General features: G+C 45.4%; 1 long non-coding RNA gene across 1 annotated transcript; it reads right to left on the minus strand.

Moving 5' to 3' along the window:
* Nucleotides 1-9,575: 9,575 nt before the first annotated feature.
* Nucleotides 9,576-47,477, minus strand: LOC142827671 (uncharacterized). Its single transcript, XR_012902378.1, has 3 exons — nucleotides 47,305-47,477; nucleotides 32,821-32,961; nucleotides 9,576-10,000 (listed from the first exon to the last, which is right to left on the minus strand). It is a non-coding gene; the product is annotated as an uncharacterized LOC142827671 (long non-coding RNA).
* Nucleotides 47,478-72,089: the final 24,612 nt, after the last annotated feature.

The raw sequence follows: 72,089 nt of genomic DNA on the forward strand, positions 1-72,089 counted from the left end.
GTTCAATAAAGACAAGTGCAAAGTATTACACTTAGGAAGGCCACATCAAAAGCACAGTTACAAAATAGGGATAGTGGCTAGGCAGTTCTCTAGAAGCGATCTGAAGGTTGTAATAGATCATAAATTGAATATAAATCAATGTGATGTAATTGGCTAATATTCTGGATTTTCTTAAAAAGAGTGTTTTATGCAAGACAGGAGAGGTAATTATCTCACTCTACTCAGCTATGGTGAGGTACAGTTTGTGGCTACCACAACTGGAGAACGACGTGGACAAACTGGAGACAGTCCAGAGGAGAGCAACAAAAATAATTAAAAAAATGTTTAGAAAACCTGATTTATGAGGCGAGATTAAAAAAAACTTGGCATATTTAGTACTGAGAAAAGAAGACTGGGGGAGGACCTGGAAACAGTATTCAAATATGTTAAGGGCCATTATAAAAAGGAAGGTGATCAGTGAAGAACAACATGGAGAATAACTGAAGATAAATAAAAGTAACGGGCTTAATCTGCAACAAGGGAGATTTAGATAGAGATTAGGAAAAGCTTTCCAATCATAGGATAGTACTACAATAGGCTCCCAAGGGAATCTGTAGGATTCCAATAGAGGTTTTTAAGGTTTTCAATTCAATCATTGCAATGAATGGCTGTCAGTGATAATCTAGGTATACTTGGTTTGGCCTCAGTGCATAGGGCTGGACTACATGTCTCTAAGTCTCTTCTAGTCCTACATTTGAGAGTCTATTTTTTAAAAGCCTTCACCATAGAACTGCCCACAATTCAGAATTTTTGTGCTGCAGGAAATTCCCACCTTTCAAATCATTTTTCCTACACAACAGAATGAAATGTCAAAATTTAGAAAATTTCCCCCCAACAATGTTTCAGGTTCATTTAAACACTTCATGTTGATGAAATTTGAATTTTGATTGATTTTAATACAAATTTTGAAATTAAAAAAATCAGAAGTGTTCCATTGAAATAAAGTCCAGACATTTTGATCTTATTAAAATGCTTTATTTCAACTGGTTTCTTCAAAACTAATTTAAAAAATAATCAGCAATTTCTGATGGAAAAAAATGTTCCACTGAAAATTTTTTGGCCAGCTCTACTTGTGGAGACCTACAAAACAATCTGAAGAAAATAAAATGGTCTTCACTGAAGACCACTCTTGGAAATCAAGGGTGTCACAAGTAGCTATAGCCATTTTCTTCAGCCTGATGTTCCTTGGAACCTCCTTAACGTGGGTCAGCATGAAGGCAAATCGCCACCTTTTTCACATCTAACTATTCTGTGCAGCCTGTTTGTTTTTCTTTGCTGCCAAGGAGACAATGTGCTTTTCATTTCCTCTGAAGAAGAGCAGGATACTATGAATAAAATATCAGATAAAATTAAAGAAAATGATTGAGTGCATCCCGAAACAGGAGTGCATCACTGAAGAATGGAACTGTCCCAAATATGAAAAATAGCCTTACTTCTGAGGAGAGAGAGAGAAGTCTGTTGTGAGTTATCCTTCCCTCATACTCATGGGATGTTTTCTAAGGCTCTTGCAAACCAACTATGTGTCCTGTCATGGCATTTGAGAAGGAAGAAATAATTTGCTAATCCTGCTACTTTTCCACATAGACGAGCAAAACACAACTCCGGATGGAAACCCTAATACTTGCTTTTGGTGAGGGGTGTGAGATCCAAATCCCTTTCCTGGACACTGTCAGCAGTGTGTCATAAGCCCTATCCTGCTAAAAGGGCAAGGAAATTGCTCTGCAGGTCACATGGAGGAGATCTGTGCTTTTGGTGCAAATGGAGTAGAGCTTGCATCCCCTCCATTAGTAGGGTAGTAAATCGGCCTCTAGATTAGCAATCAATACACATGGCATATGTGTATACAGTCACACATGCAAGAGACAGACTGACCGTATTTCATACAAGCACAAATATATACAATTCAGAAAACCACAAATATTTAATATTATATTATTATATTCAATATTTGTGGGTTTTCCCGTCCCCTTCCCCACCACACACTTTGCCCTTTTAGTTTAGTTCATTAGTGTCTCAGCTGCAGCCAAATTTCCTCTCGTGGGGGTGTAACTGAATGGCTCATTAACAAGAAATGCCAGCAAAAACCAGACAAGCTTGTGACTTCAGCAGCTGGACTAAAAGGAAACATCCTGCAAGTCTCCAGCTAGGAGTCTTCTGGGGCTGATTGTCCCAGAGCATCAGCTAAGCCAGCCAGTAGGGACACCTAAGCTCACTAGGGGCTGGTAAATCACAGCTCCAGCTGAATACGTTCACATACACCATAGTATGTTTCAAACTCCTGGGCCCCACTAGTTGCTCAAAGCATTAAGACAGTGGTTCTCAATTTTCACATTGGTGATCCTGTTCACACGTCAAGCCTTAGACTATGACCCCCTCCCCTTTATAAATTAAACACAATTTCGTATTAAGCTCTATTCTAAATACTGGAAGCAAAGTTGGGACTAGGGGAAGGCTGATGACTCACCAAGAGGGGAGGAACAGTAAAGGGGGCAACTACTCTGGGGCTCAGCGATACAAAAGGGCCTAGAGCTCCCAGCCATTGCTGTTGCTATGGCAACCCTGGGTATGTCTACTCTAGCTTGTTAATTTGAGCTAGGTAGGTAAATGAGGCAACCGGAGTTGCAAATGAAGCCCGGGATTTAAATATCCCGGGCTTTATTTGCATGTTCTCATCCGGTCGCCATTTTGAAATTTCACTAGCCCGAACTCACTGACGTGCAGCTACGCTAAGTCCTTAGTTCGAATTAACATTTCACTGCCGCGTATAGCTGCGCGGCAGTGAGTTCAGGCTAGTGAAATTTCAAAATGGCAACTGGACGGGAACATGCAAATAAAGCCCGGGATATTTAAATCCCGGGCTTCATTTGTAACTCCGGTCACCTCATTTGCCTACCTAGGTCGAATTAATGAGCTAGTGTAGGCATACATCCTGGGACCTTTAAATCACTGCTGGAGCTCTGCATGTCACACTTTAGGCAGCACTGAGGGCTGCCTAGCCACAGCTCTGCCCCTTCTGTCTGAGGCCCCGCCCCTTCCATGGGTGCAGAAGCAGGGCCCCCTGCCTTCCCCAGGGGCCTGGCGTGGCTGTCAGCCCCACTGCTTGTACCCTCCTAAATAACAGCCTCATGACCCCCTGCGGGGTCACAACCCCCCGTTTGAGAACCCCTGCATTAAGAGCACGTGAAATACTGAATGACTATGCTTAGGGTTGCGTGCATGTTTTTAACTCTGGGGAAGTGTAGTTTAACAGTGCTGGTGTATTGAAAGTAATTACTGCCATATCTGGCAGTGTTTATGGGAACTGAACAATGGTTTTGCAGTTTGGCTTTAACCATTATTGTCAGGGTGGTGGCCCAAGAAGTGGCAGCTGGTAACAGAAGTGGAATAAAATCAAAATCTCTCTCCTTTACTCATTCATTTTGTTCATTTATGACTCCTTAGTTTGATATTCTTTACACCGGGGATTAAATCTCTTCAGAGAGGATAGCAAAAGTATTCGTTTGCCAGCCGCCTTCCTGCTCTTGTTTCAAATGACTGTTATGCAGACTGGTGATAAGCAAAACCAGAATGCCTTAACTCAAAATAGGCCGTTTATAATGGGACAAACACCCATCACCACCACCACATCTGAATTTTGGAGTATTTGAAATCTGGGTCAAAATTTGAAGTTGTCAGTTTGAGTTCTTCTCCTCTGACCAACTCTGTGTGCTTTGAAAAAATCAGCCGGCTTCTGAGACATCCAGAGTTTTGGCTATCAAAATCAAGGTTCAGTAAGGTGTTACAGAAACCAAACCACCTCTATAGCTGCTGGTCCATATCTGCTGCAACTGGGATCTGTGTGAGTCTTATCATGCTCAATTCAAAATGGGAGAACATTTTTTGTCAGAGAAAGTTCACTGACCCTGAAGATAGAAATTGTTCCAGGCTCATTTGAACTTGGTTCTCCCTTAGTCAGCAATGTTATATCAGAGCCAACATAATTACACTAGCAATTTGCACACATGTACATCCATGGTTTGAACCAAGCCCATACACTAGAGCAGGCATGTACACACACATACACAGTGTTCAAAATGTAGGAAGAAAACTACTAGCATTTCATGTAAAATATGAAAGAATCATTTCAGAAACCCCAAACTCTATTGAAGAACCATTTATATAGGGTATCATGAATTCTCTGGTTTGCTAGGACCAAAATGAGGGCTAGTTGCCAAAAATGAAAGGTATCATGACTTTATCACTAGGGGTATGTCTACACTACAGTGTTATTTCAAAATAAGCTATTTCGAAAGAGTTAATTCGAAATAGCTTATTTTAAAATAACGTGTCTACATACAAAATGCATTTCAAAATAGTGTTTTGCTGTTTTACTATTTCGAAATAGCATGTCCACACTGAGTGGACGCTGAATTGCATTTAAGATCGGCCAGAACCAGGTCTGGCAGGGCATCAGGTCAGAAGTTACTTTGTGTAGCTGCTGCTTGAGGCTATCTGAGGCCTGTGCTTAAAAGGACCACCCCCTGGACAGCCAGTTCTCAGGTTTCCCTGCTTGCTTGCCTACCTCAATGAGGGACAGCAAAGCATTTTGTCTTTGCGTGCTCTGGTTGCCCTCACTCGGGACACAACAGCACTCTACCCCTAGGCACTTTGGTGCTTCTCTTGGATGCGTTGCTGCGAACCAGGCTGCACTTTCTTCAGGCTCCCATCCGGGAGCTCCATCGGGGGGCTGTCAGTATCCAGGAGGCCCTGCAGGAGAACTACCACCCTGAGGAGCACTAAGAGCCTCCCTGGTCTGCCCCACTGGGGGCTTGTGCCTCATTCCTCCCTCACGTCCTTCCACTTACACCCCAAAGACCCCCTTCCTGATGTAAAATAAAATAAAAACAATCTCTCTTTATTTAACAAAATTGGGGGGGAATGAAACTCTGGTGAGACTGGGGAAAGGAGGTGGGAGAGGGGAGGCAGAAACCTGGGAAAAGGGAGCTGGAAGGGGGAAGCAAGGGAAAAAGAGGGAGGGGAAGCTCAGGGCTGGGGGTCTCACCGGACCAACTTGATTTTCATGCGAACCTGCTCCTGGGTTCACATGTGGCCATTGGTGGCCAGGCTGGCAACTATCCTGCCATAGACGGCCTCATTCCTCCATCTAGTGTGGAGATGGATGTTGAGGGCATCCCCCCCAAACCTGAATAAGGTCCATGATCTCCACCCTGGACTAGGAAGACACCTGCCTTCTCTGGGCTCTGGCAGGATCCTGGGAACTGGCAGACAGCTCCTGAGGAGCGGTGGAAGGCTGGCTGCCAGTGACTTGCTGGCTCATATTTTGGGGCCACTTGGTCAGAGGCAGTGACTGCTGGCTCTGGGCTCGCAGGCTTGGAGCTGGCACAGGCACTGTGGCCTGAGTCAACCCCTTTAAGGACTCCGGGGAGGGGGGAGGAAGAGGAGTGTTCTTGGTTGAGGCTGGAGTGGCCACCAGAGCATCCTGGGAAGGCTGGAGGCCCCCATTTTGAAATAAGTGTCTACACAGCACTTCTTTTGAAGTAGCAATTTCAAATTTGGTGTTATTCCTCGTAGAATGAGGTTTACCAAATTCGAAATAAGTGCTCCGCTATTTTGAATTTATTTTGAAATAGCGGTTTGGCTGTGTAGAAACTAGGAAAGTTATTTCGAAATAAGGGCTGTTATTTTGAAATAACTTTGCTGTGTAGACATACCCTAGGGTACATCCTACTGGATGTGGTTCACATTCTAAATGCAGCAGCCTCAAACAATTCATTAGAATCTAAAAAGAGCAGAGAAGCCCACAAAATCCTGTAAGTGTGGCTATGTCTACACTACAGGGTTTTTCCGGGATACAGGAGGTATCCCGGAAAAACTCTGCCGCATCCAGAGAACGCATCTGCTCTTCTGCTTTTTTTTTGCGAAAGAGCAGATGTGCTCTTTCGAAACCCCTGTCTTCCTCCTCCCATGAGGAAGAAAGGCTCTTCCAAAAGAGCAGGCTTTTCCGAAATTTGGCCCAGTGTAGACCAGCCAAATTTTGGAAAAGCCTCTTCTGAAAAAAACTATTGGATAGTTTTCCGATAGATCGTTGTAGTGCAGACATTGCCTGTCAGTCTGTGGCCACAAATAAAAGTGAGGGCTCACAGTGTTGCATGGAGACGGATTTCAAGTCTTGCTGTGGCTAGAGTTTAACATTTCTCGCAGCTCTACACAAAAGAACTAAAAAATGACTAAACTACAAAGTCCAGATCCATCTCCAAAATTTCCTCAACATCCTGGGGGAGTTCCTATCTGGAGTTCTCTTTGGTCCCACTATAGGCATAGCAAGTAATAGTGAAATTTGTACCTAGAGCTGAATTTTCCCAGGTTAGATTTAGGGGTCAGCATACTATGCAACTGGAGAGGCACCTGGAACATTTGAGACACAGATGTGATTGATCACATACTTAGTTTTGGTTTCAGCCAAGCTGTACAAAATCCCACTTATCCTGCAGAGCCTTGGTGTGCTAACATCCATAGGAAATGCTATTGGCTGCTACTAATGTTGTTTGCTCTGTCTTCAGGACATCTGCCTTTCTTTCAGGGCAGAGACATGGCTTTCTATGTTTAATCTGCAAATAATGCTAATGGAAGCATTCACACATACTGGGGAAAAGTTTCTAAAAGTCACCCAAACAATTGAACTAAACACAGAGCAAACTGCCACAGTCCCTCTAAATCCTTGTAGTTGCTGTCTTCACCCTTTTCCCCTACTCCTTTCTGATCTGAAATTCTTAACTAGAGAGTGACTGGTGAGAGGACAGTTGTCTTTGTGTGGTTTTGCTGGAGCTGGAAGATGGTTTATCAAAAGGGTTTTGAAAAATGAAACTGTCTTTTAGAGCTGAAGGAATGGCCAGCAAGGTTCCCCCCCACACACACACACACACACACCATACAGAAGAGCAGTGAGGTGCTATTTATGATGATCTATTTCAGACATTCTTTAGCATCTGACACTCCAGGTTCATGGTGTGACAATTGACAGATATGTTCTCTTTTGTAGGATAAGAATGACTGACCTTTTCCTCCTGGATTCCCAGTATCTCCTTTCTTGGCCTAGAGCCATGGGAAAGACGCCATGTGCAGAGAGAGCTCAAAGCCTGATGCATTTTTAAAAAATGAAGCTTTAAGGGGGGGAAAAAAATCACCCTGCATTTTTGTGTGCATACTAAGTATATGTGAGGCATTTTATCACATAGGGAATCTCTCTCATCCCTGTGCTGGCCCTGTACATCAAGACAAGTCTTGCTTTAAATAGATTTCCCCAAACATGTGTGGTCTCTAGGAACTTTTTCAAAAGAATTATCCACTAGGGTCAATTTCCAAGAAAAATCCATCACATTCACAGCATAGATTTCCACCTTCACAAGCCATTAGTTAAGCTGAAAGAACAAATTATAGCAACTGCTGTGGGTTTCCCTCAGCTCTTAAGTTCACTATCCTGTCACCCTATCAGAGGTCAGTGAGGCTACTAAGCGTGGAATTGCTGCTGGGAGACTGACAGAAAGGAACAAACAGCTACTTTGGTTGTGGAAAAGCCATTTTGAACCCCTCCAGCTCCATATTAAATGTGTTGGAGTCTCGATAACCTGGTGAGATGCTCTTCATTCAGAGGTTACTGCAAACTATAACTAACCTTGTAAGATAGGGTATGTCTACACTACTACCCTAGTTTGAACTAGGGTGGTTAATGTAGGCAACTGAAGTTGCAAATGAAGCCCGGGATTTAAAATAGAGGTGCAAATGAAGCCCGGGATTTTGGAACGAGGTGTACCGGTAGTTCGGAATAGGAAGCCTAATCCGAACTACCTGCTCTGTGCCGCGTGTAGCCGCGGGCACGGAGTCCGAACTAGCGGGGCTTTAAAAATGGCGGCGCCCAACAAGATGCAAATGAAGCCCGGGATATTTAAATCCCGGGCTTCATATGCAACTTCGGTTGCCTACATTAACCACCCTAGTTCAAACTAGGGTGGTAGTGTAGACATACCCGTATATAATAGTCTGTAGAGTTTGATCAGTTGGTTTAAACCCAACATCATACTTCATCCAAAACTGAACCTAAATCAAACACACTCAAACTCTGCCTGAGAGTAGAAGTAGAGAAGCTAAACCATCATGAAAAAGAAATGACCCCAAATCCAACTGGAGCTGGTTGAATAATTGATTTTTTTCAGTTCAGAGGTGGTTGTGAAAAAATAAAAAATAAATATGGTTTGGGTCAAACCAAATCTGAAATTCTTTGACTACAGATTCCAATAAAAAAAGTCCATTTCTGGTGTTTTGGGTCTCCACATCCCAGAAAAGAGAGAGAGTGCTCTAACTTCTAGTTATAAAAACAGGAGCACAAAAGAATGCAACTACCACCACGACGACTTCTTCCTTCTCTTCCCCACCCCTGCCCCGACACTTTGGGCATGTCTACACTAGGAAATACTTTCAAAATAAGTGAAATAGAAATAATAATGCCCGGAATAACAAAATCAAAATAGCATGTCCCCATTATGGGGAAGCATTGAAATTACACAGAATTATTTCAAAATAGTGCATCCACACTTACTGGAGCCTGCCTCAGATTTAGAGTAGGGGTGTTAATATGTAGTCAACTATACAAATAATCGAGAAGCGTAGGCTTACTGGTTAACCTTCTTGACCCCACGCATTTCCACCCCCTTTACTGCCTCTATATAAGGAGCCAGTGCTGGGGTGAGCTAGCTTAAAAGCCAATGTGTCCCCCAAGCACCATGTCCATGGTGCTACCTGCCTCCTTTCCTGCACTGCTGCCTCTATCACAAGGGACAATTCACCAACATCAACGTCATCTGGTCGGGAAAGTGTACGACGCCCGCATCTTCCGGAACACCTGCCTCTTTAAAAGATGCACAATGTCACTTTTTCCCCCTAATGCACCATCAGAGTACAGGAGGTGGACATACCCACCTGGGGGAAGCAGCCTACCTCTTGCTCCCCTGGCTTATGGAGCCCTACATGGGCAGCCTGGACCCCACCAAGGAGCACTTCAACACCAAGCTGAGCAGGTGCAGCGTGGTGGTGGAATGTGCATTCAGCTGCTTACAGGGGTGGTTCCAGAGTCTCCTCACCCACTTGGACCTCAACAAGTGCAACATTCCATTTGTGGTGGCAACCTGCTGTGTGCTCCACAACCTTTGTGAAAGCAAAGGGGAGACTTTTCTGCCAGGGTGGGAGGCAGAGGCTGAACTGCTGGCCAGGGCATATGGGCAGTCAGACACCAGTGCCATTCAACGAGCACATCAAGGGGCTGTGCACATAGGGGAGGCTTTGAAGGACAGTTTCAGCCAAGGACAGCTGTGAGACTCTCCCCTGAGCCTCTCGACAAGGGGCCCTGCATTCCCTAGTGTGCCTTTCCTCCCTCCACCCCTCCCTTCCCATCTTCCCCCCTCCCCTGCAGAGCAAATAAAAAAGTCTCTCTTTTTTTGACAAAACAAGTCTGTTTATTTGGGGGATATACAATAGGGCAGGAATTGGGGAAACAACCTGGAATGGTGGAAGGGACAACGGGCTCAGGGATGGGGCTGGAGTGTTACCTGCCTCGGTCAGCTTGGGAGGCTTTGGCTGCCCAAGAGGTCCCACCACCCCATGTTCAGCCCTGGCAGCCCCTGAGGGGGCTAGGAGGGGAAGCCACAGAGAGGGGTATGGGGAGGTGGCTGCTGGCCTGCTCCATGCATGAGGCCATGCGCTCCATCACTGAGGTGAGGGAGGAGCACATAGCCTTGTGTTGGTGTGCCAGCTGGTCCTAGATGACCTTCTGCTGCTCCTGGTCAGCCCGCTGGTCCTCCCAGTCAGCAGCCACTCCCAGCACTCTTCATTGAGCCCCTGGACAAGAGACTGGAGGCAGGCCTTCTGCTCCCTCATGAAGTCTTCCCAGGTATGTTTCCTCCTGAGGATCCTATGGAGTCGAGAAGATGTCATAGGAGGTGGTGGATGTGCCACACTAACAGTTAGCCCAGATGTGAAGGAAAGTTACAAAGACAGTCACCCATGGAGACACTATATGAAGCCTAGCCCTAATCTTTGAGATGACACCAAAGATGTTGGTTCAGATGATGACGATGAACTTCAAGCAAGGCCATGTATTGCCTTGAGAGCAGGAACTTTCCTGCATGGGTGTTCAAGAGAAGCATTGCCACACCTATGACCCAGGGACAAGCAGGAGTGGGAAGGTGCTGGCCAGGCCAGCAGCCTGTGGGCAGGAGGGGGGAATAGAGCAGCTCCTCTTCCTTCCATGTCCTGCACATCCTGGGTCTAGCACTGGTGGCATCTCACAGAGAGAGAACTTCTATGTCTGCCCACTTGAGGTGGGATAGGGGGATTGAGGAAGATGCTTGTGAATGGCAGAAGCTCCTTGCTGTAGAGAGTTTTACTGGGGTTCCCTTCTCGTCCTCCCCCACAGCAGGTTCCCATGCATGAGATCGGTCTCCTCTGCACTGCCGTACTTGACTGGGGGTGGATACTGCCCAAATGTGGGCATGTGCCTGTGCTGTGACCAGCATTGCCCTGTGGTTCCATGACCCCAGCCTCTTTAGAGGTGGCTTGTCATGGGAAGGTGTCCCACCACAGAAGCCAGAGTTAGGCCGGTCTCTCCAGGAACCTTGTGAGAAGGACTGAAGGGTTTCTGTGTAAGAGCATCATGGGGCTTAGTGCTCTAGACTGTCGCTCCATGGGCACCCTCATACACAAGCTGTTTTGCAACCTTCAGGCAGAGTATACCAAGCAAGGAGCACTCGACCCCTCTCAACCCATCACCTGCCCCCTCATCTATATAGGGAAAGTTATAGAACACACCTGAAGTGCTTTCCCTGGCTTTGTCCAATGCCTATGAGAAATCTGGGGTGGGGAGGGCTGGCTACAGGGTGAGGAGCGGGTCCTAGATGGCAAACATGGTTGTGTGGCTGGCCTCCTCCTCTTTCTCCTTGTCCACAACCCTACCCTCATGGAGGCAATGTGGGGGAGGTGACCTCCCACCCAGGATAGCATCGAGCTGCTCATAGTAGCAGCACGTGTGTGGTCCTGCCCTGGAGCATCTACACTTCTCCCTGGCGTTGTGGTAGGCCTGTGAGAGCTCTTTTATTTTCATCTGGATCTGGTCAAGGTTCTGGGTGTAGCCTTTGGCAGCCAGGCTAGTGGCCATCCAGCTGTACACGTCCGCATTGCACTTTCGGGTATGGAGAGCCTGGAGGTTTGTCTCTTCACCCCAGACCTCGATAAGATCCAGGATCTCTGCACCTGTCCAGGACAGTGCTCTCCTGAGTACGTGGCCAGGGGCAGCCAAGTGTGCTGCAGGAGTGCTGACAGCCATGGGGGACTCAGAGGGAGCTCTGGGGTCTCCATCGGCTCAGGCTGTCTGGCACTGGGCTGGCAAAGTTTCCCATGTGCCACAAGCTCTTCTTCAGCAGCCTGCTGTTTTAAGCTCCGCAGGAGAAGGGGACCAGCGGATCTGTGCAGATGTGCAGCCACAAGTGAAGCTGTGAGAGGCCTCTAGAGTCCAATTATTTTGAATTAGCAGCATCGGATCATCCAGATTTTGAAAGAAGCGTTATTCCCCAAGGAAAGCAGGAGTACAGATTTCAAAATAACCAGTCCATTATTTCAAAACAACAAACTGGGTAGTGCAGACACGCCACTTGGTATTTCAAAATAAGGGAAGGTTATTCCAAAATAACTCCCTAGTGTAGACCAGGGCTTTGTGACTAGCCAGATGTATTAGCATCAAATTCACAACCACACTTCTCAAATAAATTTTTTATCCAAAGATTTCACTTGGTTCTAAATACAAAAACCATAGAAGAAAGCCTGATCTTGCAAGTTTCAGTCCCATGTAGTACCTAAACTTTTTAGATGCTTATTCAAAGCTAATATTTTGAGCTAGACTAGCAACAGTAACAAGCTGGTGTTACAGTGACTGGTGATTAAATATTCCAAAAGAGCAACTTTCCCTTCCATACTGTCTTGGATCTGAAGGCTTGAGGAGTACTCCACAAAGTTACAGAACTAAGAGTTGAGATGGATTTAACATCCACACACCGAGTTTGGATATTTTTGCCACTGAGACACAAGTTTCCTGTTTTATGAAAACATGCTTTACTAATTATTACACATGCATGTGTAAGATACGTTGGGAGCCCCAGGGAGAGGAGCCGTCAGCAGGGCAGCCAGCTGGGGGGCCTTGGCCTTCCCTGGTCCAGAAAAATCCCGGTTCCAGGACAGCTCAGTTCCTAAGGGGGCTGGATGAGGAATGATCAATCTGTAGTATAAAAGCCAAGCCTTCTCCTACTCATGTCCCACCTCAGCCTCAATGGCAGCAAATTCAGGCTTCTATTAGAGCCAATACAGTGACTCAAAATCTAGCCAGTCCACTCAAAGTTTTGGTGAACAGAGGCTGGTTTTCCAGTACCAAGAAAGTATTTTTGGGTTCCAACAAACTGCGTGAAACCCCATGATTTTTGTTTTTTGACCTGAAATCAGGGAAAGCTCAGTCATTTAAGCTGAGCTGTTTTAAGATGTTGGGATCATGAGACAGAAAATGAAATCTATACCAAGACATGCTGTTTATAAAACTGCAGCAAACTCACTGATTTTCCTAGTGTTCTACTCTTTATTCAAACTTTTTCTTCACTTCCTGCCTTCAGACCCGAGCACTTACAAGGATTCTACAACATGTTCTAGGTTTCCTGAACAACCCCAGTTTTCTTCTGCTATTCTGAGAAATTCTTCTAGGACTTCTGAAATGTATTTATTAATTCTCAAAATGTTTTGGGGACTGAGTTTTGGGTTTTTTAATAACTGCATGAGGAAGCTGAATTTTCTCAATGTTTACCAGACACAAAAAAAGTGGTATAGTGATTTATTGCTAGCCTGTATCAGCAGCAAAACACACAGAGACTCCTTCCCTTTCAGCCATGTGCTCCCAGTTGAGAAAGAGGTGTTCAGTCCATGCTTACTGTTCTGCACCCAGGCCTTGGGTATGACTAACCCCTGAAGGGGTACAATATGGTTCGTATATCCCTATGTCCCGTTTAGGGGCCCTGGACAGGGAGACTGAGCAGCCCACTCCAAGAAAAATGCATGTGATGTAGAATCAGTAGCAAGTAGAAGTGGCGTGACCTGCTTTAAAAAAAATTAACCACCCTCAGTGTAGCCACAAGTGATTTCTTTAAGTTTGAAAATATGGTAACCTTAACCATGATCACTTTTCTCTCCACCCACTATTTTCTTCTCCTTTATTACCAAAATACATCCCCACTTTAGCCACTTACATGTCATCTGCATGGAACAGCAACAGCTGTTTTGTCCTATTTAAAAAAAAAAGCAAAAAAGGGACAAAGATTCTAACTGCAAGCAGAGAAACTGTATGGCCTCAAGCCTTTAAACAGAAAGAAATAAAAGTCCCTCTTGAAAGTGGCAGAAAGTCTCTGTTGGTAGAGGGCCCAGGTATAGAGGGCCTTGGGTAGAGGGCACAAGTAGAAAAAAGGTACATTCCTCTGACATCAAAGGCAATGGCACAGCCCCTAATTCAAATGGTTGAAAAAGTTTAACAGCTGAAAATTAAAGTAAGCTGTCAGTCTGCTAAAAGAGATTTTTTAATTCAAAATAAATCAGACTAACAATTTGCAGATGTTTGGAAAGAAAACATTTGGGTTACTCACTCTTAAAGTCTCAGCTCGCTCTACCTTTAGTGTTCCACTTGCATTTTAATGGCCACAGTGGCTTTTTGCCACTACCCACTGCCTTCTTAACAGGAGTGCAGCCTCATGAGTTGGCAGATCTTGCGTTCACCCTTACTTTGATGTCACATGATTTTTGTCATCCTGAGTTAGACACACGGAGGCGGGAAAAGAAACCCAATCTATTTTCCTCTGAAATAAAGAATTTACTAAAGTGCAACATCACTTTTATATATTTAGAAACCCACATTGTAGTTGGCAAGTAACTATTTAGATCCTTAGAAAAGGAGAATTAGAAGAGATAGATATTTAAGGTTTTAAGACAGCTATTCCTAAAACTCAAGCATCCAATCCAGAGTAGTTATCAACCAAAAACAGGCTGCAGAGTACTGAAAATGTAATGTTTGCACCAACAGCTGAATTCTCTTTTTACACAGATAAGCAACAGACAAAGTCACCTCATGATTACAGGAGCTCAGCCCCTTTCTCTTCTCACCTTCATTCCCCAGCAAGGAGGAAATCAACTCTTCTTCAGAATATCAAAAATATACTAAGGAATAAATGGCAGAGACAACTAAAGGGTGCAGATAAAAGAATATGAATCTGATCAACACCTTAGAAACCTCTGAACTTGGCTCTCTGCCTCAGATCTGCACTGCAATCTGTAAGAAGTGTGATTTTCCCCTCCATCTGTAGTACACTGCACTGCTCACCCCTGTCCTGCATCAGTAGAAAGATTCCCAGTTTTTCTGCCTTCCTTTGTGCTGTATTCCCAGAGCAGCTTTCAGCTAAAGAAAGAAAGGACTTTTCCTTCCCCTCTCCCACACCCTTTTTTTCCTGTTGTCCAGCTCAGACCTCTTCTGACTGAAGTTTTCCCTCACTTTTTTCCCTTCTGACTAGGGCTGGTTGAAGTTTTTTAAACAAAAACATTCTTCTAATCCAATTTTTTTTTAACTGGGACTTTTCACAAAACAAATTTGGCTTTCTGGTATATTCTGTTTTTATAGCAAAATTGGAAAAAATGAAAGATTGCTTTTTGGGTTTTCAATTTATCATTTTCCCCTCTCTTCCCTTGGCAAAATAAAAAAGGAAGGAGGATGGTAGTGGAAGAAGAAAAAAGGGTACAGTGAAATACTTTCATAAGAAAATTGAACACATGAAACATTTGTTCCTTTTCCTGTTGAATAAAGATTACTAATTTTTTTCATGAACGTTTTTTCCATTTTTCAACCCGCTCTATTTCTCTGACTTCAAAGGGGGAAGTAACTCCTAGTAACAGAATACCTGGGCATACAAGGAGCATTTACTCGGCTACCCCCTGCAATTAGGGAGCATTTAGTTTGTTACTTTATTTAAATAACTAACTTAGGTGGGAACATAAGAGCTGAGATCAGATTTAATGTAAAACTGTTTCCATATGCTTTCTTTGCCCAGCTAACAGATCTGTGCATTATCTGCACAGTGCTCATATTGGTCTGGTGATACAGAAAGATTTCCCCTGCTTGGACACCTGGGACAAAAATCAATAAAAAATAGCGTTACACCCAAGGTGTGTGCGTCACACACCACTGATAAGACTGCAGCAAGAAGCATGTACGGCTGCTGCAGAGCAGCAGATTAATGGGACAACAAAAATTGGGCCTCGGCAGCGGAAGCTCAGGACGGTGGCTGGTCTGTGAAATGAGTGTATAACACAGCCAGCTAAGGCCTGGCTTCAAAAATGGGCTTTGGAACTCTGATCATGCTGAAATGCACTCAGAGCTATCCTAGGCGCAGTTACAACATTCGCTGTAAATACTGCCGAGAAAGTCCTCCCAAATCAGTTCCTTATACATTTCTGCCACCTAGTGAATGAAAACAGAATGAAATATTTTGGAATAGGGAACGGGAAAAAATGCCTCCTAAAGCAGTATTTTTCAACCAGTGGTACGAGTACCCTTAGAGGTACTCGAGAGAAACCTGGTACATCAACACAACTGAAATTTGGAGAAAACTGAATTTCTGTTTTAAGTTTTACAGCACTTTATTATTTTTGTACTTTTTACACCCAAAAATTTCAACACCCGCCCAGCTACAATTAAGTTGTTTAAACAAATGTGTTGCAATGGTAGAAAAAAAAATGTTGTGTGTCTAAAAACTGTAGGTACTGGGGGTACTTATAATTTTTTTGGGGGAAAGGGGTAATTTATAAAAAAGGTTGAGAAACACTGTCCTAAAGCATGCTTGAAAATGCAGGCTTTTGAGTGGGGTTCGGAGACACACCAGGGCTGTATCTAGACTACATGCCTCTGTCGGTAGATCATGTAGATTAGACAGATCAGCAAAGGCAAATGAAGCCGCGATTTAAATGATCGCGGCTTCATTTACATTTACATGGCTGCCGCACTGAGCCGACAAACAGCTGATCAGCTGTTTGTCGGCTTGCCGCTAGTCTGGACGCTCCCCCTGTCGACATCAAAGCCCTTTGTCAGCAGCCCCGGTAAACCTCATTCCACGAGGAATAACGGGGCTGCCGACAAAGGGCTTTGATGTCGACAGGGGGAACGTCCAGACTAGCGGCGAGCCGACAAACAGCTGATCAGCTGTTTGTCGGCTCAGTGCGGCAGCCATGTAAATGTAAATGAAGCCGCGATCATTTAAATAGCGGCTTCATTTACCTTTGTTGAACAAACAAATCTACATGCCTCTGCCGACAGAGGCATGTAGTTTAGACGTACCCCAGGTGATGGTTCTTCTCCATCAATCCTGCAGAATCTTATCCTGGTGTGACAAACAGTGAACCTGATGAGTCTGATGCAGTTCCAGTGAAAGTCATCCCAAAACAGTGCATTGGATTGGGTCCCTAAAGGAGGCTCACTCTCCATTTAAATACTATCGGATGCTTATGAAGGCAAGAAAAAGGATGAAGACAGTAGAATTGATTGATTTTAATATGTATATGTAGGAGCGCGACTACACTGCACCGTTATTTCAAGATAATTAGCGTTATTTTGAAATAATGCAAGTGTCTACACACAGCCATTCCGTTATTTCAAAATAATTTTGAAATAATGGATAACTTATTCTGAAATCTGTAAACCTCATTCTTTGAAGAATAACTCCAATTCTGAAATAGCTATTTTAAAATAAGGCATGTGTAGACACTCCACTGCTGCTATTTCGAAATAGCCCCTAACCAGCACATTCTAAGTTATTCCTCCCCAATGCATCCTGGGGCTCTAAAATGAGATAGCATGTGTACATTAGAGAAGTCTGCCTCGGACAAATTTTGAAATAATTGCTTCCATGCAATTTAGACGTGCTATTTTGAAATAAGCTATTTCAGAGTAACTATTCCAGAATAACTTATTTCTAAATAAGCGTGCAGTGTAGATGTACCCCTAATACTGGATGAAAGGTACATGAATAACATCTTCATTCTTCAGTGCTCTCTATTTAGCCACAGAAAAAAAAACACATGTAGTACAGACAATACCAGTGCAAGCTACCCTATTCCATCCTGCCAGTGTACTTTAAACACCAGCCTGGAGGACTCTCTTCTAGGCACGAGAACTGTTCTTTTTCTGTGCCATTTCAGCCTTAACCAGGTATGCCGACCACTTCTTCATTTCTGTAGCATGGGCACTTGTCCCCTGTGAAATGAACCACTCCATGGGACAGCTAACCAACAATGCTAGATGGTAACACAGTTTTTACCAGACTGGGCTAAATTTGGCCTGGTTTCAGAGAATGTTCAAACTTGGGCAATTAACAAAGCACCTGAATACAAGTGGCCTGCTTTTCAGAGTGACAAAGCACTTGCCTCTTCCATAAATTCCACTGCAGACAATGTCTGCTCAACTCAGAAAATTAAGTCACTTTTGCTTAGGTGCATAGATATGGATTTAAGTGCTTAACTTTAGACACCCACAGTTGACAATGGTTGGCTAACAGGTTCTGCTGCCTGTAGGTGTTTGGATGCAATTAATTAATTATTTGATTTCACTGGGTATGTCCTACACATTAGTGCAGCTGGGAATCACAAAAATGCTCAGGTGAACATTTATGTTGTACTATAGTTTTAGCTTTTAGGATCGCTTTTTCCATGCAATATAGGGTTATTGTTATCACCACAAAGGGTGCTATGACTGAGAAAATTGGGATTCTTCAACCTGATATTTACATTCTTTATTCCACATGGTACATTTTTACTCCCAGCTTATTATGCTGATGTGAAATCTCATTATCCTAATTATTCACCATAGCTTCATTGTCTCATAACTAGCCCCTCATTACAAACTTGTTACAAATGTAACAGATAGAGGCACTCCCTTGTGTGGCTCCTGCCAGAAAAATCTATAGTCTAATTAGATGAGAAGAAGGAAGGATGGATGCAGATTGAGAAAGCACCAAGTCAGACATAAAACTTCCCCAAATGTTGGTGGGTTTTGCATTCATTGGTCTGGGAAAGGCCAGAGTCAGAGTTTGGTTCTTGACCCAGAGTCAAAACCCCCAACTGAGGGCTGAAATCCAGTGTTTTGCTTTGAGTCAGCCTCACATTAAAATGACAAATCAGACACTGTGTAAGGTGCGGTTTGTGTTTTCCAGTATTTTAAACGTAGCATCTATTTGAGTGCCAAGTTTCCTTGCCTACAAGTGAGCAGTGCCAATGTTTCAGTGTGCATGATCAATAAAATGCTGCCATCTAGTGGATGTTGGATATTAAACTACATAAGTGCCTATCTACAAATCTCAGGGTACAGTTAGACTGCAGGGGTTTTTCGGGATAACTTCACCGTATCCAGGGAACGTGTTTTCTCTTCCGCTTTTTTTGCAGAAGTGCAAACACATTCTTTCAGAAGCCCCTGTATTCCTCCTTCCACGAAGGAGAAGGGGGCTTTTGAAAGAGGGTTTTTTCTGAAAAGCATCTTCCATCAAAAGTATGGAAAAAAGATAACACAAAATGCAGAGCGCATTTTGCGTATCTTTTTCTGATAGTTCCTCACAGTCTAGTCGTACCCTCAGAGAGGTAGTTGAGTCAGTCTGTAACTTGAAAAACAACAATTTGTCTTGTAGCACCTCAGGAACTAACAAATATACGTATAAAGTATCATGAGCTTTTGTGGGCAAAACCCACTTTTGCCCATGAAAGCTCATGATATTATGTATATATAGATATATAGTATGTTAGAATCTAAGGGTATGTCTACTCTACCACCCTAGTTCGAACTAGGGTGGTTAATGTAGGCAACCGGAGTTGCAAATGAAGCCTGGGATTTGAATTTCCCAGGCTTCATTTGCATATTGCCGGTCGCCGCCATTTTTAAATGTCCGCTAGTTCGGACTCCGTGCCCGCGGCTACACGCGGCACGAACTAGGTAGTTCGGATTAGGCTTCCTATTCCGAACTACTGTTACTCCTTGTGGAACAAGGTGTACCGGTAGTTCGGAATAGGAAGCCTAATCCGAACTACCTAGTTCGTGCCGCGTGTAGCCGCAGGCACAGAGTCCGAACTAGCGGACATTTAAAAATGGCGGCACCTGGCAATATGCAAATGAAGCCCGGGAAATTCAAATCCCAGGCTTCATTTGAAACTCCGGTTGCCTACATTAACCGCCTTAGTTCTAACTAGGGTGGTAGTGTAGACATACCCTAAGGTGCTACATGACGACTCATTGCCTATATAAAAAGGTCATTTTATGACTGTGGGGATATAAGACATCCACAGCTGACCTGTATCAGCAACTCAAGCTCATGAGACTCGGGTTGCTGGGCTATAAAACATTAAGATTTAGGCTGGAGCCCAGAGTCTATGATCCTGTGATCTATCATCACTAATTGAATCTCCAACATTTAAATTGAGTTTAAAAATGGTTAAAATCTCTCCATAACATCAGAGAATCGCTGGGCAACTCTCTGTGGCAGGGTTGGCTTGGGCAGGTGAAGGTTGATGCCAGTGCAAAGTTTGATGGCAAGATCAAGCCCGAAGCCTGTGGCAGGAATTGGAGCAGGCTGGGGGCAAGGCCACCTGTAATGCCCTGAGCAGGGGAAGAGTCCCCAGCCTTTGCACAGAGGGGCCTTCTTTTCCCGTCTGATTAAATAACCATATTGGGAGGTCATCTGACTGAATCCTTGCTTATGGAATGGCTACAGCAGCACCCCCAAGAGACAAGTCATCACAGGTTCTGGCTGAGGGCTTACCTCATATTCCCAAGTGAGGTCACTCTCAAGTGGGCTGTCAAGGTTCAATGGAATTTGTGAGCAGGTTGGGAGCGTGGATATTACTAACTGGTTCCCATGAGCGCTGCTCTAAGTCGTACCATTCCCAGCTAGTACAGTATAGGTGCTTTTGCTGAAAGGCTCTTGGAAGGGAGGGTTTGCCTGATGAGGTGGTACATCTCTCCTTGCACTGTGGATGGAGAGGAGGAGGCTGTGTTCATCCAGGAAGAGAGCTGAGTGGGTGTCTTTTTCAGAAAGGTGAACAGGGTGCACTTACATCTTAGGGGGTAGCTGGAGACAAGAAGTGACTGGGTTAGTATGTTGAATGACTGGAAAAGAGCAAAGGTACTCATAGCTAAATTTGTGGGAGAGGTGGGAAGTGTCATATGGAGTGCCATACCTTGTCCTCACTGACATGCCAGAATTAGGAGACTGTGCTCTGCTGAGAAGCAGAAAGATACTCCTGACATTCCCCTCCTCTCACACACCAGAACCTAGGAGGTCCAGGCTAGAAGATTTTATGTGTTCCAGCCCCACAGTGGGGCAGCAGGGGAGAGGGGGCTGGACTACCAGAGTGGGCTCACCAATGTTGCAGGGGGAGCCCTGAGCCTCGGGGGCCAGATCCAGGCAAGCCAGGGGCCACATCCAGCCCCTGGGCCTTAGGTTCCCCACCCCTGTCTAGAATATCCTTCTAAGTGTCATTCAATGAGTCTTGGGATATTGGCAAGGGTGAAGGCCATAATGAAATATCCAAAGTGGCCATGTCAGATGTGGAATGCTGTCTTCATCTCATTGCTCTCCCAGATGTGGGCCAGGTTATATGTGCCATGCAAATTGACCTTGGTGAAAGTTTTAGCTGTGCCAACCTGTTCCAGATGTTTACTGATCAGCAGGAGAGGTTGCTTGCTTGACAATATGGTCCGAGGCCTGATATAGTTAACAGAGTCCTTGATTAACAGAATCAGTGTCTCAACAGGGGATTGGAGGGTTGGATGAAGTTCTTGGGCAGGGTCTCAACAAGATATACCCATAGGGCCTTGAGCTCACATCCAATAGAGGATAAATACATCTAAAGCTGTTTTTAAGCCTTGGCTACAGATCTATGGGGCAGCTGTAGGGCCAGTGGAGGGAGGACATAGATATACCTTTTAATCAAATTGATCTACAAGGATGCCATACTTCGCCAGAATTAGGACACTGTGCTCTGCACATTGTCAGCATCAAGAGCTACAAGAGGATTTTATCCCTGACGTCTGCTCTGTCCGAACAAAGCTGTTACAACCCAGAGTTGAACCATGTCTCTGGTTTTGCTCATGGGAGGATCGCTAGAGGAGCAATAGCCAGCAAGGGGAGTAAGGAGCTCAGCTTGAATTGTAGGGTTTTGTGCTTCTCTCAAATCTCAACCCAAAGAGATCTGGGCTTGTAAGAGACAAGCCCAGAATATAGCATACCGCTATCCATCATCTCTACCGGTTCCAGAGAGAGCTTCCTATGTAGGAGCAGGCAGTTTGGATGAAAGCCATGTCCATAAAGTTGCTAGATGCTCCCGAGTCAACCAATGAGAGTAAGGAACAATTTATTTTGGGTATGGCTGGGACCTGCAGCAAGTGTGGTAGACAGAGGTCCACTGGTGTAGGACACACACAGGCAGTGAAGAAAGTTCATCTGGGGAACCCAGTCCCTGTGTTATGTCCAGCAATGATCCCTTTACTGGGATTGGATGAGGTCACTTACCAGCACCATGACCAGGTTGAACTTGGTGGCGGGGAGCCTCCTGAGGTCAAGTGGCCCCATGCTTCACAATACAGACGGAGGCTATGCCAGTAGTGGTATGCTTTCTCTCAGTCTGTGAGGCATCTTCAGTTGGTGCCAGCTTGAACAGGCTGCCCAAGATAGACAGAATGCATGCTCAGGAGGTGGCAGTACTAGGCTTAGGTCCAGCTTACGTCCTTCTCCAGGCACTGCTCATGCAGCCTATTGTCAATTCAGCTACAGAGATATAAGCTGACAGCTCAGCAAGCAAAGATTGTCAACTCAGGCCAGCTCATCCTTTATGGCATCTTTCAGCCCTTAGTGAAAGTAGTAAATTTGCACTCCTTCAATCCAGGCAGCATCCGTGATCAGACACCAGAAGCGGGCTGTGCAGGCGAAGGCTGTGATTCTTGTCTGGGGAACTGAAGGGTGGCTTCGGTAGCATGGGTCCAGCTTAGGCCATCAAATGTGAGTGAGAATGAATGGATGAATTCTTTAAAAGTGGCTGTCAGTTGGGTTTCCCATTTCAGAAGGGGTGAAGTCCAGGCCAAGACTACTCCTGTTAATAAACTGATGATCAGCCTCACTTGTGCCTGCTCAGTTGGGTACCTGACTGGTTGCATCAGACCAGTTGCATGTTTCAGCTGAGTAATATCAGGTCCCATCAGCACTTGGATGGAAGATCTTCAAGTATCTACTAGACACTGCAGGCAAAAAGATTAGTGGTCCAGTAGGTGGCACTCTTCATCTGGGTCAGTAATGAACCCATTACACACTATAGTGGAAGGAGCACTTTACTTCTTAAGGTGCTTCTGTTGGATGGAATGGATACCTGAGATTGACCACTTGGAGTTGATCGCTTTTTTAACAAGAGTAGGGGTATAAATCCAGGTCTCTCAGTTCAGATTTTGGTTTTTAGTTGAATTGGCTATTCTTCACTTTCCATCTTAAGCTGTGAAACTTGGTTGCTCTGCACTGTTAAAGAGCCTCCATGTTCCTCCCCAAATGTGGCTGCTTTGAAGTAATGGATAAAGTGTTCTTTATGTATGCAGTTTGGAACAGGACTGTGCATTTCCTTGAGAATTTTAGGCTCTTTGCTATATAAATAGCAGTTTATTACCCTCATCATCCTCACAGCAACTCTCTGTAGAAGTAGAGAAAATATGGGCCACAGCACTTCATGGGTTAAAATGCACAGTGGGCTCAGACTAGCATTTGGTTACAGTCTAATGCTATAATATTTTGGGAGGAGGCAGGGAGGGAAATGGCCTCTTCAGAATTAAGGGAAAAAAATAATCCACTTACCTCATAGAATGCTGGACACACATCAAAGCTCTATGAAAGCTCAGAAATTGGCAGTTTGAAATCCACTAAGAATTGAAATGAATTTATACCTTCTCTAATAGGGCTGGAGCAATGATTCAAACAGCTTAATTCCTTAGCAGTTTCACAACCTTTGTTACTTTTCAGAAATCCCTCCTGTCATTATGTCTCAATCATTCATTTGAAAGCTTTTGCATAGTTAGGAGCAAATTCTGTTCTCAGAATCCCATTGAGCTCAGGAGAGTTGCACACACGTCAGAGGGAGCAGAGTTTGTTTGGCCTTCATAGATAGGATGAACATTAATTTCTCTGACTGGCCCAGAAAGGGAGCCATATAGTCTAGTGGGTACCGCATTGGTTTGGGCATCAAGAGATCTGAGTTCTTGCTCTGATCTGCTGTGATGCTTTGCGAAAGTCAATTCACCCTTAAATGGGAATAAAGACCACTCTACCTCCCAAGGTTGTTGTGAAGCTGGGCAGAAAGATGAAGACTGTTTGTATGAATTCACAACAAATGACTTCACAGGCCTTTTTAATCAAGCCCAGCTAAACCCCATTTCATAAGTAGAGCAGGCTGTAAACACAAGGTGACTGATGAGATCTGGCATCTGTAAGATTAACCACTATGTTTCTGCAACAATGAATATGAAAATGCTTTCCGCTAAGGCCCTTCTGCTCTTACAAAGCATTGCTGCTTGCAGTGTCAGACCTTGAAATCCATCCAGTACACTGTTATTCTCCAACATGGAGATAAAGACTGTGGACACAATGAGGCAAAGAAAACTGTATGTGCATTTTTACGTGGCTAAAGCACAAAATGGTTGAAAAATATTTTCAAACTTGCTGTTGCAAATTAGGCACCCTGTTAAACACAATGGTTTGTATCCCATTTTCTATCAACTAGCTTGCAATCAGTAAGCGCTGTATAGTTGTGGAAACTAGTAAGATCACACCACAAAATGCAGAACCTGGAAGTCGTAAGTACGTATGCAACTTTCAGCAAGTCGTTTGTCAAAGCCAGGTCAGGGGCAGCTTAACCTAGTAGTTGGAACCAGAGTCTACAGTCCCAAGTCAGCTGGGTCAGGATACTGGGAGGGAGACAACTAAAGGTCAGAACCCTGAGTCAGGATACTATGGGATCAGAAGTGAAAAAAACCAAAGGTCAGGAACTAACAATCAGACATTAGCAATCAAGCCAGGCTGGAAGCCAGGAAATCGAGTCAGGGAGCAGAAAGCATAAGACACATGGTCCAGGGCATGGTGGAGCCCAATTAATCAGACAGCTTCCTGCTGCTGGCTTATGTTGGGCCAGTGCTTTAGTCACCCACCCTGGAACACATGCACAGAGCCTCACACTGGGGCTGGGCTTTGAGAGTCCCAGATGAGCCATTATCAACAGATTGCCAATTGGTGCACATGTGGCTGCTCCCATGAACCCTCATGGCCTTGGCCTGTGATCCATGGGTCATGACATCATTGAGCCTTTTAGGGCTGCAGTTTCCCTGGGTCTCTAAAAGGGGGAGATAATAATATGCACCTGCTCCTAGGAGCGTTGGCATGCTTAGTTAACGGATGTACTTTCAGGTCCTTGGAGGAAAGAGGTCAGATTAATGATTAACAACTGAACACCACTTTTGCACCTAAGTATTAATGATTTTTTTCTTAATCTCAGTCTAGGAAAGCCTAGAAATAGGGTACAGTGTGGAATTCTTACTGTCAGACATGTTCATAAATGGCATTTCTTGGCAGGGGTCAGTGTAACATACAGGGAATTTTGTCTGGTAAAAACCCAGAGGAAAATTATGCTTAACAGGTCTGTATCTTGGCAGGCTCCACTGAACCGCTATAGCTGTGTTGGTTGTAACCTACTGGCAAAACTGGAGCTTTCATACTCAGAATTTGACATTATCCCCCACCTCCCTGCAAGCCCATAGAAACCCCTCCCCATGGGCACTGCATAGCTGGGGCTGTACAGGTTTGGAAGGAGGGGGCTTTGCTAGGCAAAGGGAAAATTGTACACCCAAATAAGTAGGGAAGCTCCCATATGCACATGAAATCCTCCACGGCATTATTCTGCAGGCAAGGTGTGGAGCAGGGGTGGGCAAGACAGCCTCCATGGGCTGGATCCAGTCCACCAAGCCCTTTGATCTGGCTCTCAGTTGCTTTGTTGCTCCCCCATCCCCAGGCCAATCGAGACTAGGGGACAGGAGATCATGCGAAGTTTCCTCCCCACCACCAGGGGCACAAGGCACTTAGGCTGTGTCTAGACTGCTGGTTTTTTTTTTTTTTTTTTTTTTTTGTTGTTGAAAAAAGTAGCCTTTTTTCGAAAAAGCTTCACCTATGTCTAGACTACAGCCACGTTCTTTTGAAATTAAATCGAAAGAACGCGGCTTTTCTTTCGATAGCGGTACTCCTCATTTCACGAGGAAGAATGCCTTTTTTCGAAAGTGCTCTTTCAAAAAAAGACGTTCTTGAATGCAAACAGGGCTTTTTCGAAAGAGAGCATCCAGACTGCCTGGGTGCTCTCTTTCGAAAAAGTGGCTTGCTTTTTCGAAAGTACTGCTTGCAGTCTAGACGCTCTTTTTCGAAAGAAGCTTTTTCAAAAGTATCTTTCAAAAAAGCCTCTTTTGAAAAAGGCTTGCAGTCTAGACGTAGCCTTAGAGGGAACTGACAGCTGTTTTGAATAGCTGGCAGTTCTCTTTAGGCAGCCCTGGCAAGATGGGGGGAAGAAGGCAAAGACTTCATGCCCCCCGCAGGCCAATCGGGGTTTGTGGGTGGGGGTGGAGGGGTAGCACACAAAGTCTCCTGACCCTGACCCTTCTGGTTGAGGCCCTCATCCCTTCCAGGGCAGCCCGTGACCACTTCTGAAATTTGTGAAGTGGCCCCTCTTCAAAAATTATTGCCCACCCCGGTGTGGACTGTATGACCATCTTGTTTGTATACCTAATGTCTGTCTTCTTCATTCAAAATCCTCTTTAATATGCTTTCCTTCTAGAAAGTCGAGCAGTGATTAACCTCTTGCAGGACATTTAATCTTCTCTAGAAAAACCTGGGTCTATCAGCTGGTCTATGTAAGAGGTTAGTGCATCTGCTTCAGGTACAGCCAAGGAACTTAGCCCTTTGTGTTAAGCTGTGAAGGCACTGCTACCACACCAAGTGAAATCTAATACATATCCATAGGGAATGCAGCCATGAGATAGAAATGATACCCATACAGCTTTGAAATTTGACCATTATAAACACTGGATATTTAGATGGTACTGTCTCATTTAGGGCCCATTGGCACCAATAGGAGTTTTATCTTGGAGTATAAGTGGAAGCATGACTGACTCCTTCCATTGTAACTATTTTTTTTGTATTTCAAATAGATTAAAGTGTCTTGATGACCCTCCGAATGGTAAGGATAAAAGTGTAACAGAACAAAAGTTCCAAAATTAAAATTACCTTTTCAGCTACTCAGGCTGTTTGTATTTCATTTTAACTTGAGCAATGAAAATACCTGGGGTCACTTTCACTTTTCCTTCTGTTTCCAGCCAAGTCTTGTACATTGCCCCATGCTGTTTAGATCCGTAATGCTGCAGGGAAAATTTTAAGGCCCTGTTTTCATAACAATTCTTTTTAAAATAATCTGGTGGGGGGGAGTTAATCCACATTTTTTATTTTGGGTCTAAATCTAGTTGACAGTGTCTCTTTAAAATGTGGAGTATGATAGCAATTACCCAGTAGCAATGTCGAATGATAGTGCTTTATGGGCACATTCATTACTGTTAATTATTTACACAGTGTCATAGGTGTGCATGGCAATACATTGTTTAGACAGGTTCCCTACCCAAAGGGCCTTACAATCTAAATCTGGATGGACACGATACAAACAATTACAGAATGACCCATGAAAGCGAGAGCCGAGACAGTGGTAGTTAACTCCATCTAGTTATTATGGCTGTGGGACATGTTTGTTCCTTTGAGCACCCAATGTTAATGCCTGACCCCCTTTTAACATAAATGGTGTGCAACTGGTTTTCATAAATTATTCGTTAGTGAAGATAGCAGTGTATCCTCCTTCTTAATGTCATAGTGCCCTCATGTGGCCGTTAGGTTTTACCTATTTGAAGCTGCAAACTACTCAATATTGGTATTTAAAATTTTATATTAGGATAGCTCCTAATTAGGCAAGTGTTGAAAGTGGACTGAGTGCATAAGGCTTTCCCTGTATCGGGGCATCATAACTGACCCAGAGAGCCAACTGTGAAATTTCACTAGCAGCAGGAGGAAGATTTAATTATGAAAAAGCCAGAAAGCCCCCATACAGTCAAGGACTACAATGCACAATTTTTCCCAAGAACTTTCTATCTTAACTTAAAAAAAAAAATGGGGGAGGAAGGAGAGCACTGGGAAAAATGACAGCAGCACTCAAGCAGTAATCCATAACAGAAATGGATTCCAACTTAAACTCTAATTCAGCTTCCAGCATCCAGTCGTACCACTGAGGATACCACTGAGACTTCTTTCAGAAGAAACTTTTCCGGAAGAAGAGCTTCTGGAAAAACTTTTTGAAAGAGAGCATCCACACTGCTAAAGCACGTCAAAAAAGCCAGCTATTTTTTCAGAAAATAGCGTCCACATAGATTGGACTCTCTCTCACATTTCATTTGTGATTACTATGGACGGAGTGGCCACCAGGACACTTGTGCTTTTTCCTGGAGGGCTCTTCTTTCGAAAAAAGCACTCTTCCACGTCCACACACACCTTTTTCCGACAACGTTTTTTCATAAAAAGGTTTCTTCCTCATAGAATGAAGTTTACTGACACTGGACAAACCCCTCCATTCTTTCGATTTTCTGTCGAAAGAATGCAATAGCAGCATGGATGTAAGTATTGTTTTTCCAAAAAAACAGCCATTTTTCCAGAAAAACTCTGCAGTGTAAACATACCCTGAGCAACTTTAAAGAAAGGAAAAATTACACATTTGGGATGGAGAGCCAGATCCCAGCTGAGCAAGATACTCCATATGCAGAAACTAATGATAATGATGGATACATATCATGAAATTCAAGAAAAGGAGGCTAGTAAGAAAAAAAGAAAAAAGATACTAAACATATATGGCAACACCAAAAGTGAATCAGAAAAGAGGTCACATGCCTGAAGAACAACAAGCAGAGACTTCTTGGGAATCAAGAATAAACAGCTGAACAGTCATTAGTATAAAGGAAACAGTATGAAGCTTGATCTAATTGGGATAGCTATCGCTCTGCAGTATGTGTTCTGTACAGAATCAGAGAAATTAAAAAATATTAAGGGTGAATGTGGTCACAAGGATGGAGGAGATTTGGAGAAAATAGGGGATGAGTGGAAGCCTTAGGGGTTCTGCGTAAATTCTCCCCAGGCAAATGAACAGACCTACCCCAGAGAATGTGGATTGAGATCCCACGGTAGGGGAAAGTACCTCTTTCAGATTGCAAGAGCAGTGGTGCAAGTATTCATGGGGAGAGTTTAGGGTTCAGCAAGGCATAATCATTTATGAGCTATTTGGAATGAAAAGAAGTAGAATGTGGGAGTGGGAATATAAAAGCAATTGCTCTGGAAATTAACAAATAGAAGCATGGCTGGATATGGCTTGACAACCGATAAAAGATTGTTACAATCACTAATTAGAAATAAGGTCCACTTGCCACACAAAGGTTCAAGAAATCAGACAATCTCTCCAAATGAATTATTGGGTATTAAAGGCAAGGAAAAGGCTGGCTTTACTGTTGCCTTTGATGAAAAAAAAGGGTGAAAAAAATACTACAGCTTTTAAAGTTCTTGATAAGCCAAATAGTTAACACACTATCTTTTTAAAGTAAGATTTTCAAAGTGTTAAATGTCATTTTTAAAAAAAAGGAAAATTCTTAGAAAAACTAAACAAATCTTACTCAGCAATCATTCCACTACAATACACTCATTCTCAGGAAGGGCAAATTAGGAGTATTAAAGATCACAGGCTTCAGCAGATATTTTTGCTTCAGCAGAAAAGAAAAAGAGGAGAGGACATAAAGTTTGCTATAATGTCTTTCAAACTCTTTCAAATCAAAGATCAATGTAAGGTTAGGAGGGATTGATAATTTTAAAGTGACAATTATGTTTTTATTATAACAATTATCAAAATGTATTTTTCAAATAGTGCAACACTTTGGGGAAGGGAAAATTGTACAGCTGAAATCTCCAAATATATTCTTTTCTTATTGCAACAGACCAGATAAAAAGAAGAAATACAAGTGCTGTGTTAATCTTTCTATACCAGAGAAAAGGGCAGCCAAAGGAATGAAAGTACACATTTTATCCACCACCCTCCTCCGCTATAATTCAGTGTTAATCTAAATCCTTAATGAAGTGGGCAAGATCAGCAAAGACTGTAGTATTGCATGATCAGATATTGCCCCACTACAGAAGCTAAGTAAGTAACTTCATGGAGGACAGCTCCATCAATGGCTATTAGTCCAGATGGACAGGAATGAAAACCATGCTCTGAAGTGTCCCTAGCCTCCGTTATGCCAGAAGTTGGGAATGGATGACAGAATATGGATCACTTGAGGATTACCTGTTCTATTCATTTCCCTCTAAAGCAACTGGCATTGGCCACTGTCAGCAGAGAGGGTACTGGGCTGGATGGACCATTGGTTGGACCCAGTGTGGCTGTTATGTTACCCCTCTGTATCAGGAATAATAGTCTGCCTGTGTTTACCACCAAAATTTGGGATGAGGGATTAGCTCTCCAAGTCCAATGTCACTCCTACATTCTCCCTCACTCTCACTCTCTCACTTGCTTGGGACTCAATTGCTCCTACTTCACTGATTGGTCAGGTCACTATAGTCTTCCCTTTCTGCTATATCAGAGGACCTCAGGACCTATTGTACCCAAAAGCCCTTCCTTTCACTACTCCTTAATGGTGCCACTGCCCAGTGGCTAGTAGAGTTGGAGATAAAATGATTGCAAAAGATTAATAAAATCACAGGTTTAAAACAACCCCACTGCAATTAACTAAGAGTACATCTACACTGCACGGCTATTTCGGGATACCGGAAGTATCCCAAAATAGCTCCCCCGCCTCTTCACAAGCCGCCCATTATTTGAAAACATTTTTTTGAAATAACAGGCATGCTATTTTGGCATCCAGGTAACCCTCTTTCCATGAGGGTTAAGGATGTCTTGAAATGGTGCGTTATTTCAAAATTTGGTGCTGTGTAGATGCACCAAATTTTGAAATAGCCTATTTTGAAATTCAATTGAAATAAGATATGCAATTTGCATAGAGCAAATTGAGTGTCTTATTTTGAGGTTAGGGTACTGTGTAGACACACCCTAACATGTAAAGGGAGTTGAACTTGCTGAGACAGACATTATAGATCATTTTTCCATAAAGCAAAGGTATAAAAATGGAAATAAAAGTGATAAAGTGTTGGCTTGGAAGAGAAGAGCACAAGCATCAATACTGACATTAGCAACTGTTCTTCAATTGGAGTAATTTAAATGACACCAATTTGCCAACCCACAAGTTATTCAAAATGTTCCCACATTCTTCTCCTTCTGCATGCTGACACATACTCGTAATCTGTTTTTCCTGTTACCTCCATAAACAGATATTGCCAGTGCTGCCAAGACTCTTGAACAGTGCAGATGCTCAAAAGACTTTAAGTGCTGTTTTTTCCTTTACTGGAGTCTGCTGCAAGAGATCACTGAACAAAAGCATGTTGGCTGATCTATATTTAACTGCCCAATCACAGTATTTAAATCCAGTCTCTTAAAACTGTTCATTTCCATAGCAGCTGCCACATCAGCCATAATTAATTCAGCCTCATTAACAGGTAACAGCTTTCCTAATGGATTGCCAAAACCCCCTTAAGAATATTTTCTGCCTCGTACACTATCGCTGAATATTTGCTCCTAAACATACTGCAAGGTCTCCTAGTCGCTTTGTACATTTTTCAGCATGTTTCATACTTCATGGAAAAACTTCAACAACAGACTGCAGAAAGAAACTGCTGAGCTGGAATTCATATGCAAATTCGATAGCCTGAATCAAGATCTAAACAAACAGGTTGAGTGGTTCTTGCATTACAATAGGTAATTTCCCATTCTAGTACACTCCCCTTCTCACTACTGTTGGAGATTAGCCACGTCCACTCCGATTTAATTAGCACTGTTGTCACACTCCCATCTCTGTATCTTTCTTTTTCCTCTTTCTCTCTGTCTTTTTCTCTTCAGCATCTGAAGAAGTGAGTTGTAGCTCACATAGAATCATAGAGCTGGAAGAGACCTCAGGAGGACATCAATTCCAGCCCCCTGCCCAAAGCAGGACCAATCCCAACTAATGCAAACTCAGGAAAGCTAATAAATTAGCTCCATTGCCCTATTAAGTGTGTTAGTCTTTAAAGTGACACTGGACTCCTTGTTGTTTTAATATATTCACTGTAACTCTCCCCATATCTGTTGTCACCAAAAAACAGTTTGTATACTTCAACAGGAGAACTCACTTTTCAAGGATATCCAAATTAGCAACATGCATAATATGTTCCAACTTCTCAGTCTTTCTACAATACCTAGTACACTTGTGCTTCTTAAAATAATTAGCCAATGAGCACAGCCTAGTATTCTCCACAGCAGAAGGTTCCATATAAGTCCCAGAGTTTGTTATAAAACTCTTCAGTTCACTCATTGCTGTCTCCAATTATTTGAACCTTTGACCTAGAGAAGCAAACAAATATATCTGGTGACTCTTATTCCCTCACCCAGGGAAGGATTCTTCTTGGAAGAATAAACTGCAAGCTACCAGAGGGTGTGTCCAGACTACAGGGTTTTTTCGAAAAAAGTAGCCTGCGTTTAGACTGCTGCCACATTCTTTCAAAAGTCAATCAAAAGAACATGACAGTTTTTTTGATCACGGTAAACCTCATTTTACGAGGAATAATGCCTTTCAAAAGTACTCTTTTGAAAGAAGGTGCGACTGAATACAAACTGTGCTTTTTTGAAAGAGCATCTAGACTCTTTCGAAAAAGTGGCTCGCTTTTTCAAAAAAATCTGCTTGTAGTCTAGACTCTCTCTTTTAAGAGAGGCTTGCAGTCTAGATGTAGCCGGAGTATCTAAATTTCTACACCCCGTACTACCTAATGTATGGCAAGTTATCTAAGGAATGAAGCTTGCTATCCCATAGCCAACTAAACAGATACTGGATATTTCAATAACATTTAGTCTCAAGAATTAGTTCTTGGCTTTCTATTTTCAAACTTTGAAATTTCAGATTCACAATAGTCCTGTAAACCCCCACCAAAAGGTAAGAGATCAGGAAAACACAGAGATTCTTAAGTTTGCCCTATCATACACTAACTGGAGAAGTTCTCCACCTGGTGCATCTTATAATTATTTTCCCATAACTGCATCCTTGCTATGTTGAGAAAAAACAGGATACTGTTCATGGATCTTCTCCATATTTGTAGAAAATACAGGCTCTAGCATGCATTTCTCCATGCATTTCTCTCCCTTCCTATGGTGTCAAGTGATGTACCTCCCACATCAAGCTCAGCATAGAGATTATTATTTTCAAAAAATTTACCATTTTCCAACATCAACAAATTGCTGTCAAATTATCCACATTTTGGCACCACATTAACTAAAAGTCCATTTTTTCCTCCATCACAGTCATCAAATAGCATCTGAGAAACATTTTCCTAAACGGGCAAAGGAACACACACCATTTTACTCTTTGTTTCATGCACAACTGACTTGAAAGTAACTTACCCCTTGAAGTCTACAAATGGGCAAATGTCTGAAATGGTTTTATTGTATAAATCAGCCTCGTTTCATTCATGTCCAAATCTCTAACAGGAACTTAATCCGCTAACATTCCATTCGTTACACTTCTAGGAGTAATCTTCTTTACTAGAAAAAAGCACAATAATAAACTGTGAATTCCATCCATTCTCTTTCCTTCTGCAACCTCAATGTCTGCCACAATTTTGAGTTGACTAATATAAAATAATATCTCGCAGCAGAAAACAACCTGAAATATAAAATTTCTCACATTTGGCAACTTCAAACTGAGTCTGCTCTAAACCAAACTCCTCCTTCATATTAACCACATTACAGCAATACTGGTCAGTCCCCACTTCAGAAATCTCCACATCCAAATCTATACTTCCCTAAAATACACGTCCCACAATCTGAAATCTTAGAAATCAAATGATCTATCAAATAGGAATTGCAGTCTCCAAATCCTTAGCTGGAATTTGAGCTCTATAAAAATTTCTAACCAATTTATGTACCCATGTGTGATATACAGATGTAATAGACCAAGAATGACCCCACACCACACACCTCTTACACATACCAAAGAGTAGTCTTTCAGAAAGCTATTTTTCTTCACATTTCATCTCTATGACATTTGCAAGAACCCTACTTTTGCAAAGAAGAAGATACAAATTCTTTTACAACTTGGCAAGAACATTTTTCCTCCTAATTATACAGATCATTAATTGTGCAAGCATACCCATTAAAGTCTTTTGGATGCTTTAGACCACTCTTACACTGTGTAAACACTCCTGACCTAGTCTAAACCCTACCACTATACTGTTAATCTCTAAATCTGAATTAATGTGTTTTACATCTCCATCTACTTCTCTCCCAAATAAGAAACATCACTTTTATCTACTGAAAAAGATGAGACAGTGCTTATACAATAAATCTCTTACAAAAGAATGCCTCTTTGGTTGTATCATGAATTCATTTTCCACTAAAATGTCACAAAAGTTATCAACTACCAAGGAATTTACTTGGACTAATTTCTCAAAAAAGAGGCTAGAGAAACTTACAAAACCACTGTACCTCCCATTTCACCAAATGAAAAACATCTGTTCAAATGTCTTTTCATTTGCTGTTAAGAAACAGGCTAACTTCTAATTCCTATTTGTCTCTTATCTTCAAAATCCTCCTCACCACTTACAATTCTGTTCATGCTTTAATTCATGCTCTGTAAAAAAAAGTTTTCCATTTTACCCCATGAGTAAATATTATACTTACACTTCGAGAAACATAACCCCTTAATTCTCTCAGCAATTTGCTTATTACTATATCAGTACTCACACTCTTATAAATACTTCTCTACTGCATGGCTTTGTTTTGCACTATTCAATAAGCACTAATATGCCCCTGATGATAATTTCTGTGTTTGATTTTTTATCCCCTCTCCCCCTGAACCTTAATTTCCTACTATTTCTTGCTTGATACAGTTTCCTATTCCATCTTCCTCTGTTTTTCCCCTTATCCTCATAGATAGATCTTTAAATTTTCTGCTAAATAAATGAAGTTTTCAAACACAAGAATAATGAAATAATAATCAATCGTCAAAAAAATTTAGAAATGATGCTGCAAAAAAATTCATCTTAGAACTTCTGTCCACTCCAAAATTCTACAACAAAAAATACAATTCTCCTTTCTTTATATAAATCTACTTTTTCATGCCAAACATTACAGTGTTGCCATCTCTCATGATTTTATTGTATCACAACATTTAGAGGACTTAGAGAACCATCTTTTGGAGGGAGGCATTTCTTGACATAGGTATCACAACTTTCCTTTCTTAAAAAGTAGAATTCTGATTTCAATGGTTGTGGAAAAAAGCTTGAAACCATTAACTGAGTATACCACACAAGCGCACAACTAGAAAGAGAACCCAGAATATATTGGGTTGATTTCAGACTCATGATTTTAAGCCAATTCAGTGATGTTAGGGTTTAACATTTAACGGATTTAATAATTAGTGCTAGTTGTACTGCATAGCAAGTGAAGTGTTACTCAAAAAATTCTAAACTTACTCTACCTTGATAAAGACAAAAGGCCCAGGTTCTGGTGCACTGCACTCACTATATATCTCTAACTAGGTGCACTGTGGGCACAGTGCAAGAACTAAGCTTGACCACAAATCCGAAGGTGTAAGAAAACTGTCCTTTTGGCGTGTATGAGTAGGATAGGAGGCAGACTTACTATAGTTTGAGTGTGAGTAATGCATGCCCAGACTTGGAAAGAGAACAGCGATAAGTACAGGCAGTCCCCGGGTTACACACAAGATAGGGACTGTAGGTTTGTTCTTAAGTTGAATCTGTATGTAAGTCGGAACTGACGTCCAGATTCAGCCTGTTGAAACTGATCAGCGGCTGATTCCAGGAAGCCCAGGGCAGAGCAACTCTGCCTCTGGCTTCCTGTAGTCAGCGCTGGTCAGTTTCAGCAGCGGCTGACTTGGGAACGCCTGGAGCACAGCAGCTAGGGTGCTGCTGGGTTGCACCCAAGCTGCTCTGCCCCAGGCGTCCTGATTCAGCCCCCCCCCCCCCCCCCCAGCAGACCAGGGAGATGCGGGCAGCGGACTGAGACCAGCAGACCAGGGAGACGGGGAGCAAAGCCGCAGAGCACGCGGGCAGCGGGACAGCCCAGACATGCCGCAGCTGTCCCGCTGCCAGCATCCTCCAAAGCTTTGCTCCCCGTCTCCCCGTAGATAGCAGACCAGGTAGACAGGGAGCAAAGACAGCCGCGACGCGTCTGGGCTGTCCCGCTGCCCGCGTGCTCCGCGGCTTTGCTCAGCGTCTCCCTGGACCAGGGAGACACGGAGCAGCTTTTCTCGCCCCAGAGGATGTGGGTGGCGGGACCCCGGAGCATCTGGGTGTCCCACTGCTCCAGTCCTCCGGAGCGAGAAAAACCCCGTTCGTAACTGCGGATCCGACGTAAGAAGGATCCGCGTAAGTCGGGGACTGCCTGTAGTATATTCAATTCTGGCTCTCCAGATGCTGTGACGCCTTCAGGAAATGGGATTGCTCCAGGTATACCAAAATACACCACAGCCCTTTTCACTTTGTACTTAGCAAACAACTACTCATTCAGTGCAGATAGTTTCACAATTCCCCCAAAGAATACATACACTGGAGTAAAGAGCTGAACTTGCTTCATATGCCTAATACCAAAAGACAGGCCATAAATCAATGGAGCCCTCTTGCAAGTACCCACGGATTTCCACTGAGAAACAATCAGTGGTGCTAACACCAGAAAGAGCTGTTGGAAAAGTCAGCTGGAAGAAAGGAGGTACTTCATATGTGCTTCAAGCAGACTCACTTTATAATAACCTTCAAAGTGTGTGATGACTAGAAATTTGACAAGCCTTTGGAATGCTGGACACAGATATGGCTTTGTGATTGACTGCCAATGATGTCCCAGTTTGTGGCAAAGGGAGAACCTATAACTTTTGAAAAATAATTATAATTTCACAATCTCAATGAGCCCCTGTGGGTGGTGCATTTCTGGAGGATTATTGGACGGCCTGGGCTGTTGAAGTTAACCTCCTGCCTGAGAGCACACTTGAGGCATGCAAGAACGCTGCCCCTGAAACCCACTGCCTGTCAGGTCTGATTGTTTAAAATGTGTATATAATTGCATAAATTGCTTTCACCGCCGATAGAGTACACGCAAGGCAAATGTTGAAAGAACATAGTGACTGGGCATTGTTAGCCAATTTACTGTATTCTGTGGTGCAACCATGCAATTAAAGTCATAAACATAATGATGTTTGTCTACTTAGAAGTGAGTAACTCAATGAGGCAATTAATATCACTACATGCGCTTTCAAAAATAGATTCAAGGGGAGGAAGACAAACAAAAAGCAATATAGAGATGGGAAAAAAGTCACTTTATGAATTTGACTTCTGGGCCCTTTGTCTACAATGGCCCAAAACAAAACTTTGGATCTGAATATTCCCAAACTTGGGGGAAAAGTTGATATGGATCCAAATATTTCAGCTTCAATTCATCTCTAGTGATTAAGACAGAGCAATCTATGAGCAGTTTCAGCATAAATACTATGCTCTTATTCAGTAAGGACCTGGTCCCTCACTTCAATTATCAGTGAAGATAATGAAAAGGCTCCCATTAACGACGCACATTATCAACACTTAAAATCAGAGACACTGTGTAATGTCAGATACAAACAAAACTATAAACCTTATGGTCCTCTCGAAACACAGAGGGAGTTGCCTTTTTAGACACAGAATAGAGTCCCCCACTTTTGGGCCATGTTCCCCTAATCCGGTGGTCTCCAACCTTGTTAAGCACAAGATCACTTTTTGAATTTAAGTGCAATCCAGGATCTACCTCAAACCCAGATATCCTTGTTCTGCCTCCATGGAACTGAAAAAGAAGGGGGGGCAGCTTGGGAGTTGAAAATCTGGAGGACCCTCTACTACTGTAGTTTCCATGCTGCGGACTGTCCTTTAAAGGAGTTTGGGAGTAGCTCAGTTAGGTAGAAACTCCAAACCTATGGCTCCTACAGAATTTAGTAGGGCCAGACAGCATTGTAAAACATTTGTGAGAGTGTAACTTGCTTCATGTGGATCTGAGGGGGAGCTTCCCATGTTAAAGGCGTGAAACACCAATTTATTATACTGTGGGGTGGTGCAAGCCACTCACTCCCAAGAGAAGAATGAGTTCAAAACTCCTCTAGCTGATGCTCATAGAACTTCCTCTCCTGAGATTTAAAGAGCTTAAGAAATCAAATTTGTAAGTATATTTTAATTGTTCTTTCCAACAACAAAGTTGCCACAGGCTCTCTGATGTTAGAAAGATTATCATGAATAAATGATCTAATAACTGTTTTCTTAGGAGTGCCCAGAATGAGCTAATTCCTTACATTTCAGTGGTATTTTATTTTTATCAAATAAAATGTGACTGTGACAGGAAAACTCTTTCAGTTCAATTGTGATTTAGTTCCAAACTAAGATGCCAAAAGATGACAATGTGGTGTTTCATTTCAAGGAGAATTACTGTTGTCAGCACTTCAGCTAACTCCATTCTCTGTCTTTTACCTTGTTTTAGACAAAATAAAAGCTTGGAACAGATACGAATGAAAGTGTGAAACACATTGACACCACTGGGAAATACTGGGTCACATTCTGCTTTCAATTACAACAGTTAAAATCTGGATTAACTCCCTTAAATTTAAGAGCCACTGCAGATTTATACTCAGATCAGAAAGGGTGTGTCTACACTATAGAGTTATTTCAAAATAACTCAAATTATTTTGAACTAACTATAATTTCGTCCACACAGCAAACCCGTTATTTCTAAATTAATTTGAAATAACAGGCTTCTGACTCCGAAATAGCAAGCCCTACTTTCATGAGAAATAATACCTAGTTTGAAATAGCTTTGTCAAAATTGCTAATTCAAAATTAGGTGAGTGTGGACAGCACAGCTGCTTATTTCAAAATAATTGGCCTCCAGGGCTTCTCACAGCTGCCCTCATGGCTACTCTGTCCACACCTTGAAAACTCTATCGTTTCCCTTCCCCTGCAGCCTTTAAAGGTGCAGGCAGAAGGGAATGTGCTTATGGCACAATCCAGGCCCTGCTCGCACCACGCCATACAAGAGCACTCTGCCCAGCCTCCTGCTGCCATGGCAGACCCAACACTCTCACTGAGCCCCCACAGCTGCAAGCATGCCAGCAGCTAGCTCTCGAGCCCCTGTCCAGGGGTGGAAGAGGAGGGCACTCTCGTGGACTGATGCAGAGATGCTAGATCTGATCAAAGCCTGAGGGTATCAATCAAACCTCCAGGATCTCCATACCAGATGGCAAAATGCCGATGTGTACACCCAGATGGCCACCAGCCTGGTTCAGAGAGGACACAGTCGCACTCCGGCCAGGTTAAGATGAGGGTCAAGGAGCTCTGGCAGTCTTACACCAAGGCCGGGAAAGAAGTTCCTGTAAAGAAGTGGCACCCCAGACCTGGTGCTTTTATGCCCAGCTGGATGGCACGCTCCGTGCTTGGCCTTCTCAGCCTTAGGATCACACAGCGGCCTGTGCAAGTGGGGGCACACGGTGCACCAGTCTGGAGCAGACAGCCCCATGAAGCTGCCACACAGGAACCAGTCACTTCTTCTCACAAGGTTCCTGGACAGCCTGGCTTACTTTGGACTCTGTGATGGGACACTTCCCACCGCAACCAGCACTAAGGAAACTAGAGTCGTGTACACACACAGCCATGCTGCACATAGCACAGGGTCATGCCCACACTCTCACGGCAGCATCTGCTCTCATCAAGCACGGCAAGGCGGAAGACACCGATCCCCTGCAGAGGAACCTTTTGGGGGAGGAAGTGGAGGAGAACCCAATATTATCCTCCCCGACATGCGGAGTTTGCTTCTAACACACACCTCCCCCAACACCCTCCCCCCTCTCCTCCATCAGGCAAGGATACAATTTCTCTCTCTGTGGGATGCTGCCAATGCCAGACCCGTCACGTGCAGGTCAAGGAGGGAAGTTGAACTGCTCTGTCGCCCCCCCTCCTGCCCGTAGGCTCTCAGCCTGGCTGGCACCTTCTCATACCTGCTTATCCCTGGGACGTGGGGGTAGCAAGGGTCCCCTGGGATATCCATGCCCCTGCAGGAAGGTACCCACTGCCTAGGCCACAGATTTTCTTTCTCAAAGCACTTCACCTTCATCTGAACTGAAGCCTCACAGTGTCGGCTCAGAGATTAGGACTAGGCTTCATGCACAGTGTCTCCTGGGATGACTGCCCTTCTCACTTTTCTTCGCAGCTGGACCAGCTATGAGGGGGGCATGTGTAACACTTCCTACGCCAGCCTCCAGACCCCACTGGCAGAGGTGACCTGAGGACGACCTGGCGAGGGAACCTGGAGTTCCCTTAATTGAAACTTTAAGGAGGACCACCAGGAATGCCATGCTGTCTGGGAGCTGTACCGTACCATCTGGGAGCACCTATCCCAGCAGCACAAGAGCATGTGCGTGGTTTACACCAATACCATCAAGTGCATGGTTACCGCCATGGAGCAGTCCAGCAGCTGCTCCCTTCCCCCCATACCTGCCCTTACCCCTGCCCCCCCAGCTTCTCCTCCTAGCCCCCCCCCCCACAAGGGCCACTGAGGGCTTCACACATGAGGCAGTGGGACCATCTGAGGCAAGCACCACTCATAGACCCATTTCTGAGTTCCGTCTCCCCACTCTACTCATCTACTTCCTGTCAGGGCTGACCGCCAGTTACTTCTGTACCTTATCACAGAAGGTTCGGCTGGCGACAGTGGTGAGCCGGTTTCAATTGGTGATGAGCTGGCCCAAGGCCTCCTTAGCAACATAAACAAGTTGCAAGATAATTAGGCCCAAGGACATGAGGTATGAGAACTAGACAGCAGTGGTGTTTCCTGCTAGAATCTTCTTGTGGATGTTTATGCCCCTAAGAAAGGAATAATTATAAGATGGCCGAAAGGTACTGATCCGGGGAACAGTCTCACCTGTGGACCTAGGTTGTGTAGATCCCCAGGAACTCCCCATGCTGGAGCAGCACCCGCTAATAGCCCTCAAGAGCACAGATGGGAGGTCCGGGACTGTCTGTAGCAGAAGGGGCATAAGCATTGGATTCTTGCTTGCCTACTTGCTTGCTTAATTGCTTGTTTCTCCACAGTGAGAAGCGCATATTTAGTAATGCGTGAAGGCTGTGAGGCGTAATATGCTCTGGCAATAAAACCTCTTATTTTTATGCACCCGGTGTGGCTTCACTGAGCAGCACTTCCTCCTACTGGGTTCTTTCTCCAGTCCCTCCCCAGTTCTAGATATCTCAAATAAAAATCAGAGTTTATTGTATCAAAAAAAAAAAAGTCTGCTTTATTTGGTCTGCAGGGGAGGGGGAAAATGGGAAGGGTGGAGGAAGAAAAGCACACAGGGGCTATGCAGAGGTCCCTTGTGGGAGGCCCCAGGGGAAAGCCTCACAGCTGGCCTTGGCTGAAACTCTCCCTCTGAGCCTCCTGGATGCGCATAGCCCCCTGATGGGCTTGCTGGATGGCAGTGGTGCATGGCTCCTCAAAAGCCCTTGTGAGCTGCTCAGCCTCTACCCCCACCCTGGCAGGAAATTTTCCCCCTATTTTCGCAAAGGTTGTGCAGGACATAGCAGACCGCCACCACGTGGGGGATGTTCCAATTGTCAAGGTCCAGGCGGGTAAGGAAACACTAGAACCTCCCTTTGAGGCAGCCAAAGGTGCTTGGTCCTGCCTTGAGGGCGGGGGGCTGGACTCGATGACCTCTCAAGGTCCCTTCCAGTCCTATGATTCTATGATGTGGCACTGGATCTGTCTAATATTGAAGCATTCCTTGATGGGGTCCAGGTGTCCCCATCAAGGCTTCATGAATCAGGAGAGCAAGGGGTAGGCTGCATCGCCCAGGATGTACATGGGCCTGTCCATGTCCCCAACCCTAATGGAGCAGTCGGGAAAAAGAGTGCTAGCATGCATCTTCTGGAAGAGGCTGGAGTTCCTAGAGACACGGACGTCATGTGCCTTCCCCGACCACCCGACGTTAATGTCCATGAAGCAGCCTCAGTGGTCCATGAGGGCCTGCAGCACCATTGCAAAGTACCCCTTTCTATTGATGTAATTGGAGGCATGGTGGTCAGGGGCCTGGATGAGGATGTGGGTGCCCCCCCCCCCCCCCCGCCCCTGCAATTGGAGAAGCCCATGGCAGCAAAGCTGACAACAATAGGGTCCACTGTGCCCGGGGTGTCAGCCCTCACCACCTGTAGAATGATAGAATTATAAAATCACAGGATTGCCAGAGCCCTTGGGAGTTCCCCAAGCCCAAGCCCCTTCCCATAGCAGAAGCATTCCCAAGCACCCATCCCCAGCAGGGCTTCCTGAAGGCAGGACTGAAAAACCTTCAGGCAGGGAGATTTCACCACCACCCTTTCCTAAGGAAGCCATTCCAATGCTTTTCCACTCTCCTGGGACAATAGCAAGAGAGCTACACCTGCGTGAGCACTGCCCCAATGATCGATCTCCTCACGCCAAACGGGTTCCTGATGGAGCGATAGCTGTCCGGTGTGGTGAGCTTCCAAATAGTGATGGCGACGCACTTCTGCAGGGGGATAGCAGGTCCCATGTGGGTGTCCCGTTACCGGAGGGCAGGAGCGAGCCACTCGCAGAGCTCCATAAAGGTTCCTTCCCCATGCAGAAGTTCTGGAGCCACTGCTGGTCATCCCACCACTCCATGATGATCCGGTCCCACCAGTAGGTACTGCTCTTCTGTCACCAGAAGCGGTGGCACATGGTGTGCAGGAGGCAATAGGACAGACTGTGCTGCATGAGGAGTTCCTGGCTTGAGTGAGGAGGTCCCCCATTCCAGGCTGGTTGCCATCCTCAAGAAGTGCCACAAGGGCAGCCTGCATGAACTGCACCAGGAGATGCAGCAGGTCTAGGAGCTAGTGACTGCAGGGGGCAGCTCCATGGTGGAAGTGCTGTGTGTCTGCAAGGGCAGCCAGAGCACATAGTGTGGTGTTTCAGGAGTTATTATTCTGAAATAACACTGTAGTGTAGACGTGCCCAAACTGGCCCACTAGATTGTCAAGAATTTTTCAATATCTTTATTTCTCATTCACCAAAAATACAGGTCACATTTTCAAAAGTGTCCATTAACTGTCTTGCCTCTGGGAGGGTATGTCTACACTAGAGCGCTAATTCAAACTAACTTAGTTCGAATTAGTTAATTCGAACTAACGCGTCTAGAACTAAAAACTAGTTCAAATTAGCATTTTGCTAATTCGAACTAGCGCGTCGACATTAAGTGGACCCTAAAGCGGGGTTAAGGATGGCCGGAAGCAGTGCCGGCAGGGCATCAGAGGAGGACTTAGAGCGTGGAGCTGCTGCCTCAGGCTAGCCGAGGGCTGCGCTTAAAGGGTCCCAACCCCCACCCCGGACAGACAGTTCTCAGGGGTGCCCCGCTTGCAAAGCAGTCCTGGCTTGAAGTGCCCTGAGTGCCCACACTGGGCACATCACAGCACTCGGCCATCAGACCGGCTGCACTTGCCGCAGGCTGCCATCTGGGGAGAGGGGGCAATTGGGGGGCTGCAGGAGAGCTTCCACCCCCAGAAGCCCGCAGAGCCAGCCCAGTCCTCCCCATCGGGGGCTCGTGTCCCATTCCTCCCTCACTTCCTTCCACTTACCCTTCCCTAGCCCCTCTTCTTGATGTACAAAATAAAGATAACGTGTCTCACAAAATGGAATCTGTCTTTATTGAACAAAACTGGGGGAGACTGGGAAAAGGAGGTGGGAGAGGGGAAGAGAGAGGCTGGGAGAGGGGAGGGCAACTAAAATGATCAGGGGTTGGGAACAGGTCCCATATGAAGAGAGGCTAAAGAGACTGGGACTTTTCAGCTTAGAAAAGAGGAGACGGAGGGGGGACAGGATAGAGGTCTCTAAAAGCAGGAGTTGGGTGGAGACGGTGCATACAGAAAAGTTCTTCATTAGTTCCCATAAAGAAGGGCTAGAGGACACCAAATGAAATGAATGGGTAGCAGGCTTCAAACTAGTAACAGAAAGTTGTTCTTCACAAAGCAAAGAGTCAACCTGTGGAACTCCTTGCTGCAGGAGGCTGTGAAGGCTAGAACTGGAACAGAGTTTAAAGGGAAGTGAGATCAAGTCATGGAGGTTGGGTCCATGGAGTGGTATTAGCCAGGGGGTAAGAGTGGTGTCCCTGCCCAAGGTTTGTGGAAGGCTGGAGAGGGATGGCACAAGACAAATGGCTTGGTCACGGTCTTCGGTCCATCCCCTCCAGGGTCCCTAGGGTTGGCCGCTGTCGGCAGACAAGCTACTGGGCTAGATGGACCTTTGGTCTGACCCAGGACGGCCATTGTAAGCTCAGGGCTCAGGGTCGGGGGTCTCAGTGGACCCCCTTGATTCTCTTGCACACCTGCTCCTGGGTGGCCAGGCTGGCAGCTCTCCTGCCCAAGCCAGCCACTTTCCTGTGCCTAGTGCGGAGGTTGTGGATGAGGTCCACGATGTCCGCACTAGACCAGGCGGGTGCCCGCCTCTTGCGGTCCCGGGCAAGCTCCCGGGAGCCGCCAGCCTGGTCCCGGGAAGAGGGGGAGGGCATCGGGTGGGTGGCTCGATCCGTGCCAGGTGCAGGGTCTGCTGGCTGGGTCCTGGCAGGCTTGCATCTGGCACGGGCACTGTAGCCAGCCCGTGCCCCTTTAAGGGCTCCGGGGCCGGGAGGGGGGCAGAAGAGTTTCCCTGGTGGTGCCCAGAGTGGCCACCAGGGAAAGCTGGGGAGGGCTAGCCTCCCACTAGTTCGAATTAAGGGGCTACACACCCCTTAATTCGAACTAGCTAGTTCGAACTAGGCTTAATCCTCGTGGAATGAGGTTTACCTAGTTCGAACTAAGCACTCCGCTAGTTCGAATTAAATTAGAACTAGCAGAGCGCTAGCGTAGCGCCTATGAAAGTTAGTTCGAACTAACGTTTGTTAGTTCGAACTAACTTTGTAGTGTAGGCATACCCGGAAAGATTTGACAGTAAGTTTTAAAACCTAATAATAAAGAGTACTGCTCAAGGATATGTCTGTGGAACTGGGAGCATACCAGAAAACAAAGGCTCAGAAGCACTCAACCTTCTTGCTGCAAAACCCAAGAGGTGTAAATCTTGCACCAACCCCAAGTAGATGGGGTCTTCACAGGGGAATATGTGGGAGTCTAGGATTTTGTGCGCTGCCCCTGCCTCTAGTTCAGGGGTGGGCAATAATTTTTAAAGGGGGGGGCCACTTCATGAATTTCGTAAGTGGTCACTGGCTGCCCCACAAAAGGGCGGGGCTTTGGGCAGAAGGGGCAAGCCACGGGACTTTGCATGCTCCCCCACCCTCAGACCCTGATTGACCTAGGGGTGGGGGAGTGTGTGAAGTCTTTGCCCCTTGCCTCACCCTGCCAGGGGTGTGCAGTGCCTAGAAAGAACTGCCAGCTGTTTTAAACAGCTGGTGGTTCCCTCTGGCACCCCTGACAGGAGAGAGGGGACTTTATGCACTCCCTCATCCCCAGGTCTCAAGTGGCCTGGGGACAGGGGAGCAGCCACAGGTTGTATCAAAGGGTTTGGCGGGCCGGATCCAGCCCATGGAGGCTGTCTTGCCCACCCCTGTAGTACAGGGTCTGAGAGGGGGTTGTAACTGGGGCAGGAGTTCAGGAGGGGCTGCAGGGATTTGGGCTGTGACCAGGGATAGTGGATTGGAATGCAAAGCTTGGGAGGGGGTTGTGACCTCAGGACGGGTGTAGGAGGGGGGTTCAGTGTCTGGGAAGTTATTTGGGGGCTGGAGCAAAGGTGCAGAAGGTTTGGGTTACATGGGGTTGGGGAGCAGGAGAGGGCAGACAGTTGGAGGAGGAGGAAGCTGGGGTACCAGAGGCCAGTTCTGGCTGAGACACCTTACCTGGGTGGCTTCCAGACAGCAGCCCGGCAGGTTCCTTAGCCAGAGTCCATGCCTTCCACATCCCGTACTAATCACAGTAGCTACAGGGGCCATGTGAGTCCAGAGGATGAAGGGGGAGGGACACTTCATATACTGCCTGTCCTGAAAACAGGCAGCTGTTATTGGCTGGAAACTGGCCAATGGGAGCTATTGGGGGTGGGAGCAGTGTGAAAATCCTTTGCCCCACTCCCTCTAGGCTATAAGCATTCAGAGATAAACATGGCCCTGCAGCAGCCAGGTTTCTTGAGTGCAGAGTAGGAGTGGGGCAGGCAGGGAGCCGACTGAGGCTCTTGCGGGTCAGATCCAGCAGCTTGGCAGGCCAGATCTGGCCCACAGATCATATTTTGCCCACTCATCACAGCTCCCATTGGCTGGCTAATAGAAGCTACAGTTATTGGGCATGGGGCAGGGGCAGGGGCAGTGTACAAAGTCTCTTCCCCCCCACAATGAGTGCATGGCACCTAGAGAGAGCTGCAGAATGCAGGCAGCCTTCCTTGGTGTCCTGCAGGACTGATGGCTGGGAGCCAACTAAATAGACCATCCCAGCCAGAGCCTGCCTCCGATACCCTAGCCCCTTCCACTCCCCAACTCCCTGCACCAGATCACCATCCAAACCCTCTGCACCCACACTCTCCCAGGTCATAACTCCATCTGAGACCCTGCACCTCCTCCTACAACCCTCTCCCAAGTCAGAATATCCTCTTGCACCCATACTCCCTCCCATACCCTGCACCCCAATCCCCTCCCCCAGGTCATAGCCAGGGCTGGACTGAAGCTGATTCGGCCAATTCTACTGAATCGGGCCCCGCACCTAAGGGGGCCCCATGCCCCTCACTCAGAAGTCAGCTCAGCTCCCCCTTGCCTGCGCATGCTGCTGGCATTCTCAGGTGGGCAGGGAGATGCCCGGGTGTGACTTGACGTCACGGCCTGAGATTTTAAAACTGCTAGGAGCAGGTGATGCATGGCGCCGTGTGGCCTAGCTTCTGGTTCCCCTCTCCCAGGATCTCCTCCCCCACCAGGAACCCAGCACCCTTCTGATCTGCGGCACCCAGAAGGGCTCGCACCGCATGTGTGAGCTGCCGGCGGCAGGAAGAGCGGCTCCGACCACAGCTTCCCCCCCTCCCCCCCTTTGCGGCAGCTGCAGAAATACAGCACCTCTGAAGTCAGGCAGGGACGGCCCCGTTCACTCAGTGGGCGCACAGAAATGGCCCGGCGGGTGCCATGGCGCCAGAGGGGCACCGCATTGGGGATCACTGATATATCGTAGAACACATGAATACAATGTGGGCTGCATCTAGACTGGCATGATTTTGTGGAAATACTTTTAACGTAAAAAATTTTTCTGTTAAAAGTGTTTCCGCAAAAGAGCGACTAGATTGGCACGGATGATTTTGCGCAAAAAGTGCTTTTGCGCAAACGCATCCATGCCCAGTATAGACGCGCTTTTGCGCAAGAAAGCTCCGATGGCCATTTTAGCCATTGGGCTTTCTTGCGCAAAAAATTAAGGTGCCTGTCTACACTTGCGCAAGTATTCTTGCGCAAGAGGGCTTATCTCTGAGCGGAAGCGTCAAAGTATTTGTGCAAGAAGAACTGAATTCTTACATTAGAACGTCAGTGCTCTTGCACAAATTCAAGAGGCCAGTGTAGACAGCTGGTAAGTTTTTGGGGGCAAAATCTTGCCAGTCTAGATGCCCCTTGTGAGTTTGTAGATCCTGATACAAATACACCCACTCTCAGGAGTGTCCTCTTTTTTGAAAGTTCAAATATGGTAACCATAGCACACTGCAATGTGTAAGATTCAACTCTGGATCACCATTCCTTTTCTGATAAGTTTATTATCAGAGAATAAAGATTTAAGTAATAGAGAATTAAAATATAGGGAACAAATGCATATAAAATGAAATCATTACACGCTTCCTAGTACCTAAACTTAATTAACAAGGCATTCTCCAGTCTCTTACCTGATAACTAACCACCAGCTCCTTTTCCCAGCATTTTCATTGCGGTTTTCTGAGACCTATTCTCAGGAGAACAAGCCTGTGGGCAGCTTGTCCTCACAGACTGAAGGAATCCCTGAAGGTTCATCTGCACTCTAGATATAGTTTCAAAAGTTAATTATCTTACTCCTAAAGAAAAGAACCCCTGCTGCTTTTCCTTCTGGCCCCATAAACGCTACAAGAACATCCTAAGACTCTGTGATGGGGTGTGCTAACCCTGCAAGAACTTAATTGGACCAGGTGAGCCCACTTAGTTAATTAGGCTGCAAAAGGGGAAGTCTTCAGCTGGAGGCAGCTAATTGGAGAAGGACAAGTGGGCCTTCTGTGAAAGACACGAATCTAGAAGCAAGGAGACTGGAGAGGTGAATTGACTAGAGTTATTTCCTGGGGAGAGGAGGAGTGGTGAAGAGACTGGCCAACTCAGATGTGTGGGAAAGGGCTGGAGCCTGAGAAGCAGGTTGGGAAAAGGCAGTAATAGGCAGGAAATGGACTTTGGGTGCTGTGGAGAGGGTGCTTAAGCTGGAACCTAAAGCAGAGGGTGGGTCCAGGTTTCCTGGCTTGCACCATGGGAGTGGTACTGTGAGGCAGTGAAGCAGAAAGCTGCCCTGATTGCTTGATTCATGTGTGGGTGGGGAATGTAATTGCTGAGTCACAAAGAGGACCCTGCTTCCTGGAGTGAGAGAGGGGCTGCAGAGGAGAAATTGATAGAAATAACCACTGGAAGGGGCATTAGCTAGACTGAGCTAATCCCCCAAACCCTCAGGAAAAAGCACTGTCCTAGTAGCCAGATCTGAGACATATAGAGTGAGAGAAGCAACTTCTCACCCCTGCCTGCTAAGAGACTAGGGATCACCTTTTGGTAAGTGGCCTTAACTCACAGGCCTAATTACTAGTATCTGTACATAACTCTTTCACACTTTCCATGTATATCACAGCTACAAAGGCCTGTGTGACACAGGCTTAATGAGAAAAATTATGGGCAAGTAGTTAGATTCCAGATCCTTATAGCACTTCCATACCCCCTGTGCCCTCAGCTACCTGGTACCAAGAGGTCCTTTGGTCGAACCACCTAAAATTATTTCATGGTAGTTAATAAGTCATCCTGAAACCTACCTCAGACATTGTAGAAATATAACACATGTTGCTCTGCACCAGGAAGGCAAATAGCAACTTCAACACATTTCTGCTTTTTCTTATAGATGTACATCAGTGTTTCCTCAAAGACACAAGGAGATGTTTTAACAGCCGGTAATTATTCACAATGTTTCTTGGAATGTTTCATTCCAAGGAATTACTGCCTGTTAAAACAACATCTCCCTGTGACCTAGAAAACATTTATGCAGAACAATAGAAAAAGAACACTAGCACAAGAACAAAATAAATAATGGAAACCACTGGACCCACTATGCACCTGAGAATGTGGGAGCATAAAGAAAGAATGATTGGCAATGAAAATATGTATGTGGTCATATGAAAATATGCTACAGGTGGCTCAAAGGTGTGTTGGAAGAGGGAAGAAAACAGGAGGCATATGGAGCATTTAATAGATCTGGTAAACTTAATTTGTCCTATGATCTAGTTTCATAGGCAATGTTTAAATTATTTGTTTTTTAGGAATCAAAATGGACCAATTTTTCATGGATGTTCTTGTCACATGTTACTGATACACTTAAACTAATCCAAATGATTCATAATTGTTTGATTTCAAAGATTATTTTAATTTAAAAATATAAATAAACATGGTATAGAAATTATGAAAAATACCCTAACATTTCAATGTCATTTTTTCATAAGTCATTTTAATCAAGCCATTTATTAGAAGATTTACTTATTAAACATTTGGACTAGCTTAATTTGTTTGCCGATAATCAATGTTAGTGTTGTCAGGTGTCCGGTTTTGAACCGGACAGCCTGGTATATGAGCTTTCTGTCCAGGAAACAAATTAAGAAAATATATAAATGCTACAGTATTTTCTAATTAAGTTTTATTATTATCATGAGTATCAGTATGTAGTTGCGTACTGCCTAGCTGGTACACATGCTCACACTGCATGAGCGTGTCTACTAGCCAGGCAGTATGCAACTATGCAGTAGAGAGGAGGGTGTGGGGGTGGGGACAGAATGGAATCCCCCAGGTGAGACTTGCCTGTGCGCCCCACTGGGACCATGCGCGGGACGGGCAGCACCCCGGGCAGCCGGGCCAGCCCCACTCCGCACTGGCCTGTTTTCCCCCTTGTTCCCACCCCCGCCAGCTCCGCTCCTCCCGACCCCCTCCCGGCCATCCCCGTTCCCCACTGGCCGGTTCCCCCCAGCCAGCCCTGCTTCCTGCCAGCTAGTTCCCCCCTCCCAATCTCCCCCGGCCAGCCCCGTTCCCCCGATCAAGTGTGTCCGGTATTTTTTGAAAGCATCTGGCAACTCTGATCAATGTAGGACAGCTTACCCCATCCAGTCCCCTCATTAAACATTCAGCCATACTGGTGGTTTGTGACCCGATTGCAATGGGCTAGTGTTAGACTTACTAAGGCCTAGTGCTAAAGCCAGAGCATCATTACCCAGGGTGGAAGCTGAAGCCAGGGCAGCGGGGCTTGGGCTTAGGCTTAAGCCATAGGCAGCAGGGCTCAGGTTAAGGCCCCCTCCCAGTATGTCTAGACTGCATCCCTCTGTCTGCAGAGGGATGCAGATTAGGCAGGTCAACTTTGCAAATGAAGCAGGGATTTAAATATCCTGTGCCTAATTTGCATTAAAATGGCTGCTGTTTTTGCCGACTCCACACTTTGTCGGCAAACAGTGGCAGTCTAGAGGGGGATCTGTCGAGAAAGAAAGCCTGCCTAATCTTCATTCCTCTGCCGACAGAGGGATGCAGTCTAGACATACCCCCAGAGCTGTAACCCTTAAGCTTCAGCCCCATCCTCCTGCCCCCACCCCCAGTATGGCAGGGCTTGAGCTTCAGCATCTGTCACCCTTTCTGGGGGTCATGTAATAATTTGTCATCAAAAGGGAGGCACAGTGCCACAGGAGCACTGAGTAATTTTGTCTACAGTCCACTAGAGGGCTCATTTCCATAATACTTGAGAGTGTTAGAACAGAAGCAGATCTCTCTTATCAGCATCCACGTCTCTGTAAATTGAATTATGCCTCTATTACACCCTCATAGGACTATTTAGTGTTGATTACATTTAGCAACAGTTGTGTCTGCATTACCAGACGCAACCTCTGAAACTTTATTTACATGCAGAAAACGATTAGGCTGTGAGATCAGTAAACCCAGCTAATAGAGAGCCATAAAGGAGAAGATACATTTAAATGAACGTCTGAGGGCTTTGTCCAAAATCTACTGAAAACAGTGGGAGGCTTTAAGTGACTTCTGTGGGTTTTGGATCAGGCCTTGAGATATGAGTGGAAAAGCAGTGCGAGTGGCACTAAGCAGGCAGTGATTCCTCACTTTCTAAAAGTCCAGCCTCCATTTCAATAGTCATGTCAGACATATAGTTTATAGCTTCAAAATATATTCTCTGATGAGAATCATGCAAAAATACATTATAACACTGATATTTTCAAAAGGATGTTTTCCTTAAAGAGTTTGTCGAACCTATAGGCAGAACACTTCAGGCTTTGATATGATCATCTCTGAAGCTAAACCAGATGGGACTGGACACACGCTACTTAAGCAGGATAGGAGGCTTCTTCCAAGTAGAACTCAAACATCAGGAAAAGATGCTGGTGTTTCAGTAGATGGCGCTTCCCTCCCCACCCTGAGCTAATATGGAACCAACATCACAGCACTGGGCCAATGTAAATCACAATGCTGGCAACTCTAGCAATTTTTTCTATCCCAAGCCTGTTGATATTTAGTGAGTTTTTTAAAACCCCATGTTGGAATCATGCAATTGTATGAGACTTAGCTTTCACTTTAAAGTATGATGAGAAAGACCCATGCACCACTGAGGCTCAGAAACAGAAGGCAAAGAGAACCAAAGTTGGTTTTTAATCTCATCTCATGATTTGAGGTTCTGACTTTTAAAAAAATTATTAGGACTGGCAAGACTGTAATCAACACACCCTCATTGAGTCCAGTTGGTCTACACCAATTCACACCAGTTCAGGATTTGTGGGCTGTCTTGACTGAGCTGTAATGTAGAATCTGTGGCTCTTTTTCCAAGGCTAGAAGTGTTAATCCTTCTGGGATCCTAGCCATTGCCCCAGCAGGTTCTGGGCTTGTGCCTGATCTCATTGATGTCAATTGCGAAACTTCCATTTACATCAATAGGTATAGGTAGGTCTTCTTTCCCTTGCCTTACTTTTCCTATACTGAAACGAAGAATGATGATCTTGTTAATGATGCTCTGGCTGGGACTCAATAGCTCTGTTTTAATCTGGGCTCTGACACAGATTGCCCATGTGACTTTGGACAGGTTGTAATTCCATCTGTGCCTGGTTTGTTCAGCTATAAAATGGGGATAGTAAGACTTCATTCCTCCCAGATGTGCCCTTTACGAGTGATGAGGGGCTCCCACATTTTGTACCAGGAGTTTACACATCCTAACCCCAGACAGAGCTTTTAACTGCAACACAGCCTGAGTGTGATGTGTGAATTCAGAAGCAGTGGGCAGCACAGCCTTAGTTTGTGTATATAGAGAGGTGACGTGATTAACACAACAAAAGGCTTGTTATTAAAGTAAGTGAGGGATCATTAGATGATGCTAACAGCATTGTTAGGCACTCTCAAATAGGAAACCAAGGATAGGAATAATTAGTGAGAATGGAAAGTAGAAAATAGTAGCGTCTCCCAGGGATTTGTACTGGGACCAGAACGCTTCACCACTCATACGTGATCTGGAAAAAAAATGGGTAAACAATGAGTTGGCAAAATTTGGAAATGACGCAAAATGTATTCAAGATAATTAAGTCCAAAGCAGACTGCAAAGAGTTCACAAAGGGACTTCACAAAACTGGGTGACTGGGCAACACAATGGAAGATGAAATTCAAAGCTGATGAATGCATGTGACACAAATATAATCCCAAATATACATATAAAATGATGGGGACTAAGTTAGCTGAACCCATCGATAGAGATGGGTCATTGTGAATAGTTGTTTGAAGATATCCACTCCGTCTACTGGCAATCAAATTAACCACTTACTGGGACATTAGGAAAGAGATAGAGAATAAGACAACAAATATATTGTCTCCAGTGGCAGAGCTTCAGACTTGCCTCAGGGTCTCCTGCACTTCTAGGCAGTTAGTGTTTGCCTCAGAAGTTCACTGTGGCCCTCAGCATAGCCTCTCACCCTTTCCTAGAGGCAAGGATCACAGCCTACTGAACCTCCTTCACCACCAACCAGTCAGTAGGTTTGGGGTAAAACCTCTCCTTAGCCCCAGTCTCTCTTCTTAAGGGTAGACTCTGCAGTGGTGTGGAGAGGCCTGGGAGGAAACCCACAACCGCTCGTTACTCCACGTTCCAGCCCAGGGACTCTAAGGAAGTGGAAACAGGTAATGTGTTCTCCACTCCTAACAATGCAGCCTTTCCCTGGGCCACTTCCCCCAAACAACCCCTCTCAGTACCTTCTTCCTGGTACTTGACCACACCCTTCCAGCTTCATACTCCCAAGTCCTTAGCTTCTCCAGCCCTCTATGAAGGGAAGCGTTTTAAACTAGCCCAGCAGGTCCTTAATGGGCAGCAGGTGTTTGGATTAGCCTGTCTTTCTCTTGCTTCAAGAACTCTCTTAATTGGCTCCAGGTGTCTGTATGACTTAATTGCTCTATGGCAGTCCCTGTCCGGTTCTCAGGGAACAGAAAACGATTCATCCAATGGCCTGTATATTTTCCTTCCACCAAACTACTGTAGCCAACTGGTGTGGGTCTGCCACACTATATAAATCCATGATATGCCCACATATTGAATACTGTGTGCAGATTTGATCACCCTGTCTCAAAAAGATATATTGGATGTGAAATAAGTACAAAGAAGAAATTATTAGAAGTACTGAACGCATTCCATATGACAGATTAAAAAGACTGGGACGTTTCAGTTTGGAAAAGAGATGATTGAAGGGGAGCTATACCAGGGAGCTATAAAATTAAGAATGATGAAGACAGATTCAATAAGGAAGTTTTATTTACATCTTTAAATAGCACAAGAACTAGTAATCACATAATGAAATTAATAGGCAGCAGATTTGAAACAAACAAAAGAAAGCATTTCTTAACAGTCAACCTGCAGAACTCTTTGCCAGAGGATGTCATGAAGGTCAAGATTATAACAGGGTTCGAAAAAGAACTTGTTAAATTCATGAAGAATGGGTCCCTCAATGGCTCTTAGCCAGTATGGGCAGGGATCCAACACCATGTTCTTCATTTCCCTTGCCTCTGTTTGCCAGAAGCTGAGCGTGAGTGGCAGGATGAATCACTCAATGACTGCCTGTTGTATTAATTCCTTCTGAAGCATCAGGCATTCCCTACTATCAGAAGTAGGATACTGAGTAAATGGACCTTTGGTCTGACCCAGTATGACCATTCTGATGTTCTTACATAGAACCAGGGCGGCCCGTGCCTATAGGCAAACTCAGCAGCTGCCTAGGGCGCCAAGTTAAATGCGGCGCCAAATTCCCTGCCACTTCCCCTTCTCCTTCCCCTAACGCCTGGCGTCAGCCCCAGAGGAGTGCGGCGGCTTCCCTGAATTGCAGAAGGGGTGAGTTGGCCCTGGAGGAGGAGCGCAGAGAGTTGGCCCCAGGGGAGGTGGTGCGTGGGAGGTGGGATCAGCCTCAGGGGAGGTGGTGTGCGGGGGTTTCCCCATGCCACAGGGGGAGGGGTCGGCCCTGGGAAAGGCGCATGCGGGGGTTCCCTGCACGGGGTTCCTTGCACCACAGTTCCCCACACCGCGGGGGGGGAGGCCCGGGGGAGGCACGCACTGGCTTTCCCTGTGCCCCGGGGGAGGGGGGACAGCCCCGGGAGAGGCGCGCGCCGGCTTCCCTCAGGGGGGGGGGGGGAATCCTGGGAGGAGGCGGGTGCAGGGGACTCTCTCCCCCCACTGGCACCCTGTTCCCTCTCCCCAATCCCATCTCCCCAGCCACAGAACTCCATCCCCAGCCATGTGATGGTAATGGCAGTTAAAGCTGGATAGCGTAATGGACTATTTTGGATTTGTAATAATAAAAATTATAATTAACATTTGTAATGCATTTTCATTTGAAATCGTACTGAAATATCGTCTAGCTGTCGTGTACAAATCTATTCTGAAAATTTCATGTCTCTATCTTAATCTGATCTCAGAAACATTGGTTGGACCGACGGACAAACTGAATAATTATGCCTGTTTAAATAAATATGCTTAAAAAACATTAAATGGAAAATAGGGGCAAAATGTTTCCCAGTTTACCAAAAACCTCAGCCTATATCTGCCCTTGAGGCTTGGGGGGGAGGAGTGCCAATTGCATGGTTTGCCTAGGGCACCAGTTGCTGTTAGCTAGTCTAGGGCCGCCCCTGAATAGAACCCAGATATATCTGCACCTGCTATAACCAGATAGATGTCCCCCCCCCCTCCCCACACACACACCTACCTGAAGTAGAATTCAGGAGTTCTGATAGGGTCTCTCTCACTCACTGCAGAGTTAGTAATAAAATAAGAATATATATTAACATTCTAAATCTAATAGTGTACCTTAAGCAACTTGCCACTAGATGTCAGACCATGTTACTATTACAATCTGAAGGGGTCTAATATTTATTGGTATTTCTTTTATATAGGAATTAGATACAGGGCTTCAGTCAGCTAACTGTTACAATATCTGCAAGCCCTGGTCTACATTAGGGAGTTATGTCGAAATAGTAAGTGAAGGTCCACACTACCAAGCCTGTTAGTCTGAAATAAGGGGCTGGTTATTTTGAAATCTGTACTCCTGCTTTCCTTGGGGAATAATGCTTATTTCAAAATAGTTATTTTGAAATAGCGGTAGTGTGGATGCTCTGGTGCTGCTACTTCAAAATAACTACTCCCCAGAGTCATTCAAAGAAATTACTCCCCAATGCTTCCTGGGGCTCTAAGTCAAGGTAGTGCATTCAAAATGACGGAGCCTGCCTTGGACTAATTTCAAGGCTCCCCCATAGTGGGGACATGCTATTTCGATTTTGTTATTTCGGGAGTTATTTCAAATTTAGCTATTTCAAAATAATTTCCTAGTGTAGACGCCCTAAGAGAGCTGGAATTTTAAGGCACCTTAAGTAGCCCCGGAATCATGGTTAAAGTCGCCCCCCAACCAAAATCTGAAATGGTGCCCCTGCTTCCTCCCATCCTTTCTCCGTTCTATTTATATAGATAATAGGTGATTCCTTCATACTCACCACACTGAAAAATCCTCTATTCAAATATCCCCAACCAACCCAAACAAAAAATCAAAACTGGGAAAAAATCAACTGAAAACACATAAGAGTAAATTAACAATTTTTAAACTCCAACTTCTCTCCCAAGCAGTGAGTTTTACCCTGGAAGGGGAAAAGTGCCACAATACCAGGAAATCCACTAGGGACCACACTGTCACTTTCAATTTTATGTGGAAGGCAGGGCTGGACTGAGGGGTGGGCGAGCCGAGCAGCTGCCCGGGTTACCAACAAATGGGGGGTGCCTGATGGCAGCTGTAAGGGGCGCGCAGCATCCCTTATAGCTTCCATCAGGCGCTGCGCACCCGGCTCCCACAGCGCTGGCCCCACGGCACCGGCCAGCCGTGCCCTTCCCCCCATGGCCGCAGGGCTTTGTACGGCCCAGCGCGCACGCCAGCAGTGGGGGCCAGGCCGGGCTGGGCAGTGCATGCACTGTGAGCCCCGGGGGCAGGCCCAGGCTGCGTGCCAGTGGCCATGGCCGGGCCACGCATACGCCGTGTGCCCCGTGGGGCGGGCCCGCACCCCACGGGTGGGCCCATGCATGCGCCGTGTGCCCGGGGGCAGCGCCGCACACCTGGGCCTGGGGCGCCAAAATGGCTTGGGCCAGACCTAGTGGAAGGTGCTCGCATAACACAGTGATAGGTGGTGGTATAAAACCCTTAGAGACTGGGATTGTTTTATTAAATGGATGTACACAATGGGGTCTCATCTCAGTTTGGGTCTTTAGGTACAGTTTGAATCTCTGTAGTCCTGCACCTTCAGGACCTGACCAATGCCGAACCAGAGAATTTGCTGACGATGGGCGGTCAATATTGTCTAGCAGCATTACCAACACTTCCACTCCTTGCTGAGCTCTTAGAAGACATTTAGGGCTAAATTAGAGCTAAATAATAGCACAGAACATTGAGAGCCAGAACCGGTGGCTGTAAACAAACTTTTTGGGACGGCATTTCGGAATAGGCATTATTTCTCATGGAATGAGGTTTACAGAAGTCAGAATAAGCCATCTGTTATTTCAAAATAACGGATTTGCTGTGTAAACACTCGCTTTGTTATTTCGGAATAACAGCCATTATTCCGAAATAATGATGCTGTGTAGATGCACCCTAACAGAAGAGGTTCTATGCTGCTGAATGGTTCAGGAATGTGGTGGGGGGGAACACTGTGACTCAGTTGGTCCAGATATCGATTCCTGACCCATTTTCAGGACAGAAATGGTCTACCTAGCATGTGCAGTTAGAGTTCATAGAGCATGAGTAAGCACTTATGGATCATAAACGTTAAAAAGTCCAGAGTATAAAACTCCTCTTTACAGTGTAAGAGTGCTTGAACTTTTATTACATACAAAGAGCAATACTTCAGAGTATTAGCCAGCTCATAAGGCCTGCAAAATGTTGACCTCGAATTTTGCACCATAAAGGGAACCTGACAACTGTTATGAAAACCTGATAAGCAGAGCAACCTAATTCAGTGTCACCAAACTGCTCTGATAACCAGCTCAAACAGGCCATGGAATTACGACAATGAAACCTGAAAGCTGCTGAGCTGAAAGATTGGGTTAGGTTACCGTGTTTGGCCTGTGTATGTGTTTTCTCATGTTGCCCAGAAAGAAATCCTACATGGTAACTTTCACTTTCCATTTTTGGAGTTCTGGGGCTTTTTCTATAAATACTGTCAATTCTGTTGTTCGAGAAGGGCTTTGCCATGTAAACTGTAGCTGGGGACCCTCCAAGTCCATGATCCAGTAGCTATAAAATGACCCCTCCATCCTTTCCAGAGACTAATAGCTACTCATCTCTGGACTACTAGAGAAGTGGTGGAAACTCACTCACCTGAGTAACTGAAAACTAGACTGGTCAAAATACTAGAAAAGAGGAAACAGTTCTGCATTGGCAGAGAGACAGACAAAGTAATAGGATTTACAATTGAAATACACTTGCTAACAGTATTAATGCACCAACATAATAAATAATCACATGGGGCAGAGAAGATCAAAAATGGTTGGGGAAGACGTCAGGCTCAGAATTGATCCTCGGATCAATCAAGACACTTATCTACTCCATCACTGATTGAGTCCACCTTACGTGTACTCCCCAAGCCTTTACTTTGTGGTTCCACAGAGCTTCCCTGCATACAGAGTGTAGAATCCCCAGGTGCAGCCTTGCTGTGGCTTGCCCACTTCAGGTACGTCTACACTGCACACTTATGTCTACACCACATGTTATTTCGGAATAAGCTATTCTGGAAGAAATACTCTGAAATAGCTTCTTTCAAAATAGCACATATACGCAGCAAAAGCCCATCAAAATAGCGCTGAGCTATTTTGAAATAGAGCAGCCACGCTCATTGGATGCTGAATTGCATTTAAGGCCACCCAGAACCACTTCAGGCAGGGCATCAGGACAGCACTCACTTCCCGTGACAGCTGCCTGAGGCTATCTGAGGCTGGTGCTTAAAGGGACCCCCTGTACAGCTGTGTCTCAGGTTCATCTCCTTTGCCTGCCTCCTTGGGGGATAGCAAAGCCTTTTCTCTGCATGCTCTGGTTGCCCTTGTGGACACCTCAGCACTCCTGCCATGGAGCCAGAGCTGCATTCAAGCAGTCGATGGCTCTTACAGTTTGTGCTGCACCTCCCGCAGCACTTTCAGTGGGCTGCCTTCCTGGCCCGGCAGGAACACAGCCCCAGGCTCATTGTGGGGAACTTCCTCCTCTCTCTGCAGGCACTGCACATGAAGTATGACCCATGCACTGCCGCTTCTGGTGTCTGGACACCAGTTCCAACTGGTGGGACCATTCGTCAAGGAGGGGTGGGATGACCAGCGGTGGCTCCAGAATTTCCGCATATGGAAGGACACCTTCCTGGAGCTGTGTGAGTGGCTCATCCCTGCCCTCAGGCAACAGGACACCCACGTGAGACTCTCCATCTGGAAGCTCACCATGCTCCGTCGGGAACCAGTTTAGCGTGTCGAGATTGACCATTGGGGCCCTTGTCATGCAGGTAAGGCACACTCATGCTATTGTCCCAGGGGGGTGGTGAACTGCTGGAATGGGATTCCCCAGGGAAGTGGGGGTGGTGGAAGCCCCACCCTGGAAGGTTTCTCAGCCCCAACTTCACAAAGCCCAGACAGGGGATGGAGTAATTAGTGGGTTGCTCCTGGTGTGTGGAGAGGAGAGGGGTGGGCTCATGGACCTCCTGAGGGCCCTGGCAACCCTGTGATTCTCTCTTTGTCTCCTTCTGCAGGTGGTGCGTACCATCAACATCGTCCTGCTGTGCAGGGTCATCAACCTGGGCAACATGGACCCCACCATTGCCAGTTTTTCTGCAATGGGGTTCCCCAACTGCGGGGGGAAAGAGGGCTATTGATGGCACCCATATTCCCATCCAGGCCCCTGACTACTGGACATATGAATACATCAACTGCAGGGGGTACTTTTCGATGGTCCGAAAGGCCCTTGTGGAGCACCATGGGCAGTTCACGGACATCAGTGTCAGGTGGTCAGGGAAGGCGCACAACGCGTGTGTCTTCTGCAACTCCAGCCTCTTCCAGAAGCTGTACACCAGCACCATCAGGGTCAGGGATGTGGACATGCTAGTCTGTATTATGGGGGACACAGCATACCCTCTGTTCCCCTGGCTAATGAAGCCCTACTCTGGACACCTGGACCAAAGCAAAGGATGCTTCAATGCCAGGCTCAGCAGGATCCGCCTGGTGCTGGAGGGCGCTTTTGGGCATTTGAAGGGGAGGTTCCGCTGCCTCCTCACACAGCTGAACTTCGGGGAGTGGAATATCCCCTAAATTGTGGTGGAGTGTTGTGTCCTTCACAATATTTGTGAAAGCAGGGGGGAGACGTTCCTCCCAGGGTGGGGAGCAGAGGCTGACTGGATCCACAGGGCCTTTGAGCAGCCTTGCACAGCTGCCATCTGGCAGGCCCATCAGGGGGCTGTGTGCATCCAGGAGGCCCTAAGGGAGAGTTTCTCACAAGGACCCCAGTGACACACTCCCCTGGGCCTTGCCCCAAGGGGCCCGTGCATTGCCCCTCTTTGCCTGTCCTCCCACTTCCCTCCCCTCCCTTCCCCTGCTATCCCTTCCTCCGCTGCAGAGACAATAAACTGCACTTCTTGTTCTCAAAAAAATAAATTCTTTGGTGTTATTTGGGGTAAATGTAACTGGGGAGGAGCCGGGAAAGAACTTCAGAGAGGGAGGAGACAATTGGAAGCGGGAATAGGGGGGAGGAGAGGCTCAGGGCTGAGGCTGGGAGTGGTGCCTGCCTTGGGTAGTCCCACCACCTCATGTGCAGGGCCCTCAGTGGCCACAGAGGAGGACCTGGGAGGGGGAGAAGCTGAAGGGGCAGGAGCTGGCATGGGAATGGCAGCGGGAGCAGGCACCATGCTGGCAATGACTGCTTAGAAAGCTGCACAGATGGTCCAGCTCTGCTCCAGCAGCTCCCGCCAGGTCTCTTGGCACAGCTGGAGGTCCTCTGGTCTGCCGGTCCATGGAGCACTGCAGGGCTTGCAGGGCAGCAACATGCTCCCTCTGCAGGTCCTCCTGTGCTCTCCAGTGCCAGCAGGTCACATGGGGTTGAGAGGCTGGCACGGGAGGTGTCGACTGCTCCCCTCTCGCAGCTGGTCCAGCTGTGTAGAACAAAGAGCAAGTCAGTCATCCCTGGAGACACAGTGCCTGAAGCCAGCCCTCATCTCTGAGCCAACACTGAAAGGTCTCGGGCCAGTCGAATGTGATGTGCTTGGAGCAAGGCAGTGGGCCCTTTTCTACAGGGGAAGAGATTTCCACGGGGGAGCCTCACAACCCCCCACTTCCTGGGGACAAGCAGGCATGGGAAGGTGCCAGCGAGACCGGGATCCTGCAGGTGGGAGGGTGGCGGGGCTTCCCTCCATGCCACGCACACCGGGTCCAGCAGTGGCGGCGTCCCACAGGCAGAGGACTTGTATCCCTGCCCACTAGAGGAAGGGGGCAGGGTGTTGGGGGGAGGGGTGTGTGAGAGGCAAATGCTCCTGCACTTCACCGCACTGTCCCAAGGAGTGGATGCCCGTGTGCTGTGTGTGGCACTGCTGAGTGTGTGTGTGTCTCCATGTCCACAGCCTCCTTCTAGTAGTGGCTTGTGGTGGGTGGGTGCCCAGACTCTCAGCCATCTGGCCATAAATATCTGCATTCCTGTATCTGGTGCAGAGATCCTCCTCGCCCCACAACTCAATGAGGTCCAGGATCTCTGCACCAGACCAGGAAGGCACACACCTCTTTTGTCCCCTGGCAGGGTCCTGGGAGCTGGCTGCCTGCTCAGCTGCAGCTGTGGAGGGCTCGGACAGAGCACGGGGGTGGCTCATGTCAGCCTACCTGCCACAAACCCTTTCCCCTGAGGCTGCACCTTTAAGGCCTGCAGGAGAAGGGGTACTATAGAGTTTTGCTGAATGTGGACACGGGGGCCAGCAGGGCACCAGTAAGAAGGGCAAAATAACTCCAGCTGTGCTGTCTACACATGCTCTATTCTGAAATAGCTATTTCAAAATAGGTGTTATTTCTCTATTGAGAATGAGGGTTACAGACTCCAAAATAAGCTGCCCATTATTTCAAAATGATTTCGATATAACGGGCTAGCTATGTAGACGCTCGTGTAGTTATTTCGAAATAATGCTAGTTGTGTAGACATGCCCTTCTTGTCCTGCTTTCAGCACCCTTCCTTTGCAGGGAAACAATGTCAAATGAGGACAAAAACACTTAGGTTGGGGCCCTGTCATGATCATGAGGGTTAGCCAATAGCCTATGTCCCTTACTTAGCCAGGTGGAGTGGCCAATAGGAATGTAGGTAGGAATTTCAAACTGGGACAAAGGAATTTTTGGGTTTTCCCTCTCCTTTGTCTCGGGCAGTTCTCTCCAGCTACTGAGGGGGACAGTCACTATGTCTCCCTCCAAGAAAAGACTCTTTCTTCACTTTCTGTAAGTAGGATAAAGTTTAGATAAAGCCTTTAGGTTTTATTGTTTTATGGTTTGGGTATGGGATCTGATGTCTGTGCACTTTTTAAGAAATGGTTGGCTTTTCTTCATAACTAAGTTCTAGGCCCATGGAGTTTCTCCATGAGTATATTATTTGTTACTTTTCCATCTAGGCATTATGCTTGCAACAGGAATATTGTGGTGATAATAGAAGTTTTCTCTTTTCTTTTATTAACCTGGTATTGGTTAATGGTTGTGTCCTGCTTTATACTTTAGGGCTGATATTTCACAAGTGATCTCTCCCCTGATTTTTCACATCAATACTTGGGTGGTGGCAGTGGAAGTTTTATTCTCAAGATCTAGGGTTTTAAGATTTTGGGGGGAAGTTTTATACCAAAGCCCAGTAGATAAGGTTTTGAGGTACTTGCTGGCCCCCACTTCTGCATTTATCATGCCAGAGTGGGAAAGGAGCCATGACAGGCCCAAAGATACAAACGTCCTCACTGTACAGGAGAAAGTACAAGAGGAGATCTTGTCAGACTACCGTGATTTGGTCTTTGATTTCCAATATCTCTCCATTTTATTTCCATGCTTCAAAAATCTCCATGAAGGTCACAGTCACAATCTCTGCCATCCTTGACCTCATTCAGACAATCATAATAGCTGTATTAGCTTAACTTTCTTCTCAAAGAATAAACATCTAAACACAGTCTCACATATTTGAAAAGAAACAATACTCATGATTTTAGTTACAGACTAATAGGCACCATAGACCAAGAGAAGGTATTCTAAACCGTGACTCATTAAGGTCTTGAGCACATTTACTCTAGAAAGACCACTGAGCCACATTTGGATCTGCTACATCTTCCAAATTCTCCTAAGTTGGGGGAGGAGGGATGGCATTAGGATCTAGGATCATTTGGAAGCTTATTAATAGCATGGATTAGGGTGAAAAAAAGAAGTAGTTTGAATAAAATAAAAACTTTATCCTAAACATTTAGGCTGTGTCTACATTGGCACCCTTTTCCAGAAAAGGGATGCTAATGAGACACTTAGGAATTGCAAATGCTGCAGGGGATTTAAATATCCCCCACAGCGTTTGCATGAATATGGCTGCCACTTTTTTCCGGCTCGGGGCTTTGCCGGAGAAAAGCGCCAGTCTAGACGGGATCTTTCGGAAAAATAAAGCCTTTTCTGGAACATCCCTTATTCCTGAATTTAAGAGGAATAAGGGATGTTCCGGAAAAGGCTTTATTTTCCGAAAGATCCCGTCTAAACTGGCTCTTTTCTCCGGCAAAGTCCCGAGCTGGAAAAAAGCGGCAGCCATGTTCATGCAAATGCCGCGGGGGATATTTAAATCCCCCGCGGCATTTGCAATTCCGAAGTGTCTCATTAGCATCCCTTTTCCGGAAAGGGAATGTACCTAAATGTACCCGAACTGTGTTAAAGGTTTGAGAAAAAGTAGGATAATTTTCTTTCCATATTTGATTAATGCAAATGCTCCTTGCAATACCTTGAATTTATCTAAATGCAGAGTTCCCAAAATACTGTGTAAAAAGCTTGCTGGAAAATAACTCAGTGGTGTAGTAAAACTTATACTTAACATGATATTTGTAATTTTAAGGGGTTTCCTGATCTTCCTAAGGACTCTGTAGGAAGGGTGCAACATGGGTCTTTAACAATCATTTGCAGAAGGCCAGTCTAGATCAAAATTTTTGTTAGTCTCCTATGTGCTAAGGGAGCACTCATTGTTTTTAAGGTTTTTTTAAGTTACAGAATAACACAGTTACCCCACTGAGTCTAGAACAAAGAGAGCTGAGTTTTGCATCTATGCCTTAGGAAGCAACCTGCTCTATCACTCTCTGTAGCTGATGTCCATTACATTTTTGGAGTCTAAGGCTACGTCTAGACAGCACTGTAAAACTGAAAAAAGATACACAATTTGTGGTACACAAATTGCATATCCTTTTTCGATCTACTTTCAAAAAAGACTCTTTCAAAATTTGGCAAGTCTACATGGCACCAAATTGCAAAAGAAAGTGTTCTTCCAAGCCATCCTTTATTCCTTGTAGGGATGGCAAAAGAGCTCATCCACTCTTAAAAAAAAACTTCAAAAAACCAGATGCGTTCCTTGGACCCAGCATTGCTTTTTCAGGATACTTTCAGTATCCCGAGAAAGCAATGCAATCTGGACGTAGCCTAAGAAAGTACTGCAACCTTTCAGACAGAGTTTCTGTTTTTGTTTCTAACTCTCTGTATACCATGAGGACAACAATCTTCCTCCTTCCCACCATCAGCAAAACTTACCAGAAATCCTCACATTTTTGGAGCTGCGATTCCATACCAAGCCAGGCTAAGCAGAGGCAATGGTCCCACTATTGAGGAGAACTTTCCTGGCATCTGCACTACTCCAATGAAAGGACCTGAATCCCTGCTCCCACTTCCTTTCCTCAGAGGTCTCCTGGACCTCTAAGGCTCTTCTCCCACTCTCCTGTGAGATAAAGTCATAGTAACTCCAACAAAGCCCCTGATTCCTGGGGGCTCAACCCCCAATCTTATTGTGGTCACTGAGGGCAGGAGCAAATTGCCCCCACTCTGAGGTGCTCTCTCCGCAATGCAGACTTCCCTGCTCCACTGATCATTACATACAGTTCAAAGCAAATACAATTTATTAAATGGCAGTCAATTTAAAAAAAAGAATAAGGAAAAATAGGAAAGGTTGAAGGAAAACACGGTACAACTGCTCTGTGGCAGGGGGCATCATATACAGCATGGGCTCCCCACACATCCAGGGCCTCCTACTCAGGCTCAGCACGTGCAGCAGGGATGCTGTGGATTGGTGGTGACCACACACTGTCAGGCTCCAGGTGGCAGGACTCTTCTCTCAAGCATCTTCCCCCATCAGAATTATGATCCTCTTCCAAGTCTGGCCTATAGGGCCTCTTTACTGGTGGTGTCTCCCTGCCCTGGGCTTCTTCCCAGAGCCCTCTTCTCTTTCCCCAGCTGCTCACCACACCCAGCCTCAAGCTGCTTCAGCCCAACTCCAACTCCAGCTCCACACGGCTTCTCTAGTCCCTGTAACTCTGGTTGCTGCAGCCCTGCTCCCGGCACAGGATCTGCTCTCTGGGCTGTTTCTCTAATTCTCTCTGGCTGGCAAGGGCCACACAGTTCTGCTCCCCTGCTCAGCTTGGGCCCTTTGCTTTCTTTTCTTATCTCAGTCCCACACTGTGTGACCCAGGCATATCCAGCTCACAGGGAGGATGGGATCCCCCAGTCTCCTGACTCCCTCATTAGCCTGCCCATCCTGTCAGTCAGGCTGTCCTGGAGCATTGGCCTCTCCCATTTCTTCTGAGGACTGTGGATCTCAGGATCCTGATTTCCCCTTTCTTTTGACAGTGGGGGTCTAGCCAACCAAAAACAGAATAAACAAAACAATCCCAGAGCTTTTATAATGTGCCAAGAGTTCCCCTTATATCAGGTGGGATAAAACTTCAAATAAGTATTTAAGGTTCAAGATATTTCTCTAGACTCACTTCCTCCTATTCAAACTCTTGTTCCCTTTATAGTTCCCAAACTCATACCCTTGCTCCACCTCTACTCAATGTGTGGATGAGTCTACTTCCTATCCACCAACAACCTTCTATTGTCCCTTATATTCCTCATTTAAACCCTTTAAATATTGTCCCGGGATTTAGAATTTCTTGTACTTTGGTTTCCTCCTCTATAATCACAGGACATTCTTGCCAGAGCTGTTTAGTCTGTGACCTCCTCTTTGGCAGGTTGAAGAATTCTGGGATAGGGACTGAGAGAGAATATCACATCTTCTAAGAAATAACAGTAAGGAGAAAATGAACATAAACATAAGAACTAAATATCTAGATACCCTACTAAAAGCAGGGCCAGATTAAGAAAGAGGCTTTAGTGGCTGCAGCCCAGGTCTCTGGGCAAGGAGGGGGGCCCTTAGCCAGGACCCTGGGCTGCAACCCATAAACCCACTGTGTTCTGGGCCAGCCCTTCTTCTCCAGGGGAGTAGCTGTTCTGTACCCTGCCATCCCCTGCCCCCAGAGCTGCCCTGTCCAATCGCTGCCCTCACCTTGAGATTCCACCCCCACTGGCTGGGAATCAGGTCCAATGGGAGCTGAGGAGGTGGCGCCTGCAGGCAAGAGCAGGGCAGCACAGGCTGTGCAAAGCCACCTGTTTCCCCTCACATACATGAGATGGGGGCTGCCCCAGGTAAGCACCCACACTCCAGTCCTCTGCCCCAGCACTGAGTCCTCACCCTAACTCCTTCCCAGAACCCATTCCCACACTCCAAGCCACTTGGCCCCAGCCTGGAGCCTCCTCCTGAACCCCAAAGTACCATCCCCAATCCCAACCAGAATATGCACCCCCAGTCAGAGCCCTTACCCCTCCTACATCTACCTTCTGCCTTGATCCGCTGCCTCCTTCCACAAACTGAGCCCCACATTTTTGGCTCTACCCCAGAGCGTAGGGTGCCCCACAGAATAATAGTCTTGGGCCCCCAGAAGAGTTAATCCGGTCCTATTGAAAAGGAATCAGAATGTAGTCTTCAGAAATTAAATACACAATAGCTAAGGTTCTTCTCTCTCACACATTTAAAGAGCATTCTGGGAAATATTCCTCAGTCCACCTCCTACTAGAGTTCAAGGGTGAGCAGACTCTCACAATTAAAATATAACTGCTAGAGAAGTGGTTTACATCCCAGCTTTCTGGTCGCTAGTGACCGGCTAGATAATTATTTTAAGGATTTCAAGGCTAGATTCTGACGCATTAAGTTCAGACAGTAACACTTTTTGTTTCCCTTTAATTATATGTTACTCTAATAAATCTAGATGATTTCTGAACATCGCCTGGTTTCCATGTTTTCAGTTTATCACCATGGTAGCCTACTATTTTTTAAATTAGGCTGTGCTTATGCTGCCAGGTAAAGAGCTGGTATTTAACAATACCAGAGCTGTTTCCAAAAGAAATCCTAAAACACTATGAAAATGATTCAAGGGATGAAAGGGTTAAGAAAGATCATGACTTTGCAAAATATTTTCCCTTGTACGACTGTGTAGAAATCAGAAGTTTAGCATGACTATGTCCTTCAGCTATAGGTATACCTAAGTTCATTTGGTTTATTCTAGAATTTGTTTTACCTTTCTGTTTATTGGGGACAATGCAGTCACCTGGCTGCCAGAACTCTTACCTCCTTGGAATATTTGGTTCATTGAGTTTGTTTGCACTGCATGCATCTTCTGAATGCTGTCTCTCTTGTGACTTCTTAAGTTTACACAAGGCTGCTGTGCTTTGTACAGGTATTTGTTTTAATATGTAAATGACTGAACTGTAGGAGGAAGGTGAGCACAGCTAAAAAGCTCAGATAGACCTAATCAAAAGGTCATGAAAATCAGTTTGAGGAGTCAGTGGGCGTGGGTCAGATCTCTAGACTTTATATTTGAATATAGTACTGCATTAATCTTCCTAATAAAAAAATCCTAGGGGGAGCTATCCTATGGACTGAGACCTGGCTGAAACACCACAAACGAGGTACTTGAGGTGATAGTTTGGCCTGTAGAATCTTCACTGAAGAGATTAAAATGATTAGCAAGGAGGAAAGAAATCATCTTGACTTTCAAACTGTGTCAATACTGATCACTATTGCTGTAAGTTAGATGATACGGAGGTAAAAATTCCTCAGTCTTTTCTACTCTGCAACTATTAGGGGAGATGCCCATGAGCATAACACTAGTTCTCTAGTGTTGTCCTATAACAGACAAAGCTAAATGCCCAGTGTACATTTTTAGGTTGGCTATTAGGGAAAAGTTATGCCATGTCCAAGGAACGCATCTGCTTTTCCAAAAAAATTTTTTTGAAAAGTGGATGTGTTCTTTCGCTGGCCCTGTAAACCTTTGTTGTATGAGAAAGAAGGGGTGTGCTGAAAGAGAAGGTTTTTCTGAAATTTGGTGCTGTGTAGACACGCCAAATTTCGGAAAAGCCTCTTCCGAAAGAAAAGCGGAAAAAGATACGCAAATTGTGGCTCACACTTTGTGTATCTTTTTCCGACTTTTCTTTGTAGTGTAGACACAGCCTCTCAGAGCAGAATTTGTCCTGTTGTTGGTAGAAAATGGAAAGATTTGTTTTGGGGAAGGAAAAGCTTTACATCTACATGTATATCTGGTAATACCAGGTCAATGTCAAGACAGCAAATGTAAATTTTCCATTACACAGGCTATTGGAATTCATTAGTATTGCAACAAAGGTGAAGCAATGGATATGTAAAGCCAGGGGAGGATCTACATTGAAATATGCTGTGCCCTGGCACAGGGCGCTCCCAATGACATGAGACACCCCCCCTCCCAGGGCTGGGCAGTCCAGCACCAAGTCCAGCAGGCCCCAGGTGCTGTGGGGGGGCAATTTCTCTACAGAGGGGCCTATGGGGGGACAGGAGAGCAGGGAGGCTCACTTGCAGGCTGCAGCCTCACGTGAGCAGCGCGAACACAGGCTGGAAGGCTTCAGAGGAGCACAAGGCAGCCTCACAGTGGGCCGGAAAGCACTGCTCAACATGTGGCCCCCCCATGAGGGAGCCAAAACAAAAAAGTTGTCAATATAATGGTCTTCTGTCGATATGCATTTTAGTAGTTGAATTCCTGGACTGTCATTGCTCATTAAAGGGCTGTCATATGGGAAGAAAAGGGGTAAATATTGCATTTTATTAATATCAGCAGAGCTGACTTAAATGGGGCCTGTGTGTTGTGTAGTCTTGCCTTAATCTTTCTATTCATGCCCATCAGAGTGGAAGAAGATATTTGCATATATTTGCATAAATATGCCACCACATTTGAGTTGTGGTCCTCGGCATGTGCTGTGAGCATCATTGTGGCCCCTGCGGCATCCAAAGTTGAGTAGCCTTGAACTATATCATATATATGCCACACGTGTAACTAATGTTACATTGTTGGCAAAAGGTTTACTGTCTGATTAACTGACTCATTTTTAGAAATGATCCTTTCAGGTCTGTGGTAAGAGATTCTCTCCCTACGCCTACCAATCTCACGGACAACTTACCAACAATACATTCACTGAATGCTTAAAAAAAGAACATTGGTGCTTCCTATAATAAATGGCTCAAAGTGAAAGTTTAGGATGGACATTTCACTAAAAAAATAATATACAAGGACACTTAAGCCTACTTCTGGTTATACTGTGTAATAAACTGGTATGGAAACAAGATTTATTTCTGTAGCCTCTTACAATTTGGATCTAATTCAGCATGAGTTCGATAAAGTGGTGATTCCTACCAATATGATTTTTTTTAGGTGAGATTGCACAAGGTACTACATCAAATGCTATAGTCAGTGTATGCTGTATTGAGGAGATGGTCCAAAGCCCACTCAAGTTGTTCCATTCACTTGAATAGGCTTTAGGATTAGGCCCCTATTGCATTCCCCTATTAGCATGGATGATGGCCTGGAATCCAGCTACTAGTCTTCAAATCTGATTCAGAGGAGTTAAGAGGATAGTTCTATGACCCATTCTGTCTTCAATATTTATGTTGAGGTATCAATTAAAGCCAAGAATGATGTGTTTGCACTGAAGTTAATTACACAACTCCCACTGAATTAGATGGGTCCACTATTTCATCCATTTTTTGTGAGGGGGGCCATATTCAGCATCACCAATTCCTAGGCCGCCAAACCATAATCAAAGAGCCAAAAATTCCTTGTGACATGTGTCTAACTTGAAAATTATTGCAAGTTAATAGACAGTTACATTGTAGTTTAGGAAGAGTCATCAGGCCCTTTTTTATCATAGGTAATATGCTTAAAAGTGGTCTACCTGCAAGAAAATGAAAAAGTTAAAAATGAAAAATTGTGCTCCCACCATGAGAGTTACAAAGATCATTCTGCTCATGTTGTATCCCTTCCCCTCCCTTTTGTCTGTCTTTTTGGTCCCTATTTAAGCTTCTCAGGGTAAGGACTGTTGGACTCTGTGTTTATATAGTGCCTAACACTATGAAGTGCTTATCTTAGCTGATCCCTAGGTACTCCTGAAATGAATACAGTAAATAGAAGCAGTAATTAAAATGCTGACAAACATTATTTCTAAGCGTGAATGTCTCACTCGTCTACTCTTCATTCAATAGTTGGGTAGCAATATAGAGAATTTCTCTAAATTACTCATCTTAGCAAAACCAAATGCAGTCTTTTTCCGTCGTAAAGCTCTAACATGACACAGGAATGAATTCAGTCATGGCAGGAGGAGAGAATGGTCTTAGCACAGGGGTCTCCAACCTTTTTAAGCACACGCTCATTTGTCAGTTCAGGATCTACCTCAAACCCAAATACCTCTGCCCCGCCCTCCTCCCTCTGTGAAGATAGTGTGCAGGAGACGGGGACAAAGTGACATAAGCACCCTCCTGCCTCTGTCTCCCCCACCTTGCACAACAAGCAGGAGGCTCCCAGGGGGCAGCTCTGAGCAGGAGCAGTAGAGCAGTGGGGGGAGGGGCAGCTCACATGCCTCCCAGTCAGACTAGTCAGGATCACCTGTAAGAGGCACCAAGATCTACCAGTAGATCCTGATCTACTGATTGGTGACTACTAGCTTAGCATCACCCAATTTTCAAATCAGCAAAATGTTTTTTAGTTAAATAGAGTAGGTTCATATTATGAAATCACAGATACATTCACTCTTTTTGAGAAATATGGGGGCAATTAAAATAATCATGGTGGTTTAATCATTCATAAAAGAAAAGTTTCCTAGCTCAGCACAAATGCTCTTGCAAACACTTTAGTAAGCAACCTTGAGACAGTTGTATTCTGCATTATGGGATAATGGGTTCAAAGTTGTAAAACCTGGAAATCTTTCACCATATGAAATGCTGTTATGAGCATTAACTTATGACGCCTGTTTGCAGTTGTCATGTGTTCAGGAAGTTTGCCTGTCCAAGCAGTGGCACATACCTTAGAAATCACACGTACCAAAGAGTCTATATCAAGCACTATTGTACTTGAATCTGAAACAGCTGCATTCATGCCCCAACCAAATGTCTTTTAAATATGCAAATTAGAGGGACATTTCATGGTTCTTACCATGTTTCCTCACTTTGAGGAGGCAGTATAATTTGGAGGTTAGAGCAGATGATGAGCAAACAGAATTCTGGAATTCTGTTAGTGGGCCTGTCTCTAATTTGCTGGGTAACATTGGGAAAATTACTTAACCTTTGAGACTCATTTTACTTCTCTGCACATTAAGATACCATTGAACCATTATAGAGATATGTTGTGGGGCTTAATTCTTTTTTAAAAGACCCTCAGCTGAAAGGAGCAATTCCAAGGTATGAATAGCATGAAGAAGCCATTACTTGTTCAGAGTTGTTTAAAGCTTCTCATTACTAAGCTCTGACAGGATTCTTGAGGATGTTCAGGACCTAACAGGAGTCAAAATAGTCTCCTGCCCTTAGAAACTTATACCCTGGACACAGATTGCTGTATAAATCACACTGTAAAACACAGCTGTGAATGGAACTACAACACTGGCCTTTATCTTTAATTTGATGCTCACACGCTGATGCAGCACCCTCATTTTCCCCCTGGAGCCCAACGGGAGTATTATGGGCGTATGGCCTGTGCCCCTGCTCCTAGTCTCATGAGGCCAGTGTAACTTTTAGTTAAAAAGAAATTGTTTCTAGTCATCACAATGGCAAAGAAAACCTTTAAAGTTTTAGCAGCGCATAAACCAACACAGTGATGTCTTCCTGAATTTTCAGCTATCCAGAAACATGACGAGTGAGCTCTGTGAATGGCTCCATGCATCTTTCCCAGACCCCAATTGCTCAGGCAGTTTCCTGACTGTCTCTCTACCAAGGAACTCTGTGTAGTGATGACCCTTGCTGCAGGCAGCTCCCAATGGTGGGGCGTTGTTGGAAAGGGTTCTGACTGCACCACCCACATCAGAGGTTCTCATCAGACTCCTTTCCCCCATGAGACCCCAGTCAAGGAATGGTGGCCTGAGGAGGCAAAGGGGAGAAGTTCCTCTAGTTGAGTTTTATGTGGTTTGGTTCCTGTCATCTCGAGGAGAGGTAGACACAGGGTGGGAAGTGTAGCCATGGCATGGGGATGTGTCCAAAACATAGGGTGGGGGCCAAAGAGTCTTCTGTGGGGCTTTGCCTAGAATCCCAGGCTGTTTAAATTCAGCCCTGTCCAGATGTACTAAAGCAGTTTGACGGAGCAAGACTCCAGCATGTAGGTGATCCAGATTTGGGGTTGGTCTCAGCTCACCTCCTTTCTAGGTATGATGCATCACGCTTGTTAATTAGGGGAAAACTTGCTTGTCAGTGTCACTGATCTCCTGGATGCATCTGTTTAATAGGAAAATGCTCTCAGCACCCTTGAGAGGACTGTGTACTTCACCAGTCTAGCCACT

The sequence above is a fragment of the Pelodiscus sinensis genome, chromosome 3 (genome assembly GCF_049634645.1).
Source record: "Pelodiscus sinensis isolate JC-2024 chromosome 3, ASM4963464v1, whole genome shotgun sequence".
Taxonomy (NCBI): Eukaryota; Metazoa; Chordata; order Testudines; family Trionychidae; genus Pelodiscus; species Pelodiscus sinensis.